This window comes from Gorilla gorilla, chromosome 21 (genome assembly GCF_029281585.2).
Source record: "Gorilla gorilla gorilla isolate KB3781 chromosome 21, NHGRI_mGorGor1-v2.1_pri, whole genome shotgun sequence".
NCBI classification, from domain to species: domain Eukaryota; kingdom Metazoa; phylum Chordata; class Mammalia; order Primates; family Hominidae; genus Gorilla; species Gorilla gorilla.
In genome coordinates, this window is record NC_073245.2 from 52,888,929 (window position 1) to 52,960,783 (window position 71,855).

General features: G+C 46.4%; 1 protein-coding gene and 1 long non-coding RNA gene across 2 annotated transcripts; both read right to left on the minus strand.

Annotated features, from left to right (window-relative positions):
- Positions 1–19,715: 19,715 nt before the first annotated feature.
- Positions 19,716–23,297, minus strand: MAFB (MAF bZIP transcription factor B). The gene has a single exon (XM_004062153.5). The coding sequence runs from the start codon at positions 22,698–22,700 to the stop codon at positions 21,729–21,731; it is 972 nt and encodes a 323-aa protein (XP_004062201.1). The 5' UTR covers positions 22,701–23,297; the 3' UTR covers positions 19,716–21,728.
- Positions 23,298–30,646: 7,349 nt separating this feature from the next.
- On the minus strand, positions 30,647–51,340 carry LOC129529011 (uncharacterized). Its single transcript, XR_010132370.1, has 5 exons — positions 50,872–51,340; positions 50,712–50,781; positions 48,108–48,228; positions 44,563–44,794; positions 30,647–31,908 (listed from the first exon to the last, which is right to left on the minus strand). It is a non-coding gene; the product is annotated as an uncharacterized lncRNA (long non-coding RNA).
- Positions 51,341–71,855: the final 20,515 nt, after the last annotated feature.

Sequence of the window (71,855 nt, forward strand, 5' to 3'; positions counted from 1 at the left end):
CAACATATTCACAGGTTCTGGGGATTAGGATGTGGACATCTTTGGAAAACCATTATTCTGCCTCTAGCCTAGGGGGATAATGGAAACAGGCCCTCGTGGCTCTCAATTTGTTGTGGTGGAATCGCATCAGTGAGTGTCTCTTCTGGGGCTTTGGGCGCTAAAAGAGGCTGAAGACAGCTGGACCCACGATGGACAAGCAACAGCTCCACTAAGGGCCCCAGATCCCATATCTGGCCAGGTTTGGCAACTTCTCCCAGATCCAAAAGGGCAGCAAGGTGTGGACCAGGCTCTGCCACTGACCCGCCGTGTGTCTGTGTGGAAGCAGCTCCCTGTCTAAGCCTCTAAGATTCCTTGTCTGTAAACCTTTTGAGGACCACAGGCAATAACACATGAGGCTCCTAGGACAGCGGGGCATGCAGTAGGGGCTCAGTAAGTGTTTCAATCTGCCCTCTCCACAACCTGGAGGTCAGGTGCACCATTACCACAGCAGTCAGGTGTGTGGCAAGGAAACCCATACTGGTATCAGGGACTGTGACTAGGTTCTGGTGGGGGACTGTGTTGTGGGTAGGAAAGAGTGTGGATGTGGGAGCAAGAAAGTGGAAATCAGTGTGTAAGACAGGGCGTCCCGGCATGCAGAACCCAGCCCCGTGCCCCTTCCCGAGGGCCCAGAGCTTCCCACCCAGGTTCACCTGAAAGTTAAAGCCAGCGCACACAGCCCCCCACAGTTCTGCGAGCCTGACCACGGTGCACAGTGCAAGGCGTGGCTTTGAAGTCTCCTGTTTTACACTTCCTAATCCAGAGGATGCCCACTGCTGTTGTATTATAAAGGGCAATGTTTCACATTGCAAATTCTCAGAACACCGAGCAGCTGTGAAAAAGCATGAGGTCAGACTCTGTACAGACAAGATGTCCCAAACACATTGTTAAGCAAAAGAAAAAAGTGGGTGTCATAGCATCGAGTATGGATTGGACCCATTTTTTTTAAAGTAGCCATCTTGCCAAGTTTTAAAATGCAAATGTTTTCAAGGCACAAGGTAGAAAGTGGACAGATGTGAGGCTCCAGGGAGAAGTGAGGCCTGTGTCAAACTGCACAGCGTAAGCTCCGTGTAAAAACATTCAAATCCCAGTTTTCAAAGCAGGCAGTCAGCTTTTGACCTCTATAGTCTTTGAAAAGAGAGTGAAAAAAATGTGGTATGAGTGGGTATGCAGGTGCTGCGTGTTTGTGTGTGTATGGTGTGTGTGTGCATGTGGGGTGTGTGTGTGCATGTCCAGTATGTATGCATCTGTGGTGTATATGTGTGCATATATGTGTGTATATGTGTGGTATGTGTATGGCTTATGTATGTGGTATGTGTGTATAATGTGTATGTGCAAGTGGCGTGTGTGTGGTGTGTGTGTGTGTGTGTATGGTGTGTCATACTGTGTGTGTGTGTAGTGTGTGTATGTGGTACACTTGCATGTGTGTGGTGTGTATAATAGTGTGTGTGTGCACATGGTGTGTGTGTACAAATATGTGTGTTAGGGGGATGGTGTATGTGAGACTGTGTGTGGTGTATGTGGATTGTATACATGGTGTCTGTTTCTGTGGTGTGTGTGTGCATGTGGAGGGGTGTATCTGTGCATGTGTGTGGTGTGTGTAATAGTGTGTGTGTAGTGTGTGTGCACATGGTGTGTGTACACATATATGTGTGTGTGAAGGGATGATGTATGTGAGAGTGTGTGGTATATGTGGATTGTATACATGGTGTCTGTTTCTGTGGTGTGTGTGTACATGTGGGGGGGTGTATATGTGCATGTGTGTGGTATATGTGTAATAGTGTGTGTGTGCATATACAAGTTCATGATGGCTTTGTAGTGGGAGAAAAGAGTTTCAGGACTCTGAGTCTTTTTTTTTCTGTTTACATTGTACATTTTCTTAGTTTTTTCAAACAAGCTTATACAAGTATCCCAAAAGTCTTAGTGCAAGTTTAAGCTTAACAAACTGTTACTCCTTTAATCAGAAAAAAACAAAGACAAAAAAGGAAATATACGACAAAAGTTTGTGTAAAAACGTTACACCAGGAAAATCAGCAATGTTTGTCTTACAGTTTCAGTGCCACTGGGTATTCCTGATACTGACTCGAGTCAAGGCTGGTGGGAAATCTGTGCTCCCTCCAGCCCCAGGGACATAGCAGGTCTGCCTGGAGAGTCGCTGCTTGGGCCCCAGAGAAAGTCAGCAGCATCTAAAGCCAAAGCACGGGATGTTTTCTGGAGTCCTGCACACAGGCACAAGCAACACACACAGAGCTCTATGCACAAATCCCCCTTTCAGTGCACATTATTTGTTCTCAGCAAGCCCTGGTCTAGGCCGTGGCAGATCCGGCTTCCACAGCTGACTGCCCCTGACCCTGGACATGGCATTGTTACTTTCTGACCCTTGACTTGCCCCTCTGCAAAATGAAGTCAGATAAAAGATAATGCATGCAAAGTGCCTATTGCAGGACCTGATACATGGTAGGTGCTCACTAAATAGGGTTTATGAAGAAGAGGAAGCCCAGAGCCCATCCCCACTCCCTGGGCTCCAGCCAGATAGGAGTATGTCATAGGAGGCCTGCTGGCCTCCTGGAGAGAGCAGAGTCCACTGATCTTATCAGGTCAGCCTCACTCTACCCCACGCAGGGCTGACTTCTGTCCTCTAGCCACCCAGACATGTGGTCCCAGAAGAATCAGTATGTGTGTAACATGATCCGGTGGCCCCAAGGCTCAGAGTCATCACTGCCTACCTATGAGGGAAGAAAGATAATCCCCTTTTGCAGATGGGAAAGCTAAAACTAAGGTTATTTAACTTCTATTTTTACATCTTCTTTCTGTCATTGATTCATTTGATGTTTAAATGAGATGTGCATGAGAAGTAGGCACTGCATGAGGCTTGGGCCAGGAGGAGACGGCAGTAAACCAGACCTACAATGTCCATGCTGCCACAGAGACAGGACCAGCTTCACCGGCATGCAACCTGCATAGTCACACAGGACTCTGCAGTTAGAAAGGGCAATGCCTGGTTTAATGTTCTGCTTTGGCCATCTTGAATGTCTTAATACTTTTTAAACAAAAATTTTATTTTATTTCCATTTTGCACTGGGCCCTGCACATTATGTAAGTGGTGGTGTTAGGAGTTAAGAGGTCATAAATCCAAATTAACAGTGCCCAGCAGATGAATATATCAACAAGGGAATCAGAGCAAATCTTGGAAACATGGGGGTTTAACCATGGTGGAGGTGGGGAGTAGCTGACCCAATCTAAAGCTTTAGTCCTTGCCTTCCTAAGGGAATAACATTTTGGCAGTAGCCTGAAAGGCAAGTAGAAATGGGTAAAGAGGTGGAAATGAAGTTTCTTAACTATAAAATGGAAACAGCGATCTCCTGACCCCACAGGACCAGCCATGACAAAATTTTACTCAATTCATTCCATTCATCCATTCATTCATTCCAGCAACATACAGCACCTACTCTGCTGCAAGTGCTGACCAGGCACCCCATACATCCCTGTCCTGTGAAACGTGTGTTCTAGCAGACAATTATTTATCTATCCCTGGGATTTGTGCAGGAAAGAGGTGTACAGGGTGCTAACGGAGCACATGATGGGGGCTGGACTGGGTTAGGGGGCACAGTTCTCAGCCCCGCCCAGGGCTGGGCACAGAGGAGGCTCTAGGAGATTGCAGGCTGGCAGAGCCTGGCTCTGCAGAGCAGTCAGCTGTGGACACAGGCCCAGGAGGGAGCTGTGGGCCCTGCTGATTTGAGGAGGCACCATGCCAGCAGCCGCCTGGCTGTGTCCTGGTCCCAGAGGCAGTGAGTAGACCTTAGGAGGAGCTGGCCCAGGGCAGGAGAGGGCAAAAGAGAAATAAAAAGTTTAATTAAAGAGAGGCAGCTTTTGGAGGGAGGGAATAAAGCAGGCTAGCCTTACTGACTAGCTGCTGTGTCCCTGCTACTTCATCGCATCTGTCAGATCACCTTCATGGCCCTCTACAGCATGTGCCTCTATGTTACAGTAGAGGAAACGAAATCTCAGACAGGCTAAGCAACCTCCCAAGTTCATGTATGATGTTGGAACCAGAATCTAGTCTTCTGATTCCCAGAGTAAATTCTGCTGCTTCTACCCATGTCCCCTCTGAACAAAAATCTGCCCAGGTATTTGACAAGCCACCAGAGAAATTTCTTTCCAGCCCAGAACCAGCAATACTTACATCTCTCCTGAGCAGTGGGTTTGCTTTTCCTTGAGAAACACCATGGGTCTCACAGTTGATCTTTTTTCCCTCTTCCCATTGGCCACTAGGAGGCCCGGCATCAACTCTTGGCCCATCTCAACACAGCTTTTATGTCATCATGTCATTTCTAGTTCAATCTGGACTCATCTACCTTGCTTTTATTTTCTGCCTTTTGTTTTTGTTTTCTGTTTGGGGGGTCTTTTTAAACTAATTTTTAATGTGCTTTGGCTCACTCTATTATACAGTTTCATTAAGCCATCTCCAACCTCTTCTGCATTCTCTACATGTCTGCTTTGCCCCTCCTTCTCTGCAGAGAGCCTTTCTGTGGCTCCTTATGCACAAGGCCTGGGTGAGGCTTCCTGGCTTCCTGTTCTCACCCTTTCCCATTCAAGCTCCCACCACACTCTGACCAGTACCCAGAATCCAAACACCAATTTCCAAGGAAAGATGAGGCTTTTGGCCCAACTTGCTCCAAACAACTGTGGCCATGGGCTGGGTCACACAGCAGAAATATGGCAGCAGCATTCCATCCCTGCAGGGTGATACCCAGGTTCCTTACCCTGGCTCTCAAGGTCCCTTAGGACCTGTGTGCAGCCTCTGCTTCCCAGTTCCAGTTATCCAGCACCTCACTCCCCAGCCACATGGGGCCTACTTGCTGTTCTGGAAACTCCCTCCATTGCCACCTGTGAGCTTTCACCCAGGCTAATTCCTCCACTGAGAGCCCTGTCCCCCAGCTCCGTCTGTCTAAGTTGATGACAAACACAAAGGCTGCCTCCTCTCCTAAGCCTGCTCCATCCTCCCCACCAGCTCTTATCCTCCTCTTGGCTCCCACTCCATGTCCTTTATCCACCTTCCTGACCCTGCACCCTGAGTTTCCATAAGGCTCAAACATCCCTCACAAGATGCCAGACTCCAGGAAGACAGAGACTCTGGAGCCAGCACCACATGCCTTGTGGTGAGACAGATCTCAGTTCAAATCCTAGCTCAGCCACTTAGCAGGAGGACTTGGCAAACCTCCCAGGCTCTGGAAGCCCCCACTCACAGTCACATGGAGTTATGGTTGGGTTGGGCGAGAATCAGCAAAGTCAGGAGTGCAGAAGGGCTGAGCGTGGAGCAGGCGCCGAGTGTTTGATGAGTGAATGAGTGGATTTGTGCCTGAAGCTGAGCGTGTTCTTAGTAACTTACATATACACTTCACTCTCAAACTCTTGGGCAGTGGCCCATATACCTGTCCATGACCTTCTTGGATCCCAGGGACACCAGGAAGGGCATGGTGAGCACACACCCTGGAGAGAGGGATAGGCCTCAACAGACCTTGGGCTCAGGCCTGGCCCATCCTCAATCTCACCCTCAGAGGAACCCACACTTGTCCCTGCTTTTAGGGGAGCATGTCTTAGCCCCTTTGTCCGCTTCAAGCTTCTCACCATCTCCTGTCCCATGGAACTCCCCTAGGATGGGAAGGATGTTAGGAGGGGAAGGTAGAGAGCGGGCTGTATTTGCTGATGAGCACCCCCTCTGTGCCAGGCACTGTGTTTATGTTTATGTGCATTTTCTCATTCACCCCTCATTTCTCATTTACCACTTTACCAGATTACCATGATTCTATCCATGTTACATATGCAGAAAGTGAGGCTTAGAGAGATTACCCAGCCTCCCCAGGCCATTCAGGGGTTGAAGCCAGAATTTCAGGCCAGGACTGTCAATCTACAGATGCCAGGGTCTTGCTAATATGCCAAAGTGAGGAACACCCCACCCCCAGTAAGAACCTCCTGCCTGGGTCCAAGGAAGGTTAGCCTCTGCTCTCCTAAGTGCTGGATGAAGATCCTTTACAAGGAGCCAAGAGTGGACAACAGTGAGCAGTGAGCGCTGAGGGCCCAGGCTGCTGGGCCAGCTGAGCTCTCCTGGCAGAGGATGGAGCCAAGTGTCATTACCAGAAGGCAGAGTGTGGGTCAGGAGCCGGCTCCTCACTCACCATTCAGAGTGCCTTGAGAAGGACAGCTGTAGCTGACTGCACTTTGTGCAAAGAGGGCCTAAAGCAGCAGGGCAGGACTTGAACTCAAGGCTACGTGCTATCCTAGATGACACTTGGGAACTTCACTGGGCCCTTCTCTAAGATCTAAGCATGGACCAAGCGCCTTAGAGATCTCCTCACCAGCAGATTGTCCTCTAGAGGAGTAAGTGGGCACCAATCATGGCTGGCAAGGTCATGATTATGGCAGTGAAGAAGAAGAAAAAGAAGAAGAAGGTGAGTTGTGGCAATGATGGCGATCATGATGGCAATAATAGCAGAGGCCCATGTATCCACCAGACACTGTTCTAAGCACTTTATGACATAATAATCCTATGGAGTAGGCACAAGTATTATCCCCATTTTATGGAAGAGACTGAGACATGGATGGTTAAGTAATTTGTCCGAGATCACACAAATAGTGTATTAGAGGTAACACTCAAGTTTCAGAGCCTGCACTTTTCTTCACAATGCCTATGTTATATTTACAACACAATGAAAATGGCAATCACTATTTATTGAGCATTTACTATGCATCAGAAACTGTGCTAAGCACTTTATTTGCATTATCTCATTTAATTTTCACAAGAGCTTTAACACTTGGCAGTAGTATAGTTCCATTCACAGGATGTAAAATTTGCAACCATGAGAGGTGACATAATACGTGTGAGGTCACAGGGCCAGTAAGTGCAGAGGTGATGGTCAAACCCAGGCACGATGACTTCAGTCTCCCCATCTTAACCACTGAGGCACAGTGCTTTTCTGTGGCTGTATATGCATGTGCACACACACTCTTCCATGAGCCCATGTGCACACACACACATGCATACCAGGATGAACTCAACCCACACAGACTCACAGCAACATGGACACCAAAAGCTGGCTGTGTCATCAATAAGTTAGGGATCCAGGCCTTTGGTCTCAGGACTCCATAAAGTAGTTCCCAAGGTGGGAAGCAAGTCTGTGCTGCAACTATGCAAATCTTCGTTCCCCAGCCAGGGCCCTGAGCATCTGGACAAAAACTGTGGGGGTGTGGGGGTAAGAATATTTGCACTCAGGACTGAAACTCCAGATTCCTTTCAATGTACATTCACAGCTGTAAATCCCACTTCCCAGGAGCTCCTGCTGGGGTTTGCACACCACCTTCCAAGGTCTTCCTTCCCTGCCAATTAATTTCAGTGTGAATTGAACCAGAGATCTTGGTCAGAGGATAAAACTGGTTGTACCTGCTTGACGATCTCCCCAGCTGCCATGCAGAGTCTGGGCTTTCTTCTTTCCAGGTTGCTTCTAGGAGTATTTCCTAAGCTCCTGCCCCTTCCTGTAAGTCCTGGCCATAGACACTTTGATACACTCAGATCCAGCCCCCTTACACCTCCTGGGGAGACACCACTGATAAGCCCAGCCATGCCCATCACAATCACAGCAGCCACCACACACCAAACATCATGGACAAGTTCTGTCTCCAAAGGTCCCTCCTGAAATCAGAAATGAGCAAGATGTTCCCCACCTTACCAAGAGGCAACAAAGGAGGCTCAGAGAGATGAAGTGACCAGCTCCAGTCTCCACAGCCAGAAGAGGAGAAGTTGGGTTTAAAACTACATCTACCATACCTACCTCACCTGGTTCTGCAACCTGAATTTCTTCCAGGCCCCCATTCTGGCTCCAGTGAGCATTTAAGAGGAAAGAAAATGTCGTTCTTTAGGAGCAATGCAGGAGAAGGTGCATCCTTCCCTAAAGAGGGAAGGATTACAAGTGACAGAGAGCTTCATGGGGAATCAGCTCAGACAAACATGTGGAGGCCATTGAATTCCAGGCAGCTTCTGGAGACTGGTTTGGCCAGAGCACAGGATGAAGAGTAAAGAATGGAGGGGCAAGGGCTGAAGCTGCAGAGCCCTGAAGGCCAAGCTAAAGGATTGGAAATGTGCCCTGGTTACCATAGGGAGCCATCAGTGGTTTCTGAGGAGGACCAGGTGCCAATATTTCCAAAGAAAATTAATATTTTTTTGGAGACAGAGTCTCACTCTGTCACCCAGGCTGGAGTATAGTGGCACGATCTTGGCTAGCTATAACATTTGCCTCCTGCATTCTAGTGATTCTCCTGCCTCTCAGCCTCCTAAGTACCTGGGATTGCATGCATGAGCCACCATACTGGGCTAATTTTTGTATTTTTAGTAAAGATGGGATTTTGTCATGTTGACCAGGCTGGTCTCAAACTCCTGGCCTCAGGTGATCCACCTGCCTCAGCCTCCCAAAGTGCTGGGATTACAGGTATGAGCCACCATGCCAGGCCAAGAAAATTAATTTAAAGGCAATATGCCTAACAAAGCACAGATGGCTTAAGAAGTGGAAGCACAGCTGGCTAAGGGGGACACTCCTCTCAAAGTTAAATCTCCACTGAATAAAAATCCCAGAAGCATTTTCCAGCCTGTTACAAATTCACCAACTTCAGCTATCATCCAAACCCTGGCCTCAGAAAAGGAGAAAGATTAACAACATAGCTTCCAGATTCAGACTTCCCGGGTTTGAATTCTAGCACTGGCATTTACTAGCTGTGCATCCTTGGGCAAGTTGCTTAGCCTTTCTGTGATTCCATTTCCTCATTCAGAAAATAGGGATAATAATATCCCCCTAACTCACTGGGTTATTATGAAGGTTATGTGAGTTAGTGGTAAAATGTTTAATAGTGCCAGGCATATGGCAAGTGTCTGTCAAATAAGGATCTTTGTGTTCACAGACCCTGATCTATCTATCAAAATGAAAATAGAATGAGTATGACATGGTGTGTTCTTAATGATCCATTTCTAGGTCCTTATGATCACCAATTCCTCTGCTACCCAAAAACAATCCCTTGGATAATATGTCTCAAAACATTTGGGCTCACAGGTCTATCATATGCAGAATAAACCTATTACATATCAACAATTTCATAGGGTTCAGCCTAATGCTTCCACTTTTTTGAGAGCTGGAGTTTTTGACCCATTTTAGCATTCTCTCTTTTTTATACTCTCTTTCCCCATGTCAACAGAGAAAGGAAGGTGGGTTCCCAAAAGAACACAAGAGAGCCATCCTTTTCAGAGACTTTGAGAAAAAGAAAGATCTTTGAGACATATGGTATCTACAATCTAAATGATATGTAACTTTCCTATTATACAAAAAATATAAAACCCAAGGTCACTCTCTGTTGACCTTGAAGAAGACAGAGGCTGGACAAGCTAACAGCCAGACAAGTATAGATCCCCTTCAGAAGATTATGTGAGGGCCAGGCAAACTCTTGCACTCAGCTTCCGCCCTTCAATCTTCCCCAAATCACCTGAGAGTCTGACGTCAGCATCTTGGACTGCCAAAGCTATAGTTCCTGTTTGTCACAGGAAGAGTCTCTCTAAAAGCAGAACCCAGATGAAGGGTGGCTGTCAGGCTTCCAGGACGACATTTTTCCTGGGCAATCAGGGCTGGGAAACCAAACATATCCGGGAGCAGCCACGTCCCCCTTATCCCCTTGTATTCCTCTAAAGACCTTTGGCTCTTTACCTCGCACTGGAAGGGATCAGATATAAATGTCACTAGGTCCATTTCACAGCTAGGTAAATAGAGTCAGGGAATCTGACTCTCAGGCAATAAACAGAACTGAATTTTGAAGCATTGCTCTTTTCTGGGGCAAAGACCAATGACTTGTTGATTTTGCAAACAAGGCAGTGACATGATCCATGTTTGAAAGAGGACGCTGGTAGTCTTAGAGGAATAGGGTGGGGACTGGAGGTGAGTTCTAAGACTCTGGGAATTGACCAAGAAGGAAGTGGGGGGATACTCCAAACTAAGATGTGGTGGTGGAAGTAGACAGGAAGGTGCTTCTGAGAGGGGATACAAAAACAGATTTGTCCCCAAGAAATCAGCTTGTTTCTCAAAAACTGAAACAAGGATTCAAGGAGGTTATTTGGGCTGGTGGTATTAGCAGGCACCTGGAGACACAATCTCTCCCAGCTCTGCTTGGAGACAGATTCCCCTGACTGTATTTACCTAGCTGTGAAATGGACCTAGTGACATTTATACCTGATCCCTTCCAGTGCAAGGTAAAGAGCCAAAGATCTTTAGAGGAATACAAGGGGAGTAGGGGGACATGGCTGCTCCCAGATACGTTTGGGCTCCCAGCCCTGATTACCCAGAGAAATGTCATCCTAGAAGCCTGACAGCCACCCTTCATCTGGGTTCTGCTTTTAGAGAGCCTCTTCCTGTGTCAATGAAACAGAAAGTAGGAGTTTGGGAAGGCTGATTTTGACTTGAGGACACTGAATACAATCTTTTCTGGGTGTTTACAAAGCGTGTTTACCAAGCAGCCACTCTCCAAACCCTAGCAACTGCTTAAAACAAGAGAGCTGCTGATTTGTGCAGTGTTTTCTTTTCAAAAAATATCGCCGTAAATGTTGGATTTAGAGACATTATTTCCTTTTAAAAATAACTTGTCAAGGGGACAAAAGTATTTAAGAGGCTTTCTTCTCAGCTCAGAAAGCCATAGGGAGGAGGAATGGTTTGTTTTGGAGTTTTTTGGTTTTTTTGGGGGGGGGATTTTTATTTTGCATGAGGTTAGAGCTAGGAGTAGGAGAAGTAGGAGGGGCAGTTGGAAAGCAGGTGGGATATTGGTTAGCTCTTTGCCTTCGGAATCCCAAACCCCTTCTCTGATTGCTCCTTCCCTCACCTTTTTCTCCCAAAAACCCACCAGGATCTAGGAGAAAACAAGATTGAGCTCTACTTTGCTCCCTCCCTTTCCCTTTCCCCCTCCCCTGCAGTCCCACCCCAGCGCTCCCCCACCTACCTCTCATATCAGGTGTCAACTTCTTCTTTCTCTCCACAGACGCCACAGTGTGTCCCCAAGTGCACCACTGATGGTATACAAGATTTTGGAGGTTGACATACAAATAAGCTTTAAAAAAATTTTTAGCAGTATGTATTTTTTAGAGTACCAAAAAACACAGAGATAGATAGATAGATTATAACAGATAGATAGATAGATATGATTGACAGATAGATATGATTGACAGATAGATAATAGATATGAATGACAGATATAGGTAGATAATGATCGACAGATGATTGATATGATTGACAGAGAGATGATTAATAGATGATAGATATGAATGACAGATAGATAATAGGTAGATAATGATTGACAGATGGATGATTGATAGATATGATTGACAGATAGATTAATGATTGATTGATAGGGCGAGCCAGGACCTCAAACCCATGCTTTCACAGATATTACCCCTTTCCTTTTTAAGCACATTTTACACAACACGTGATCATTCAACCAATTATTGGGTTGTCATGGTCCTACTAAGTGCCAGACACCATTTATCGTTCTTAGGAACATCAGTAAACAAAACAGTCACCAGACACTGATCTCACAGAGCTTATATGGTGGCAGGCAAAAGCAGGAAATAAGCAAGAAGTGAATAATAATCTGATAAATTCTAAAGTGATTAGTGCTATAAGAAAAGAAATAAAGAAAAAAACAAGAAAAAGAAATATTAAAGAAAAATAAGGCAGGTCAGCAGTGCCCAGGGAGGGGGAAGGGCGTAGGTTCCCAAATTTAATGGGGTAGTCAAAATAAGCCTCATGAAGGAGGTGAGATTTCAGCAAGAACTTGAAGGAGGTGAGTAAGTTCACTACAGGTTTATCTGGGGGAAGAGTGGTTCAGGCAGAGGGAAGAGCTTCAGCAAATTCCCTAAGCAAGTGCCATAACCAGCCTCTTCCAGAAACAGTAAGGTGGCCAGTGTGGCTGGAACAGAGTGAGCAAGGCAAGAAAGTAGAGGGAGAGAAAATCAGAGACAGATTCTGATTATGATCACTTATTTTAAATGTAATTTAAACTAAATGAAATTTAAAATTCAGATTCTCAGCTGCATAAGCCACGTTTCAAGGGTTTAATAGCCACTTGTGGCTAGTGGCTACCTTATTGGGTAGCACAGATAAGAAAATTTCTCTCATCACAGAAAGTTCTATCAGATGACACTGACCTTGAGTGTTTAGGCTCCTTTTTTGGCTTGGTTAACTTTTATTCAGACTTTAACAGCTCAAACATCACTTCCTCCAGGAAGGCTTTTCTGACCACTCTTCCTGTACATCAGCTCCACTGTCCTATGCATGCTCTCAGAGAGCCAGTTGGCTTTCCTTCGTATCAGTTATCTCTTTGTGAAATCGTACACTAATTGGCAGTGCTTGGTGGCTTGTACCTGAAGTCCCAGCTACTCAGGAGGCTGAAGTGGGAGGATCACTTGAGTTCAGGAGCTTGAGGCTACAGTGAACTATGGTCACTGCACTCCAGCCTGGATGACAGAGTGAGACTCCATTGAAGGAGGAGGAGGAGGAGGAGGACGAGAAGGAGGAAGAAATTGTATGCTCATTAGTACAATATCTTACTGATGTCTCTCTCTCCTAATACATTGTAAACTCCCTTGTTTCTGTTTTGGTTCATTGTTATATTGCCAGCACCTAGCACAGTGCCTGACGTATGAAGGACAAATAATTTGTTCAACGATCCAATGAATGGTTTTAGGTGGCAGGACTAGAAGCAGGGTATTCACTAAACAAAAGGTTATAGCACCGTGGAGAACTGTGATTTAGTAGGCTCCTGGGACCCAAAATTTTGCTGGGTGAGAGCAGCTCAAGAGGCTGGAGTCCCTACTGCACCAAACTTGGATTCAGCTCAGGACCCTTAATCATTTTTGCACCCACCTTCTCACCAAGGCCCCCACAGGCTGTCCCTCCAGGATAACAACAGCATAGCATCTGTCTTTACCAGAGAAGCCAAGTCTCAGATATTCACATAATGCCTCTTCATTCCTTCAGTCCTGTGCTTGCAGCAGCAGCAGCGGCAGCATTGAAATGCTTCCTTCTGCTGCTCGCAAATCCGAGGAGTGGGGACCGACCTTGGCACATTTGCTGGGATGCCTGGCTAGGCAAGGAGAATGCCGTGTGCTCCAGCACATATGTGGCCGCCCTCATGGAGCAAATGCTGGACTGCACAGCCCTGGATCTGACAGGTAACACGCAGCAGCTGCATGATTTACAAGGCCTTGTGGGAAGAGGTTTTGTCTCCCACTTTGAGAGCTTGAGTGCTTCATATAAATATTTATGGGAGTCTGGGGCCTCCATTAACCCTACCAGTACCACATTTCACTTGTTACATGGTGCTTGTCTGTGAATGAATGTGAACACCCGTGTTCAGTTATACATGCATGTATGCATGTGTGTGTGAGGATGTACACGGACTCCTATGCATTTTGGGAGAGCATGTGTAATCAATTGTATCTCAGTGTGAGTATAAATACATACACTTATGTGCACATAATTGTGAACATTGTATCCACACTGTAAATGCATGTGCATGAATATTTGGACATGCATGCATATAGGCATGGATACATACATATGCATACATGTATAATGTATGTGTATATGTTTGTGCGCATGTATGTGGGCACATGAGTATGAGAGTTTGTATCTAGCAAACGAGCACATGTGGATTCTGTGCTCCAATGTGTATGCAGGCCTGCCTCCATATGTGTAAGCATGAGTGTATACACATGCATGTTTATTCATGCACCTGCTCTAAGAACATATGCATATCTATGTGCAGGTCTAGAGCTTCAACATTACCCCAGAAACAGCTTTCATTAAACTATGGGCAATTCCATAAAAATTGCCTCGCCTAGAGGCTGCTGCTTCTATAAACACTTGTTCTGGTAATTATGATATATTTACTGGTAAGTTCAATTGAGAACAGATGAAAGGTGAAAGAACTAACTGTTCATTAATTGCAAACAGTACCAATGTCCCAAGACAATGATGCCCAAAGTGTCCTCCTCCACCACACACAGACACACAGACACAGACACACACACACACACTTCCCACCAGCATACTCCTCTGCCAGAGATTGAAATGAGCAACAAAGCTGCAGTTTCTCTCTGACACCCTTGTCATCATGTTTGTACTTGTGCATCTCCAACTTCCCGTCACCCATCTCTTTGCCTGGGGATGGAAAGAGAGCATCTTATGGCTGGAGAACATGAAGCACACCCTTGTAAATGTAACTACCCTCTGCAGAGGGATTTAGAGAGGAAACTGTCATCAAAGATGACTATGTCCCACTCCTCCATACTTCCCCCCACCTGAGTGTTTCAGATAAGGCATAGTGGACTTACGAAGTTTGGTGACAAAAATACAAATTTCAGCACCAGATAGGTGGGGACTCAAGTTCTAGTTCCTCCACAGGGTGACACTGAGCAAATAGTAACCACTCTGGGCTTTACTCATCTCTGACCTGCAGATAATAGTAACCCATGCTTCATAGAGTTAAGTGAAATGTAATAATGAAACTAATCTCACAGTTTGGTTACACTTCTGCTTTGTGACCTTCCTGCCCATTGTCCACAGAAAGGGACATTTGTGCCATGCTCCGGCTCCCAGAACACAAAGGAGGATGGGTGTCAAGCCCTGCAATGGGAAGCACGTCCCTTCTCTGTCCACTCAGGACAGGCAGAACTGAGCCCCCAGGCCAGTCCAGGTCCATGATCTCTCTAGAGTAAGGCTCAGGTACCTGTAACACCAGCAGAAGCAGGGAAGTGAAGGTGCCAGATCCAGAGAAGAAACAAAGGGACACAAAGAGTGAGCTAAGGGCAGCTGTGGCTCCTGAATCCGATGGAGTCCTGGGCTATGATCAATGTCTGCCTCATGCTCCAAAGCTCTGAAATGGGCACCTTGTAGTCTCCCACCCTGCTGTCCATTTACTGGAAGGAGTCCAAGCCTAGGTAAGATATACAGATCTCCAAAAAAGAAAACACAACAATATAAATGGTGGACTTGTGGATTTCATCTCCCTTCTTATGCTGAAACTGGCTTCTTCCAGAAAGTACCAGGGCTCCTCCCACTGCCTCCAAAGCTGTCCCTCCAGCCCAAAGACAACATCCCTTTTTGATACAAATACGAAAGAATGTGTAATGAGTGGCTGGTATATTTCATGAAAGTAACTTCACATGAAAGAATGCAGAGAGGCAGCTAAAACTGAGTTTGGCTTCATAACAAATCATTAATATAGGTGATTTTCCACATTGAAGTAGTAACTTATTTCATGTATTTTATTTCTTCCAAGTGAGAACACTGAGCTCTGATTTTCTTATCTAAATGCATCTTTTAGGAGGCATTCTGGGATAATGTATATAATGCATCTTTTATTATCCTAAAAGATAGGATAATGTAAGATGCATCTTTTAGTATGCATCTTTTAGGATAATATGTGTAAGACAACGGAGAAAGACATTAAGAAGACTAAGTGTGAGGCACAGGAAATTGACAGAACGTGGTAACGGTGTTCAGAAATGAAGGAGGCATACGGAGGATGCGGAGGAGATACGGAATATGTGCTCCCCAGTTGGAAGAGGTGCTCTCCATGGTCTGGACACATGCTCCAAGAGGCAGGAACTATAGAAAGAATAAAATTTCAGCAGTAGTAGCTGCCGCCTTCGCCAAAATAAGGCTAGGCTTCTAGGCCGGGAACGCCCAGCCTGGGAAGCCGAGTAAGGGCTACTTCCACGGACCAGGTACTCCCTGGACGCAGAACTGTCCCTTCACTGCAGCTGGATTGTCTTCTGAGTGTACTGGGCTAGGCAACAGCACAGAGCAGCTTTACCAACCAGATTGATTTCTTTTAGGAGGGCTGCTGGAAACCATGCTGCCTAATGGATGTGCCATTTGAGGACTTTTATTTTGTTGGGGGGGAGGAAGAGCAGAGCAAACCTCTAATCTTCTCTTCCTTACATAACAAATCCAAACACAACTATCTCTGGGATGGGAGGCCAGGCCAGCAGACTGCAGGCTGCAGAGGGAAGGGTTACGCAAGAAGCCAGTTCAGAGTTTTCCTTTCTGAAAACAGAAGGGCCTGGAGTGCAGATTTTGCACCTGAAAGCCTGCAAGGGAATGACCAGAAGCTCTAAACCCACTGTCTCCAGAAGCTGGGACAGGAAGAGCTTGGGGAGTGGGGATGGGAGAGCAAGAGAGTAGAGGGTTTGCCTGGTGTGGCAGAAGCTGCAACTCCAGGTCACAGAGAAAGCCAAGTGACCAGCCTGGTGGATCTGGCGTGGTTCCTGGCAGCTCCCACTGCAGTATGGGTCCAAGAGGCCTCTGGGCGGGCACAGGCTGAAGCAGTGGGTAGGAGTCGAGTGCCCTCTGACAGGCAGGGGCGTTGTCCTGCCACAGAAATGCCCAGAGACCCGGGACTGAGGGAAGCCTGCCTGGTTCACTGAAAGAGGGATCTGGGTCCAGGGCCCAGGCTCAGCTTCCCCGGAGATCCCTTCCCGGAGAACCGACTGGTGCCGGTTCCCCCGCAGCGGGGCGCCGATCCCCAGCGAACCTCGCCACTGGGGGAACCTGGAAGGGAAAAGCGGGATAGTTGGAGCGGTCAAGACGAGAGCCCGGAGCAGCGGGCCCTGGTCCTAGTGCTGCGCGGTGGCTCGGGGGACTCCAGACTCTCATTCCCCCGCGCCGCACACTCCAGCCACCTCGGGACCCCGCTCCGCAGCCCTTCCCCGCCAGGCAGCGCCGAGATAAAAAACAGAAGAGAAATCAAAACAGAAGGAGAAAGTTTTCTGAAATGAAAGAGGTTACAAAGGAAGGGCTAAAAGAATGGGAAATGTCAAAGAAAGAAAAAGGATGCCAGGAGGCAAGGGAATGGTGCCTAGGCTCCCACCCGTCCCCGCGCACGAGGACCCGAGGCTCCCGGCAAGCCCAGCTGAGCGCCTTCCCCGACCCGCCTCTCTGAAAGTGGCGGCGGCGGATCCAGTCCGCACAGCCTCCCTCACACCCCCAGAGATCCGGGGTCGCAAGAGGCGGGATTCGCGCCGGACTAGACTGCAGCTGCTCCAGCCAGGGGCGCGGTCCGGAGGGAAGCCCTCGTCCGGGGGCCTGCTGTGCCCCGTGCGTGCGTCCGGGTGTCTGAGCGTGCCTGTCTCTGAGTGCGTCTCCGGGTGCAGGCGCCAGCCTGTCTACGTGGGACGGGTGCTGACTTGGAAGACTCCCGGCGCTGGAGGATTTTCCCCCGGGGATGTGAAGGATTGCAAGGAGCCCGCGAGCCGCAGGGAGCGGTGGGAACGGAAAAGGAGGATGACGGTGGCGGGGTGCTGCTAGGGTGGGACGTGCCCGAGGGCCTTGGGACTCGGTTCTCTTTTCCTGGGCTTGTGGGCTCTGGGGCATCACGGCGGGTGGGGACGACAGGCTACAGGCGGAGACGCAGCCGGGGCTTGCCTGATGTGCGAGTCCGCCCTGGAGGCTCCGGAAGCCCGGGCCTCCTCCAAGGAGCTGCCGGTTCCGCCTGACTCTCGCCTGCTTGCGCCCCGGGCCGGTTAGTGCTCACTTGGAGGGTTGATGTGGGGACTGACAGTGCCTCAATGTCAGTCCCCGCACCATCAATGTGGGTATCAATGAGGGCATCGATGTGTGCAGGATGTGTCTGTGTATCTGTGTGTCAGTGTATCACTAAAGACTGTGTTCTGCGATTGTCAGATTCTCCGAGAGGCAGCTGGTCACTCCAAACCGGCTTGAACCACTTTGTCTTCTGGATGCGATGTTGATGGTATTGGTCACTGGGTCGATGTCTGTGCTTCTGTGCTCTGGGGAAGAAAAGCCAACACTTTGGAATTTGCAACCCTCCCCAGCTCAGAGGCTAAGGATGGAGAATGTCAGTCCGCTTGGGACGATTCCAAAGGGAGTCAGGCCACCGGATTTAGGGTCTCCACCAGCCAGGAGTTCGTGATCTTTTTGGTCTCTGGAGCCATGCAGTGGGATTTCCTCTGGCACCCTACCTGAGCGAAGCCTCTTTCACCACAAAGAGGATACATGTGTACATGTGAAAACATTCTGTGCAGGAGCATGTGTGTATGCAGTTACCCAACTCATCAAAGCCCCTTGCTCCTTCATTCATGCACGTGGGGACAAAGGTACCACAGAGCCAGGCTCAGCTGCCCTCTCCTCCCAGATCACAGCCAAAGCCTTCCCCACCAGACACATCTTTCATCTTTCTGCCAGTGAAATCAACTGGGCCTTGGAATTAAATTCGAGCTAGAATTCCAAGCTTCTCTCCTATTGAACAACACCAACACACTATATAAATGTACACGAATGTTAATGTTATCTGTATCCTAAATTTTTGGGTCCCCTTCCTCTTCTCTAGACCTCAGCCATCACCACCTCCAGGCTTCCAGGGATCCAGGCCAAAATTCCCTGTTAGTTTCACTCTCCTTTTCCTTCTCCCAGCTCAGATTCCCAGCTGGGGCTCCCCTTCACGGTCTCCTATACCTCCCCATTTGGGTTCTGAAACTCCATGAGCCAGAGAACCCCAGGAACTAAACGCTAAGCCTCCTGGACTGCAGATAATGAGTCTAAGGAGACCGGAGCCCCTCGGAGCTAGCCATTGCCAAAGGATCACAAAAACTCTACAGGGGTTGGAGATCCTACTCCATGTCCCAGGGGTGTCTGAGGCCAACCCTGAGTTATAGACAGGACTCCAAGGAGGCTGAGAGGGGTTGGGGGTGACCTAGGTGGGCAGCACTCTTCCAAGAATACGGAAAAGGAAAGGTTCTAGGGCCACCTCCCAGTCGGGGATCTCCAGGCTGCAGCCGAAGCTGCTGCGCTGGAGTGATGACCCAAACCCCTCCAACACCCAATTCAATGAGCCCCTAAAATTCAGACTCGGCCACACAGTGCCCATCTGCAGAACTGAGGAATCCATGCCTCAGCGCCAGTGCACCCGAGGCATACTACCGTCAAAAACACAAGTCCACACAGAGGGGCGTCCTGCCTGGAGGGTTTTGCACCCCAAGATCCAGTGCTGGGTTGTACCTGCTTCTATTAGCTTTGGGGTGAGGGAGATAGGCCCCATTCAGAGAAGGCATCTGGCTCTGGGCAGCTCCAGTTGCTCTCAGAGAGATGTGCTGGGTAGGAGAAAGGAGACTTGCACCCCAGGCAGGAAGGCAAGGGCCCGGGTCAGCTGGGCCAGGGCGCCAAAAAGACCCAGCTTCCCCATCAAGGTGGCAGCTCTTGGCTTCCTAGTCTCCATCAATCACTATTTCAGAGCAGACAGACTAGCAAGTCAGTTCTGGTGGCCAAGCCTGCACTGAAAAAGTGGTGTGTGCCCCGTACCCAGGGACTCCAAGGCTGTTTGGACCTGCGCCCTCTCAGCTCATAATCCAGCTCTCTTGACCAGGGTCTGTACCTAGGGTGGGAAGCAGAGAACACATTTGAGGCTCATGTACACACACACTCAGACACTCAAGGAAGGGATTTGCTAGGGCTTGGTTTGCTATTCCATTGGCCATGGGGTGAGAGTAGCCCAAAGTTGGTGCGACTCTTGAGGAAGCAAGAGAAGAAAGTCAAAATCATGCGAACGCAGAGTCCTCTAAATAAACACCATTTCCATGGTTTTAATAAGCAAAATAGGAAACCATTTTAATAACCAAAAAACAGAAACCAGTCTGAATAAAACTACAATAGACTAGGTTTTAATATTTTCATATCATAAGCAGGGTTTGAAATTGATCCCTTATTTTACATGAAATAAAAACAATTTCTGTTGCGGCAGGTTTGATTTCAACACAGTTGAATCTGTAAAAACCAAAGCTCGTTTCTGATGCAGGACAAATATCCACAATATTTAAAACTGCAAGCACCATGCGGTTCATACAATCTTGTTATTACTGTTAATTTATCAACTAATACAAACTCAAAAATGCATCCGGCCAGCAGCGCCAGCAATTTCAAATGGGAACTTAAAAATACACTTTTATTTTGGTATTTTTGTCAGTGCAACTTAAATCCTTTTACTGACCTGCAGAAAAAAAAAAGTAATAATAAAGAAAAACACCCATATCTTCCCTATAACTACTATACAACTGAAGAATTGAAGGGGGGGGACACCACCAAGAACTCTTCCTACTATCTCAAAAGCAGGGAAAGAAACACAATGCATTGGTCTAAAGAACGCACTTGAAAGTTGCAAAATTACTTGCCAATGTTTGGGTTTCTGGTACATTCTGAGCATAGCAGTTGGTTCAGTGCAATGCCTGCTTACCAGTGCACTGCCAGGGTCAGGGATGGCTAAGCCTCTCACCCTAGGAGCGCTGTGGCTCCTACAATTAGCGCAGGCCCAGAGGGTTCAGAAGGGACCTCAGGGTGATTCTGGTTACAATAAAAAGCAGAGGGGAGGATCTGTTTTCCTTTCCTTTCCTTTCTTATTAAGGGTATCAATTTGACCATAAGACAAGGCTGGAGTCCAGTACACTCCTCTGGGGTGCGGAGCTTGGCAGCTTCCCTGCCCTGCCCTGCCCTGCCCTGCCCTTGTACTGGGACCTCTCGGTTCTCTCTCTCAGCACCAACAAGGTTGAAAACTAAAGCGGGAGAGGAAAAAGAGGACCGAATGGGGATAAGGGAAGGAAAGAAAACATGCAACTTCCAAGTGTGCCCCAAGACAAAGTTGTTTTCTGATGCAAAATGCCCGGAACTTTTTCTTTTTTTTTTCTTTTTAACTTACAAACAAAAATACCGTAATAATAAACCCAAACAAAGACCCTCAGCTTGCTGCCACGTTCTCTATGCGGTTTGGCGGGGCGGGTATTTACAAGCCTACAGCTGGGACTGAAACCCCGCACGCAGCCGCCGGAGTTTCCAAACTGCGATCCCTTCTCACCCAAAGAAACAAGGGGAGTATGATCCATGATCAACAACATGCTAAAGTTAAACAAGAAAATGGTACAAAATAGAAATTATTACCATACATGTCCAGCATGCAGGATTAATATTTTTAATGCAGATTTTTTGTATTTTTCTATATAATCGAGCAGGCAATAAAACTGATGAGAGTTGGGCGCCGAGCGTCCTAACTGAGGCCCGTGTCTCGGGGCTGAGAGCCAGTGTTCTCCGAACTCTGACAGACAGGTCCGTCTGTCCTTCCTTCTTTCGCTCAGCCTCGCCTCTCGCCTGCCGGGACGCCAGAGTCCCTCTCCTTTCCTCGTTGCTCTCTTCCTGGCGCGGACTACTCTCCGGGCAGCAAAGCAGCTGTCCCGGCTTAACGCGCAAAGTTCAGAAAGCCAGGAGTCTCCAGATGGCCTTGGTGACTTCTCGGGACTATGCCTCGCCGCCCTCCAGCCTGGAGAGAAGTTACTCCGGGACCTCCCACCCCCTCGTCTCTCTCTCCGGCTCTGCTCGAGTCTAGGAGGCGGCGCTGGCGTGCGCTACTCTCGCCTTAGCCAAGGTCCCCTGCCCGCCCGCGCACCCGCCCGTCGCCCGCGGCCCGCGCGCCCTTCCTCCCTCTCGCTCAAGTCAAACAGGTCAAGGCTGGGGCCGCGGCAGGGACAGGGTCTGGGGTAGTCTGGGACTAGGGACATGGGACAGGGAGTCCGGGCCGGGGCAAGGGCGGGGGCCAGGACCGGCCACGACTCACAGAAAGAACTCGGGAGAGGAGGGGCTGTCGCTGGTGGAGCCCGCCTCCCTGAAGCCGGAGTTGGCGAGTTTCTCGCACTTGACCTTGTAGGCGTCTCTCTCGCGGGCCAGCCGGGACACCTCCTGCTTAAGCTGCTCCACCTGCTGAATGAGCTGCGTCTTCTCATTCTCCAGGTGGTGCTTCTGCTGGACGCGTTTATACCTGCAAGACTGGGCGTAGCCCCGGTTCTTCAGGGTCCGCCGCTTCTGCTTCAGGCGGATCACCTCGTCCTTGGTGAAGCCCCGCAGGTGGCGGTTCAGCTCGCGCACGGACATGGACACGAGCTGGTCGTCGGAGAAGCGGTCCTCCACGCTGCCGTTGCCGCCCGCCGCCGCCGCCGAGGCCGTCGCGTGCGGCCCGGGCCCGGGGTGGCTAGTGGGCAGCTGTTGCGCCGGGCTAGCGGCGCTGGACGGCGGCGGCGACGCTTGGTGATGATGGTGATGGTGCGGGTGAGCGTGCGGGCCCAGTTCGTCGTGGGCCACGCCGGCGCCCGGGTACGCGTGGTGCGGGTGAGGGTGGTGGTGATGGTGATGGTGGTGAGCGCCGCGAAAGCTGTCGAAGCTTTGCAGCGGCTGTGGCACTGGGTGCGAGCCGATGAGCGCTTCCACCGCGTCCTCGGGCGTCAGGTTGAGCGCCTCGGGGTTCATCTGCTGGTAGTTGCTCGCCATCCAGTACAGATCCTCGAGGTGTGTCTTCTGTTCGGTCGGGCTAAAGCTGGGCGACGAGGGCACGGAGCTACACGGAGTGCTGAGCGGTGTGGAGGACACCGAGCCGGCTGGCTGCAGGCGTGTGCAGGGCCTGCCCGGACGCTCCGCGCGCCCCAGTGGCTCCTTCTTCACGTCGAACTTGAGCAGGTCGAAGTCGTTGACATACTCCATGGCCAGCGGGCTGGTGGGCAGCTCTGGCCCCATGCTCAGCTCCGCGGCCATCGCTGAAGCCAGGCGCAGCCGCCGCTGCCGCCCGGGAAACTTTGCGGCCGGCCGGAGCGCGCCGAGCCAAGCGCGGGGGCGAAGAGCGGAGAGCCGGGGAGGCGGGGAGCGAGGGCGCAGCGGGCCGGGGCCGCCGGCCAAGCCTTTGTCTGGGGACGCGGCGGCGCGCCGGAGAGTCCCGAGGCTGCCTGCACCGCCCCAGAGCTCTGGGCTGTGCCCGCGCAGGGACGGGGCCGGGTAGAGTCGGGCGGGGTGGAGAGGCAAGCGGAGCGCGCGGTGGGGCTGAGGGGAGGCGTGGGGCGAGTGCCCGTTGCTCGCTCTCTAGCTCTCTTGCTCTTACGCTCTCTCGCTCGCAGCCGCTCGCAGCTCGGCGGTGCAGCTGTGCTGGATCCGGCGGCGCCGCAGCCTTTTATCGCCTCCTGATGTCACTGGGGTGCGGGGGCCCGGGCGGCCCGGTGCGCGGGCCAATAGCTGCACGGCCTCCGCGGCCCAGCGGCGCAGGGCGGGGCGCGCCTGACAGCTCCCCCGCCCCCCGCGTCAGCTGACTGGCGGCCCGAGCGGCCCCGGAGCGGCGGAGGCCTGGCGGAGCGCTGGAGCGGAGTGGGACGGCCAGCCTGGGCCCACCCCCCTACCCTGCAGGTCCCGGCCCACGCACGCTCGCCTGGAGTGCGCGCCCCACCTCTAGTCCAAATCACCGCTTTCCCCTCCTCGCGCACTCTCCTCCCTCAGTTCCCTTTGCACCCCACCCCCATCCTGTGTCACCCCCAAGGAGGCTCAGAATGAGCGCCGGGACAACGCCTCCTGGGCCCTTTGTTCCCAAACGGCCCCCGCCCAGTGGGCGACGCTCTGTGTGTCCTCGCGGCTTCTGGCCGTGTGTGTCGTTCGTTCCTGTTTCTGGAGATCTGCGCGTATTTGTATGTTGGGGAGGGCGAGCTCGAGGCTCCGAGAGTTGTGTTCAGACCCAACTCTTAACCTCAGGGGACCTTTCTCAGGCCAAGCGAGGGCCGTGCCCCTCCTGGAGGGTGCAGTGGCAGAGCCCTGAGGTTCGACTCCACTGGCCCCGCCGCTCCCCGCGTTAGCCGCACCGCACAATGTTCACAGTGAAGGCGACGGGAAAAGAAGCAGCCCAAAGGCTCTGAATTCCTCTTCCCCGCCACACGCACGGAATCCTGAGCGCCCGGAGCCTCGGGGCCGAGGCCGGCCAGGGACGGTGCTCCGAGAGGCTCTCCACTGCTGGGGAGCCGGCCCTGTTTTTGTTTGAACGTTTTGTAACGATTAAGCAGATCCCGGCGTCAGCCCGCCGCGGAGAGGCTCAAACAGGCATAAAGTGCGACCCCAAGTGGCCACTGTGCGCAAAGGCGCCGCGACCGCCCGGCCCACTGCCGGAAGGCTTGGACGGCGCCTCGTACCCAGCCAGGTCTCCCCTACCTGGCCCAACCCAAGCCAGCCCAGAACGCATACTGTGTGTGCACCAGAGCCCAGGACAGGTTCCCCTCGAGCGATGTACAGGTCCTCGGGTCCCGTCTTCGTACTCAGCCGCGAGCCTCGAGCCGCGAGCTCCGCTCTGGTCGCCCCTGTTGAAATTCCGTGCCCCAGCGTTCGGGGGTGCCCGTCGGCTGCTCCCTGGGCCGGAAGGTCCTGGGCGGAGGAAGGCCGGTAGCCAAAAGTGGAAGCGCCACAGTGAAGCGGCCCAGGGCTACCGGGTGAGAAACCTCCCCGGAGGGCAGACGGGGAGACCGAAGCACACCGCACTAGGCATCCAGACTGGGCTTGGGAGCCGCGCACCCTCCCTACCCAGATCCAGGATGGCTAGAATTAACGGGTTCTTTCTGAGACCTCGGCTCAGGCGCCGAAACCGGATAGATCGCGAATTCGCTGGACCCGGAGACCCGACCCGCCTCCCGCGTCACCTTCTTCTTTCTAGCTTTGGGCGCGCGCAGCGAAAGGCAGGAGAGGCGCGCACTGGGTGAGTGAGTCCCGGCCGCTGTCTGCGCTGGACCAGCCCGACTGACCTCGCGCGTAGGGGTCGCGTGAGCCACACCGGTGCAGACGCGCCTAGATTATTTTTAAATGTTAGAAGGTAAAATATTTGCCTCCAATTAATCTGAAAACTCTGTATTCTCTTGCGCCCTCGGAGAGGCTGGGGTACGGCGTGGTATTGGGCCGCCTATTTTTAATAAAATGAGTGTATTTTAACTAAAACTTAACTCAGTCTTGTGGGGTGGCAACTTAAATGCTGGAAGAGCGCGTCTACAACCCTCTTCGAGAAGCATGCTCTCCGCAGAAATGAGTCGGCCGCCTGGAGAGAGAGCCTGGGCGGTGCCGCCGCGCAGCCCCTGCCAGAAGCTGGGGGTTGGGGACTCGCACCTTGTAAATGTCCTCGTCTTGTTTGAACGCAGTGAGAGCACACTCGTTTCCAGATCACTCGGGACCGGGTGTCTCGGATCTGTGCAGACTATGTATGGCTCCGGCCTCGGGCGGCCAGGGCGGGACAGGCACGCCTGACTCTCTTGGTCCCGACTGGACTAGAGCTGGTAGCACCCTCCCTCAGGGTCCTAAGAGACCTGTGGCTCCCAGAGTGTTTCTGCCACTGTGGACTTCTGCGCGGGCACCAAGATGGACAGGCCAAGCTGTGACCCACTCCACCCCCGCCCGTACGTCCCCTCGGCTCTGCCTGACACTGGCCGTCGAAGACTTCCGTGGCCCATTAAGGCCCTGGGGATTCCTGAGGCCCCAGGTCTGCGGTTCTGAACCTCCTCTTCTCCTGCGGGCGGCCTGCCTCCGACTCAGGGTCTCTTGGACTCGGGCTTTGTCTGGGCAACCGCGCTCCTCTTTGTCCCTGTGCCTCTGTCTCTGTTGTGGTCCCTCCCTTCGCCTGGGCTTTGACTGAGGTATCTCTGTCCATCCCCAGGCTCACTTCCCCACCCAAATCCGTTTCTCTGCCCCTCTCCCAGCTTAGCCACTCCCTCCTCTGCACACCCCCCAACCTACCCCACCAAAAAAAAAAGTTGGAAACAGCCCTACCCCTGCCAGGCTGTGGGTGAATGACGGAGACATGCAGGTGGCCGAGGAGTTAAGGCCGCTGCTGCGCAGCCGGCCCCACTTCGTGGCCTGGCCTCCCCCACCCCGGTTACTGCTGCGCTGACTTGGAGCCCCAGGCCCTATGGCCTCCAACTCCCTACTGCTGTCGCGGGATGCCGCTTCTCATCTCTGGGGTCTCTGGATCAGCATGCCAGGCTCGGCTCCCCGTTATGGATACACAGCAGTACCCGCAGTCTTCACCCTATCCCTAAAACGTAGGCAGGGTTGAGGTGAGGAGGGTGAGGGGTTGCTGCTGTATACCTATTGACTGGGAGTCCGACACGCTGAAAGAAAAAAAGTAAAAGAAGGGACGGTGGAAGAAGTGAAGAGTCGAGGAGAAGTAAAGGGAGGCCAGGAGACACGCAAGCAGTGCACAGAGTCCCAAGGCACGCTGAAGGAAAGTCGGGGCTTTTGCGGCAGCCACAGCCCCTCTAGTGAACAGCTTGTTGCCAAAACTCCCTTTAAGGTGTTTACCCAAGAGTGACCTCCTCTCTACCCACGCCAGGTTGGGCCAGAGGCTATGCCTCTGGGACGCACCGCCTCGGGATTCTTTAGCTACAAATGGTGATGGAGGAAGCTCTGCAGGGTCCGAGCCGCTGCAGAGCCTTGGAGCATTCGGAGTAGGAGTAAGAGAAGAGTTTATTCCCTAAGGGAGCGTGGAGCCCACAGCCAGCCGCCAGGTGTGAGGTTTGCCGCGCTGCCCTCGTTGGCCCCCACTCAGCCGAGGGAATAACTCCAGAGAGGCCCGGCGGCGTGTCCTCCCGTGCGCCTGCAAACCAGAGCGGCACTCCTGGCATCCTCATTCAGCCCGAAGGTGCGCCGTTCACCTTCGGCGTTATTTCCCTGAGGGTTGCAGGTGGTTGGTGAGCGAGAAGGCGTCTCTGTGCACGCATGGGTGCTGTTGGAGGCGTGCAGGAGGGGTGTGTTCGTGCGTGTGCTGTTTGCGCGCGCGTGTGTGTTGGTGGAGAGGCGCAGCAGCACGCGGGATGCAGGAGCGGGAAACTTCCAGCTTCAAAGCTCGGTGGGCTCCGGATCGTACTATGCGGAGTCGCTAAGCAGAGGCCAGTGGTCTCAAGGGCCTCAGAGGCAAGTTGTGCCAGGGAGGGTCCTGAATCAGGGGACCCCCACCTCCCGCCCGCCGCAGGAGCTTGACTTCTGCCTTTGCATCACCCAGATGTAGTGTCACCTACTTTTCCAAGGAGCCCTCAGGTCTCTGCCACCTTTTGTGAGGCTCAGTGGAAAAGTATTATGTTGCTCCCCTTCCGTGGGATCCTCCCAAAGTCTATGGGACCCAAAAAGAGACAGGAGGGTTTTCTGGGGGATTTTTGTTTTTGTTTTTTGCCCTTCCTCTTCCTTTTCCTCTTCCCAAAGGCAGCTATCACTTCCACTTTCCCTTGCCCCATACAACCGCTATCAGATTCCAACCCAGTGCTTCTAAAAAGCTATTCTTGGGTTTCTGGGTCCTGGTGGTCTTTAGGCAACCAGAAGATTCAGAGGGTCCCAGTAAGGAGCCAGAGTTACACTGACTGTGAAGACCCTGGCTGTGTCTCCTGGGGACCAGGGACAACACCCCAATACATGCAGAAATGTGCACGCGAGCACACACACACACTTAGGGGTAGGAAATTATTATTAAAACTATTTTACTGTTTTTTTTTACTGTGTTCTAATGTGACCAATAAATAATTTTAAATTACACATGTGCCTCACATTCTATTTCTGATGGACAAGCCTGCATTAGATAACCACTGGGCAGTATTGCTTCCAACACAGATGGGATATTTGATAATAGTCACTCTCATTTGTACAGGGAGTTGCAAAGCCTTTTGTCATTCACCTTTTTGTTTTGTTGTTGTTGTTGTTGTTGCTTTGTTTTATTTTATTTTTTGAGATGGAGTCTCACTCTGTTGCCCAGGCTGGAGCCTGGAGTGCAGTGGCATAATCTCGGCTCACTGCAACCTCCACCTCCTGGGTTCGATCGATTCTCCTGCCTCAGCCTCCCAAGTAGCTGAGATTAAAGGCACACACCACCACATTCAGCTGATTTTTGTATTTTTAGTAGAGACAGGATTTCACCATGTTGGCCAGGCTGGTCTCCAACTCCTGACCTCAGATGGTCCGCCCACCTCAGCCTCCATCATTCACCTTTTCACTCAACTCTTACAACTCTGTGAAGTAGTAACTATTATTATCCCTATTTTACAGAGATAGGTAAGCAGGGAGATAAGTGGGTGGATGCAGATATATCACAGTGTCTTAAGAGCATTTTGCATTTCAACTCATTCAGTCCTCACAACTGCCCTATGAGATGAGTAGGATTATCTCCATCTCACACAAAGAATGAGGCTCGAGAGGCTAAATGATTTCTTTACAGTTATACAGCAGTGATGAGCTGGAACTTCTGGTCCCAAGTCCAGTGCTCTGAATACTATGAAGCGTGTGGTTTTTGTGTCAACTGAATAGCATCCTGGGGATTCTGGTGTCAGTACGGTGCTTCTCCACCTGTTCTCTGGGTCAGGATTTTCAGCTGCCACAGGATTAGTGACTGTTCAGTTCACAGCTGAACCTTTACCAAGTGTCAAGTCCCTGCCAATAATTTGATTATGAGGACAGTGTTTAACGTGCCTTCTTGTCAGTGGCAGTCAAACCTCTTTCCTTTTTCTCTTCCCTGACTGTGTGGGGCTGGAGAGAAACCAAGGCAGGGGTACCGGCCAAAGGAGAACAATTTTGCAGAGTCCTCTCATCCTGTCCTTTACCCTTGGCATCAGCCTGGCCTCTGATCCTTGGTCCTGCCTCTGGTCTGAGTTTGACCTTCAGTCCGTATTCATACATCCCTAAATATTAAAGGAAAGAGACAGAGAAAAAGAGAGGGGAGAGATGATTCAGTGCTGATGAGAAGCTCACTGCTACTCAAAGCCACTGTGCAGTGAATGATAACCAGGACAGTTCCCTTCCCACTACACCTCCCCACCCATGACCCCAGAGCCAGTGTCAGGAATTCTGAAACCTCATTATTGCTCCCCAGGGCTGAGGCCCTCACCTCCCATAGTCTAACTATTGCCTCTCTATCCTTCCACCAGCGAGATCCACCAGATCTCTCTGGTTCTTCATCTGGTACCTTAACCTTCATCCAAGCCACCCTTATCTTTTCATTAGAGGATTGCAGAGGCTTTGGCTGTAGACTTTCTGCTTCTCCACAGGGCAGTAGAAATAGTTTTTATATGAATCTGATAATTCCCCCTCTCCCACCCCCTGGCTTAAATACAAATCACTTTAACACTTGGAAAAAGAACCAAATTCCTTGACATAGCCTTCAGGCCATGGATGGTCTACCCTTGTTACCCTCTCCCACCTCATCTTGCTGCATCCCCCATCACAATGCTCCAGGCACACTGATCTATTTAAGTTCTTCCACAGCCCAAGCTGTGTTCTGCCACAGGACCTTTGCATATGCCATTCCCCTGCTTACAATGAGTCAATCTCTTGTTTCTGAGGAACTTAGAAGACATGTTTTATGGATCTTCCCAGGCCTTGGAGGGACTTGGGTGTACCTAGGCATGGGAGTGGGGTGAAAAGCCTATTAGCAAGGACAAGGTCCTGGTCATTCTAGGGAAATCCTACACACTGGAGTCATAGGGCAAAGCTTATACCTCCATCCCATCTTTCTTCAACCTGGATCAGGGTAGACCTCAGGTTTGGGAGAGGCCTTAGGAAATAACACAGGGACATTCAAGGAAATGATATAGTCAGCTAGTCCAAATGTTTTACACTTGAGAAAATGGGTTACAAACACAAATTCGTGAGCCACAGTCTGATTTTATAGGTCTGAGTAGAGCCCAAGAATTTGCATTTTAATAAGTTCTCTGGGTAATTCCGATGCCTGGAGTTCAAGAAACACACTCTGAGAAACTAGATGGAATTTGATCATGAGCTCCAGAGGAAGTCTCCAGGAGGTGGAGTTGTCTCTGTGTCCTCAGTAGCCAGTGCAATGCCCATACCAGGAGGAACTCAATTACAAGTGTGGAATAAATGAATGAATAAATGAAATTAATAACTAGGCAAAGGCTGATCTTCCTTACAGTGTGAGGTCTGTGAATTGTCAGGCCTTTTCTGCACACCCTCCAGCCCCCTCCTCTCCCTTAGTTAGCAGTCATTCCTGAACCAATCCCTCCTTCTTCCTCCTGAGGCCAAGGACTAACTCAAGAAATCTGCATGATTTGAGTTATCCCACCCCATGGGCCTCCCTGCTTTCGCTTTCTTCCTCCTTTGTCTGGATGCTCTTCAAGGGCCCAGAATTCCAGCTTCTCACTACATGCTCATCACCACATGGATAGCAAACTTCTCAGGTACAGGGGAAGTAGATGGCACCCTCCCACTGCCCTGGGACCTGCTGCCTGGGAGTGGTGGAGGAAATAATGCTGATTGGCTGTGTCAAAGCCCAGTCTCCATTCAGCCAGGAGCTGCTGTGGTCATTCAATCTCTTTTTAAAACAAATTACAGAAGATCACATTCTCATTGTGAAAAAATGCAGCAATGTAATTTTAACATCTATGTCTAGAGCTACAGCTTGCTTTTGATTTTTACTCAGCAAATGCTTGGTCAATACATGGAAATCTACTTCTTTTTAACTAATGCATAGCATTCTATCCAATGGATGCCCTATAGTTTTTTATCCAGGCCATATTGATGGACATTTAAGCAATTTCAAATCTTTTACTATTGCAAACAATGCTGCAACTCAGCTTTTTACATGCGCCTTTCGGCACATGGGCAAACATTCCTCTAGAAAGCAAGAAATAAAATTGCTGGGTTGAAAGATGTGTGCATTTTCAGTGTTAATAATGTCAAATTAGCCTCTAACAAGATGGTACCTATTTCATTTACTATCAGAAATGGAAAATCTGTTTCCCCATAGCCACACCAACAACGAATTTCATCAAGGTTTTTCATTTTTGTTTCAGTTTTACAACCAGTGCTGGGAGATTAGGGTTCGGGGATGAATATGGCTTCTTTCCTCTCCTCCAAGACAGTGCAAACCTTGCCATTGTGACATGAAAGGTGTTGTGATGGCAGTATGTCCACAGTGCTGCTGGATCCCAAGTAAATGATCCCTGGTTCTATTAGAAGAAATGGGGAGGGTGGCAGAAAATGCTGCAGAGAAAAGGTGACACTTGGTTAAGGCTTTGGAGGCTGAGCAGAAATTTGCCAAACACAGAAATGCAGGAAGAGCTGGTGGTAGGACTAGTCCAAGCAAAGGCATGGAGCAAAGGTACTGCCTCGTGCCCTTGGGGAGCTATTTCAGGGAGGCTGGAAACAGAGATGAAAGCTTCCGCAGGAGCCAACACTCGAAGGACCTTGAATGCCATGTCAAAGGGTCAGAGTTCTGTCCTGAGGGCTAGAAGGTCATCTCCACATGGGAAGGCATCTTTTTTATTGGACTGTCAGGCACATAGTAGGTGCTCGGTAAACATGTATGGAAATAAAAAGGAGAATTTCAAAGGTATTTAAGCAACATGCTTAATTATCTTTCATCCCTCATGGAGACAAGGTGCATTCCATGCCAGGGACAGAGATCCAGGCTTCATTCTGGACACTGGAGAGGTGGCACAGACACACTCAGCTCAGGAATTCTTTCCTGGGTTGCAGCCCCCCTCCCGGCCCCGTGCCAGGTCCCTTTCACCTCTGCCCGTTAGAGATTGCTTTTGGTTGCTGTGTTGACAACCCCTGTTTCTGTGTTCGGAGCGGCTGTTCAGTGCCATTTCCTGATTTAATATCAGCGCCAGCATACAGCAAGGATGCACAGTTAGCAGTTTTTGCTCCAAGTATTTTTCAAGTTCCCTTTTGATGTAAGGGTTGGGTTTGCAGCTTCGCTGATCTCACAGAGCAGGGAGGGAGAGATTGGGGGAAGGAACTGGGAGCCAGAGGTGGGAGAAGACGACCCTGAGAAGATTCATCTAGTCCAGCTGAGCTGAGAGACTCCAAGCTCCTTCTGCAAGGGGATGGCAGAGGGATCAGCTAAGACACGGCAGGCTGAAGGGTTTCCTGGAAGGTGTGGCCTCTGAAGCAAGGCTGCTGCTACCCTTATGTGTGGGCATAAAGATGTACACATGTCTGTGAATATATGTCTCTGTCACAAAAACAAAGGGTTAAAAAGGTTAAATGATATAACATTATGCAATTCAAAGCACGAGGAAATGAAAACAAAATTGGTCCAAAGCAAAACTTAAGGTTGGTGCAGGTCCCAGTAGTGCTCAGTTTTTCAGGGTTTGGGGTTGTTTGTTTGCTGGTTTGTTTGTTTTTGACTGAGCATCTACTATGCCCAAGGACTTCCTCAGGGCTGAGTGCTCATCCTCTTCTGATGGAAACAGATCTTTTTCACTACATTATGGCCAATGCAACAAGAGAGCATGCTCGGGGACTGTGCACACTCAGGAACACACACCCACATTTGAGGGCAGGACACAAAAAGAGACTGGGCACTTCTTCACCAGAGTCCTTGAAGGCCTGCACCCCCCCACCTATAGACACCTCTGTGACCTGCTGCTGGGGCTCCATTCTACCTCTTCTACCACCCACCTGTTGGACTCTTCTCCAAGACCTTCTGTGTCATTTGGGGTCTTCTGAGAAGCAGAAGCCAAAACAGGATTCTATGTGTAAGAGATTGATTGGGGGACACACCTGTGAAGTATAAAGGAAGAAAGGGCAAGAGGAGGCAGAGAGAGCCTTCAGACCGTGATGTTGGTCTCGCCCCTGTGAAAGGAGAGGAGGAAGGAAGGAGGATGTGGAAGGAAGAGTCTTAGACTGCAGCACTGCTCTAGGAAAGTTGCAACCAGGATCATGCCACCCAGTCATGGCAGACTTCCCCAGGTAATGAAATTAGCCAAGCAAACATCTTATTGTGTGTTTTCTACATGTGAGGGACTGGATTATATTTAGATTGCATCATCTCACTTAGTCCTTCACAATAACCTTAACAGACAGGTACTATCTTCATTATTACCCCATTTTGTAGGCTGAGGCTTAAATAAATTAAGTCCCTTGCCAGAGGCCACAAGTTACAAGTGACAGAGGAAAGATTCAAAGGCTGTTTGACTCTAACTATTGCTCTGGACTGCTGTGGCCAGGAGGAGGCTTGGAAAGGGTAAGTGGGAGGATCATTTCTCTCTTTGCACCCATCTCTCCTGCTTATGGGCCCTGGGATGTGTTTCAGCACAACCCCCAAGAAGGCTTTTCTGGTCTCATCAGGGCTGATGCCAGCTCATTCCAGGCTGGTCTGCCAGTCAGCCCCAAGCAGATGGCCCAGAATGCTCACCTGAAATAGGCACTCTCCAGCAGCCACACATGTGCTTTTCTTTTGGGCATTACCTCCTCCAGGAAGCCTTCCTGCTGGCTGGCCCATGTTTCCATAGCACCTTATATAGACACTTTGCCCAGAGCATCTGTTATATCTGTGTCCACCACCAAACTCAGCCTCTCTAGGACCAAAACCAGGTCTGAGTCATGTCAGCACCCAGCACGGGAGGGCATAGCACTGGAGAGACAGCAATACATGCACCTGGTGCTTGGACAAAGGAATGTGTCCCAGGCGCATCAAGAAGACACCCTTAGAGAGCATGGGTTGTTGTCATGAAAGCCATTGCTTTAGCCTTCAGATGTGCAGCCTGCACTCCCTGGCTTGGTTGCCAGGGGACTCACTAACCCCCAGGCAATGTTAACAATTGAGCTTCTCGCTTCTCTGCAGCAGATAACACCTCCCACCCTCACCTCAACTTCTCTTGGGGGCCAGGCCCAGGCTTATACCCTTGCTTCCCAAAGCCTCAGCATCTGCTTGGCTGCCAGTGGCACAGTGGGTAGCCCCAGCCAAGGAGGAGAGTTATTTTTATTTATTTCTTCTTAATCATGAACTTAATTTAGCTGCTAATCAGGTTACCATGGTGACTTGCACTGGATTTATAGCAGTTTCCTAAAGTGCCTTTTTCACACTCTTTTGGTAAATGAATAAAATTTGGGTGATGCACAAAGCACATAAATATTGGGTGTCCTAGAAAAAGGTCAGATGCATCCGTTTTGTATTTGCCTTTTGCCCTGACTAATCAGGCATAAGAGAGCCACGACTATGAAAAGATTCCAGGTTCCTCTCCTCTGCCCTCCCTTTAAAACCTTCAATGGATCCCTACTGCCACCAGGTAAAGTCTGAGATTTTTGCAGTGCTTTCAAGGCCTGCCCCTCTATCCTCCCTTCACTAACACTCTACCTTCCAGTTCTACTGTGCTGTTTCTTGCAAGCTTATGCCTCTCTGCTTTTGTTTGTGCTGTGCCCTGATCTGGAAAGCCCTTCCCAGACAGCAGGAAAGCCCTCAGTCTTCTGAGCTCTCCAGAAGGGTTAATTCCTCTCTCCTCTGTTCTGGGAATGATGGTAACCTGGCTTGTCTGAGAAAGGTTTTCCCCCTTGTTTTGAGACCACTCCCATCCCTATGTGCTATTTTAGAAAACCTTTGAGCACTCTTACTGTCTCCACTATTGCTTGGACAGGGGTGGGGGGCTATAGTGCTGGCCAGCCCAGGAGAGTGGGGCAGGGAAGCAGCAAGGAGATGAAATGAGCAGTCGGCATTTTGACAGCTTTCCGTATTTCACTGTGTGGGAACCTCACCTCGTATTCTACCCCAGTATTTGGGAAGAGAGGGATCATCCCGTGGGCTCAGAAGAACTTCTGCCTTAGGCCTTCTGCAAGCTCCCCCCACCCCTTGTGGCTCCCAGAAGGGAGAGTGTCTCCAAGCTGGAGACCATAGTTTCCAGGTTTCCCTTGAGGACCTTGGGGCCGGCTGCCAATCAGTCTTGGGATCAGCCACAATCCATTAGCGAATGCCCAGGGCTCAAGGCGCCAACAGAGCCACCAGGCGTCGGCGCCAGATCCTACTCAGGGAACCCAAAGCCACCTTCAATTATTGTCTTGGACTTTGTAATCAGACAAGCTGGGCCCACAGACCATAGGCTGTTTTCCTAGGCTCAGAAACCCCTCCAGCCCCAGTTTCTGGCACCCTGAGCTCACCAGGTACTCTCCAGGCCAGGATGTACATGCAACCCAGCAAGAGACCACTCTCTGAACCTCCTGGGTCACAAAAGGAACCACCTGACTCCTTTGCAGCAGCCCACGCTGTAGGTAAGGCTATGTGAGTGCATTAAATTACCTACCCCTCTCTTAGCCTCACTTTCCCATCTGGAAGGTACAGCTGTAGTTATGGCAGATGCACTGGCATCAGTGATCATGGACTTACTTTACTTCTGGCCTTCTAAACTTGGAGTCAGAAGAACTGAGTTCGAATTCTTGCTCTGCACCTTTATTTGATTTTGCTTCAAGATTGAAGCCAGGGGAGAGGAAAGGGCTGTTTCCAGAGTGCCTTTGGAAGCATGAGATCAGTAGGCCCAGACATCTACAATAGTGACCAAGAAGGGAACGTCTTGTGATAGGCCAGGCAAGCCCTGAATGGCTGCACAATCTCAGCAGGCAGGTTTGTCCCTTTGTACCACCAGAGGAGTTCTGGCCAAAATGACTCAGAGGATTTGGGAATGGGGAGTAGACATACAACTCCCTCTAACCAAGCATGGAAGGACCCAGGTATCCAGACCCAATCACCCAAGGCTTGAGAGAGTCTGGGGTTCTAACCCTAGCTCAGTGGCAAACTTACTGTGTGATCTTGGGCAAGTCACTTAACCTCATTGGGCTTCAGAGAGTTTTTCTGGAGACATGAATCCTTCCCAAATGAGGGTGAGACCTTATGTTCCCCAAACCCTTCTCCAGCTTGTGAGCTTATGAAGCTGGCTCTGGCCCATCCAACAGCAGTTGGGGGTGGGGGACAATATGACTTTGTAAGAAAACTCAGAATAAAGCACAGTAACCCCTCCAGCCACTGGGGACTGCCTTACTCCACCCCTGCACATATCTTAAGGTGAGAATTAACAGGTACTCATTCCTGGGAAGGACTTGACAAGCATCTTGCATGGAGAAAAACCGGGAGCTCCTCATTGACTTGGTAGATGTTACACAGCACTGTGTTTAAGAGCACAGGCTCTGGAGCCTGACTCCCTGGGTTCAAATCCCAGCTCTGTCATTTACTACCTATATGGCTTTGTGCAAGTTGCCTAACCCTTCTGTCTGCTCTTCTTCACATGTACAATGGGACTAATAGTAGCATTTACCTCATTGGATTGTTGGGAGGATTAAGTGAGTAGATACACATTAAGCACTTAGTGTTGAGGGTTGATGATTATGTATGAAACATTTCTCCCATATATTAGTTCTCAAAGCTACTATTATTAGCCCAATCTTACACTCAAGAAAACTGAAATGCAAAGAAATTAACCCTCTTACCTGGTCCCTATGCTCTCTGCTAGTGCATTTGCCATCAGACCTTGCTGCTCCCACTTCTGCTCAATATGATCAATGCTCTCCACTGACTTGTTTTGCAAAACAAGTTCATATAGCAATGGAAATAGAGAAGGGAGTTGGGAGTTAATTAGGGCAGGGTGAGCCACAGATCAATTTTAACACTGTTAAAGGAGAGACAACTAGACATTAGCATGTGATACAACAAGAACCATCACAACACCATCTACAAAGGCTTCTAGCCAAAAATCGAATATGACTCTGATCAGGCCTCTGGATCAAACTACTGATTTCCAGGAAACACGGGGGATGGACGAACACGTTAAACAACACCACAAGGAGGCGCTCAGCTGAATCTGGAATGTGAAACAATCTACAGGAGAATGACCAAAATTCATCAAGAAACAAATGGCATTTAGAAAAGAGAAATAAATCACATTTTTAAATGTGAGAAAAAGGGAGGACTGTTATAAAGAAGATTAAGAGACATATCAGTCTAATGCAATGTTTACAGCCTGACTCAAACTAAATGTAAAAAGGAGGTTTTGAGACAATTGGGAATATTTGAATCTCTACCAAATATTAAATGAATTGGTTTTTTCATTGGGTTAGATGTGATAATGATATTGTGGTTATGTTAAAAGAAATTGTAAGTCCTTATCTACTAACAATACCTCCTAAAATGTTTATACATGAAATGAGATGATGTCTGTGATTTATTTTAAATACTCCAGCAAGGGGGTGGGGGTCAAGGGTGCATGCAGGTTTATAGTGATTTTCTCTTCTTCTGTATGTTTGGCAAATGTCATAATAAAAAGTTTAAACTAAAAAGGAGGGCAGAGGATGAAGGCAGATCACTAAGTATGAAGAGCTGTAGGTACGGGTTTCAGAAACATTGGTAGTGAGTGAGGTTTGGCCCCACAGAGATGGGACTGGGAAGGCACTCAGCCCCTCATGCATTCTCAGGTCACCTGAGGGAAAATAAGCCTTTGCACACCACTCTGGAATTCCGTTGTTTATTCACTCACTCACTCTCCAATTCATTCATCCATCATCCATCCATCGGTTCATTGTGCAGTCAACGCACCTGTTTGTTGAGAGCCTACCAGAAACTGAGATGTACCAGAAACTGAGAATACAAAGGTGATCATCCTGTCCTTCTGGCACTTATGGTGAAGGCAGGAGAGTCAAACGCTTGTTAAATCTGCCATTACGCAGATACGGCTTCACAAACCCTGAAAAGTCTGAGGTAGGAAGTGGATTGCATGCCATCAAGAAGTTTAACATGGGCAAACAAGACTTGTTCTGGAGTGAGAGACGGTCGGGGAAGGTTTCTCTATAACATTTAAGCTGAGAATTGAATGATGAAAAGGAGACAGCCATGTAAAGAGCCCAGGGAAGGGCGTTCAGGCAAAAAGAAAGGCAAGAGAAAATGTCCTGGGGCAGAAAGGAGCCAGGGATTTTCAGGAGTGTTCAGTATACAATAGGTACAGCAGAGTGGGAAGCGAGACTCACAGGCTGGGGGACATCTGGGGCTGTTAACCGCTGCTCTTGAACCAAGAGAAATGTCTCTCCCATACACAGAACATGTCATATAGACACAGAGGCCTCAGGCCAGATGACAAATGCTCCACCAGTTATCAAGACAGGTATGGGGGAAGTGCGTGTGCATGTCAGAGCACTAGAGAAAATGTTCTACTTCCTGAAAGAATTTTAATTTGGGACTAGGGTGGAGAGGAAGGGAAGAAGGCGGCCCTGGGGCAGAGAAGAGGCTACTACAAAGGGAACCATCAGAATCGCTGAGTAAGTAATACTCCCAATTAGAGATTTAAAAACCAATGGTGAAAAGCATGCTTGTGCTCAGCTCAGCCCTCCCTCCCTCAGCCAGCCTCAGTCGGGCAAAGGAAGTCGTAGCCAACCGTGGGGACAGTTGCCTAGTGATTTATGGCCCTAAGACAAAGGCTCCCAAGGAAAGGCCCTGCGAAACTCAGATGTGTTGTTGGAACAATTAGAGCCCATCCATCTATTTGAGTCAGCACAGCATCCGGAAAATGGGCCTGGTCCGGGCTGAACACCAGCTCTTCACGTGGGACTTTCCACATGGTGAACACCCACAAGAGGCCAGTAGCTGGTGGGGGAAAAGCCCCATTTTTCAGATAAGGAAAACGAAGCTCTCAGAAAGACAACTTGCTCAAGGTCATCAGCTAGGAGATTCAAACTCAGATCTGTTGGAGTCGCAAGGCCACACTCTTTTTGGCATTTCTTACTATCTCCCTGGAAGTTTCTGCAACTGCCCTGGGTGGCTAGTCCCTTGGGGGCTACTGGGCTCTTTCTTCAGTTTTCCAAGATGGGGCTGCTGTTGCCCCTGCAGAAAGATTTAGCCCTCAGATCTCGATTCACTCTAAAAAGCTAAGCTGGTGTATCCAAAGCCAATAGCAGGTCCCTCTCCTGCAGAACAAAATGCGTAATTCCTCCTCTGGAACTGTGATTCTACAGGGACCTGGAAGGGGTCAGTGGTATCAGGCCCCTGCCTCCAAACTATGTGCAGTGTCCTGGGCCCTTCTAAGAAATGCATGTCAGAAGCACCCCTCAGGGCACATGCATAGCCCCGTGAGCTGATTCCAGCAGCTGCACTTCAGGAGTGCTGTGTCTGACTCAGCTCTGTGATCCCAGCACAGCGTCTGATCCAGAGAAGCACACAGCAAATGTTTGCTGAATAAAGGAACAGACCTTTGGCATTGGAGATATTGCAGCAAACCCAACTTTAGAAGAAAAAACAAAAGGATGGCTTATTAAAATAAGCTTATGGTACAATGTTCATTGTAAAAAGTGGATGATACAATCATATAGCAAAAAAAGTCCCACAAAAATCCAGTATACATTTAATAGTGTAAAGTAACATGCATATATTTGTGCACTGTGAAAATTCTAGATTAAAATGTAAGCCAAAATATTAACAGTCCTATCACTGTGCAGTTGGCTTATGTGTAGTTTTATTTGCTTCTTGAATTTTTTTTCCAAAATGTGTTATAAGAGCATATGCTATTTTCATAATAAAAACGAAAAGCTGTAACTATTTTTTTCCATAACATAATTTTTACATGATAAAGTTTAGGGTGCTGTCTGCCTCTCTGAATTCAGAGGCAGCTGCTGGGTGCCAGGCAAGGCAAAGATATTGTGTGAGCTCAAAGTCAGCTTCCTCAGTCCACAGACCCCAGGGCCACAGGACCCACACTGGCCTCAGGAGCCACCCATTCCCTGTCTGGGTCCTTGGAATAAGGAACAACATGGATGCCAGACCTCACAGCCATCTTCCAAAATCTTACCACAGCCAGGTACATTTCCATGACTCCTTTCTCCATAAGCAAGTCAGTAAATCAAAGTGCATCTCGTACACAAGGTGGGCCCTTTCTGGTAAAACACAAAAAAACTTAATCTTTGGTCCAGAAGCAGTAGATTGCGGCAGCAAGTCAGCAGCCAAAACCATTAATCTTTGCTGCATTCCCCAACTGGCCCGAGTAGTAAAGAAGATAATACCCCAGCAGAATCAGTGACCCACTACAAATTGGTCCTGAAAGGTCCACCAGCATAAATAGACTTTTGCTGATCCAACACTTGTTAGGAACCCCAACAAAGAGACTATTGGCTCATCTGATGAGCCGCTTGCAAGGGGCCCTTGCAATGGCTGGTGATGGATGACCACCCTCCCTTGGAGGGGAAGATGCAGCTCCTGGTATGGGGCCCTTTCTCATCTTAAATTTGTCCTCAATAAATCACAGGTGCAGAGAAGCCAGCATCAGTTTCATTACACCTACATGCTCCAGTATCAATCACGCCACCATGGCGGCCTGTCTGGGCGCAGTTCATTTCAAGTGGCTGTTTCTGTCCTGATTCCATTTCCACTGCAATGCACGCCTCCAAGGGGCTGGGGCCTGGAGAACGGGAGGAAGAAGCTTTTCTGTAAAGGCCTATGCTTCCCTGGCCTCAGTACCTATTCCCTTCTCCTTGTCTATTAACTATTCCCCAAATGTGTGTCACTTGGAGCTCCAGATCCAGCGCCTGTGCAAAGGGCTGAAGCCCCAGGATCAGAAAGACTTGTTTTTAGATAATAGGTCTGACATTTGCCAACTTGGAGCAAGTTATTTTACTTTGCAGAGGCTCAGCTTCTTCATCTGGAAAATGGGGCTAAAGACACCTGCATCTGGAGATGAAACACAGAAGTAATTGTAAAGGACCTGGCACAGGCTGGGTACAAAGTGGGATCTTCAGTTCATGTCAGTCCCAGTCTCTGCTCATCCCTGGCTGAGATGCTGGTTGAAGAGAAAGTATTGCAGGGATGGCTGATCTTGCTTTCCCTCTGGTACTCAGGCCAGTGAGAAAGTGGAAATTCTGTTGTTCCTCTTCTCTGTGTCTACCTGCCTGGACCATTCCTGGTGCCAGCAAAAGTATGTCAATTATGGCTCAGAATTTATGAGGATGCTGCCACAGCTCGTTTTTTGTCTTGTTCCTTTCATTGTAGGCAGTTAAAATACACTTAAAACTAAGGACACCAGAGAGCTCTCAGACCTCTTCTTAATGCACATAATCAAATACTTTAATGTCATTAAATGCATATATAAGGCTCATCATAAAAGCTGTGAACTTCTTTTTTAAAGAATCATAAATGGGAATAAATGGTTTCTTTTTAGGCAGGTCCTAAGCCAGCTCGCCTACAACCACTAGAGGCAGGACGGAAGCACCCCTCCAAGCCTGCCAATAGGCCTCCTCCAGAGGGCACAGCCCAGCTGCCTCTCCTGTGGGGTGGAGCTCTCAAGGCCTAGTGGCAGCCCTGTAAATTGTTAACTAAATAAGTAGATCTTTGAGCAGAAGAGAGGGGAGTGCAAAGGACCCTGCTCCTGAGCTGGTAAGGAATGTCAGACGAAACAAGCTTTTCAAAAAGACACTTCCATTCACTCTAAACCTACAAGAAAGCCAGAGTGACAGGGCCATTTATTTGCAGAAGAGCTGGGGAGGGGGTGGAAAGGGAAACAGAGATAAGGAGAAGGAGCAGAGAAATAAGTAAAGCAGGGAAAGGCAGGGAGAGAGAGAGAAGGTTCGCAAAGCATGCAGAGAGAGGGAGACAGAGAAGGAGAGGGGGCAGGCTCTACCCCAGGGTCCAGTGTCTCATCCATCATCAGCCATTGCAAGGACCCCAGTGGTTCAGGGTCCAATGTCTTGGTACTGCATGTTGACTCAGAATTCTGAGACAGAGCCTACAGAGCTGCATATATATCCAGTACATCTCAGAGAACAGAATATAATAGCAATATAATAAAGATGATGATGATGATGATGATGATATTGAACATTTACTCTGTGTCCAGTCTAATGTCTAAGTTCTTTACCAGCATGACCTCATTTAATTCTCCTAACAACGCTATATGGTAGCTATTGTATTTCATCAATTCTAAGACATACATTTTCTGTTTCCCATTTTAACACCTCTGAAATTGAGATGCTTTTTAAAATCACTATCAGCCTGCCAGCAGTCTTGATGTCACGGTCATATCTGGGAACACACATCAAAACTTGCGGAACAAGTATTTGCAGCTTAAAATCCTGAGGACAATAGAGGAGTGATTTTTAAAGAAATGCTATCACAAACGCCTGCAATGTGACAGCAGATGATAGTCTGTTGAAAAACATGGACATTGACAATGCTGAGTTCGTCTCTGAATATGAGGAAGTTTTAGGAATACCTTAAACAAATTATTTCACTTATATTTTTCTTTTCATGTATGTATACAAAGGTCTTGTGACAAACATCTATGTTTAAATAAACCTGAAAGTTCTTTTCATAAGTATAAAAATAAAATTCTAAGTGATAAGAAAGTATTATGTCATGGTTTCATTGGCAATGATTTGACTGTTTTTTAGTGTTTCATAAAATAATGGTGCAACATACAAGCTCTCTAAGTCCCATCTTATAGATGAACAAACTGAGGCACTTTTATTACTTGCTCAAAGCCACACAGATAGTCCAAACTCCAGGTCTTTCTGGTTCTAGAACCTGTGTTCTCAGCCATTATTGATCTTCATCTCTGACATCTCTGAATTCAGATCAACATAGGTTCTGATTCCAGCTTTGCCACTTTCTGGCTTTGTGACCCATGATACTGACGTCTAGTAGTCTCTGAGCCATAAAGCAGAAATGCTAACGAAACCTGCTTCTCAAAGTTATGGGTGGGAAAATCCATATATGAGAAGGTTCAGCACAGTTCCTGGCCCCAAGAAAGTGCCCAGGATGTGGCAGGCTGAAGAAGGGTCTACCTATAAGTCTGCGCACATCCGAATCCGAAGAACACCCCTTTGCCTATGCAGCAGCGGACAAAAGACTGGGTGGCACCAAGAGCTCAGATCTAGGACTGGAACTGTGTCAGTAAAAGATGCTTTTAGCACTCTCAGGACAAGCCAGTCTGTATACACTTCCTGGTGCCTGCAAGATGCTCAACTCTTCCTTCCTACTAACAAAACAACAGCTGCAGTGACCGTAATTAGTGTATTACTTTATTATTACCATTTATATCTTTTGAATACCTACACTTTGGGACTGTTCTAAGGCCTTTACCCACATTGTAATCTCACAATAACCCCAGGAGTTGGCACATTACAGATGAGGGGAAGGCTCAGAGAGTCGAAGAACACATAGGGCTGTCTTCGGGCATCTTTTTCAGAGAAAAAATACGCCCAGTGTCTTAGGTTAATTTGGTACTTTGAGGTCCCATGGTTCCTTCCCATTAGGTCTGAGATTCAAGTTAAGACGTCGACTTCTAAAAGTCATAAAGGATTTCTTCTCCGCTGCCCCACACCAATGATAAATAAAACATGTTTACCGTGGAAAATTCGGAAAATATTTATAACAAAAAGACATGGTCACACATAATCCCATTGCACAGAGAACACCTCCTGGTTTACATTTTTTTGCTCCTTTTCTCCCATTCTTATTTCTAACCATATTTTACACAGTTTATGTTATTCATGGAATTTTATATCTTGCTTTTATCTCCTGGCATAAGCATTTCCCACGTTATTAGAAACTCTTCAACATCATTTTTATTGTTACCAATATTGTTGAATGGGTGGACCATAAGGTCCTTAACCACTCTTTTCATGTGGGAGCATTTAATGTCCGCAGGCACAAACTTGTGTGCCTAAATCTTTGCTTACATTTCTATTCCTTTGGGATAAATTATTTACAATAGCATTACTGCGTCAAATGACTTGTACATTTTTAAGACTCTTGATAGATATTGTCAAATTGTAATTCATATTTAAGAATATCTGTTTCAACCGTTTTTTTTGTTTTTTTTTTTTTTTTGAGACAGAGTCTCATTTCATCACCCAAGCTGCAATGCAGTGGTACGATCTCAGCTCACTGCAACCTCTGCTTCCCAGGTTCAAGTGATTCTCGTGCCTCAGCCACCCTAGTAGCTGGGATTACATGCTCATGCCGCCACACCTGGCTAACTTTTGTATTTTTAGTAGAGATGGGGTTTCACCATGTTGGCCAGGCTGGTCTTGAACTCCTGGCCTCAAGTGATCTGCCTGCCTCAGCCTCCTAAAGCGCTGAGGTTACAGGCATGAGCCACCACACCCAGCCGAATATTAACATTTTTTATTGTTATTCTGATAATGAAATTTTTCTGATTGTTTTCAATTAACATATTTTAGTTTACTAGTAAGCATGAACTTTAAAAAAAAACCTTATTTTACAATTGTATCTGTGGATTTGTGAGGTTACAGCAAAGCAGTTAGGAGCCCCTGCCTGCTAGATTAAGCTGAGTGATTTTGAATCCTGGCCCCTCACTTACAATATGCGTGATCTTGGGGTGATTATTTAACTTCTCAAAGCTTTATTTTGTTTTCTCATCTTTTAATAGGGATGAGAATAATAACACCTAACTCATAGGCTCTTTGTAAAGAATGAATGAGAAATCCCATGTAAATTATACCTGGCATATAGTAAGTGTTCACTAAATATTAGCTACTTGAATTTCTTTTGCAAATTCTTTTTCATACCCTTTTCTCATTTATCTTTTGAGATCTTAATATCTTTCTTATCCATTTGAAAGTGTTCTTTTTATAGGAAGAACATTAGCCCTTTGCTACATATGTTGTGAATATTTTCTAATTGGCTTTTAAAGCAACATTCTTTCTCTCTTGATAGTCTGCATGAGAGTATTTTAGGGCCATCCACATCCAGTGAAGCTGAAGGGAAGGGTTAGGTCTATTCAGTAAAGATATAGAAAAATGAAGGAGTTTTCATTTCCAATGATGCGCCCCAGAAAACATTGCTTCCATTCACAATGCTGCATTTCTAATAGATGAGGTAAGAATTGATGGGGTTTGTCGTACTCACAAAATGACGCCCAAGCGGGGATGCACGGAGAACGTTGCCACGGCTCCGACATGTTGATGCCAAACACTGCACGAAGCACTTCGTGTCAGGGAAAGAAGCATTAGAGCTTTCTCGAGCCCACTCTTTCTCAGTTTCGAAGCTGTCCTCATGTTCACAAGGATATTTTGGTAGAAAACCTCCTTTTCCAGGATCTCCATTTGCCCGTCGCCACTTCTGTGTACTCAGTACTTTTCTGTCAACGAGAGTTCCAAGGAGTGAGAAAGCCTGTTTTTGTTTTCATTTTTTATGTCTATTAAAAATAAACATGCTGAGAAGCTGCCTCTTAGTCTCTTTATCAAGCCCCAAATGACGTGTAGCCCTTGTCAACTCAGCGTTGACGAATGCAATCAGCATTTACAAAATCAGATTTGTAAGGCATCGGGAATAAACTTAACTAAGGGCAGGTTTCCCCTCCATTGATCAAAACGGGATTTTGCCGAATGATGGGCAGTCAGTCGGTCCCTCAAAGTAAGTAAGCATACAGGCAGGCAGGATGCTGTCCCCAGCCCACCCACCTGGGCCCAGCTCACAGGACACCTGGCAGGTTCTTCTGCTAAGAAAGCCGAGAAGCCCACCTCTTTATGGGTCGGCACAAATGGGGTACATTTCATGCTGAGTCAATTTAATCAATACTTTTCTTGCTTTGGAAACCCCGAGCATTTAGAGAGAGCAAAGCCACACTACGCAGTAAAGCAGCTTTAAATTCTAATGAGCTTCTCTGTGCTAATTAATGACTTTGCTAACTGGAAGCTTTCTTTGTTAAAAAACACACTCTTGCCTTTCAAGATGACAGCTTTTCCTTTCCTGAATGTCTTTTATTATCAAACCAGAAAGGGAAGTACTTTATTCCTCTCATCCTGTTAGAACTAATAGATTTTTATTACTTAAAAAACAATTTTCTTTTAGTAACCAGCTTTGCATTTTGCCCTATAAAAGCTAGAAAGTGCAAGAGATCAATTTCTCCTAAATCCTACCTGTCACCCGCCCGGCAGGAAACGGAGTTCTAGAGGGTAAACACAGCCTCTTCTTGAATAGACACAACAGTATGCCCCCTCCCGCCCCCTCCCACTGCGCAGTGAGATTTGGTAATTTGCAAATTGAGCAGCCATCATTATTTTTTAAGGAGCAAACAGGGTCTCCACTCCTCACTAGGAGAATGTGGCCCAATCATTTGTCTCGGCAACGCACGAATTCTAGAGCACTTGAGAATTCTTAGCCATAAAGCTGATTACTAACAGAGGGATGGTTATAAAGAAAAAAATCTTTTTAATCTGGGGAGAAGGGGAAGGGAAGATGAAGGGCAAGAAGGAAAAGATACATAGAGCTCATTGCTGGAGTTATCAGCCCAAATCAGAGCTTGAACTCTAATTTTTTGTGAATCAGAATTCACACGTGAATGTATGAGTGGAATTTGTCTCTCTTTCTCTTTTCTGCCTTGTTGTTGTTGCTGTCTGACAAGAGAGTCCGTCTGGGTCTCTCTGTCACTATCGCCATCTCTGTTCCTCTGTCCTTTCTGAGTACTTGATGAAGATACCCTGCCTGGAAATAATTGCATTCAGACCCCTGAGTCCCACTTAAAAGTCTTTGGGACTGATCTAGATAAATCCCATCAGGCTTTTGTTTCCACTCAAAGTGCCCCCATCATTTACTAGACGAATTAAAGTATCAATTTCTGTTTAAACATTAACAGGGTGATGCCAAATATTAGTCAGTTCCTAATAATTCTGAGGGATTAAAAAGATAATAAAAGTAATAGTCCATTACATTACCTACTTCAGCAAGATTGTAATGAACGTAATAAATTCTGGATCAGGGTTATAACAACTTCCATCTATTTAAAATGAATTTGTAGGGTTACTTTCATTAACTATGTATATGGGGAAAATGATCTGACATATTACTTTAAAAGAGCTGTAAAACCGATTAGGAGAAAATACGCTTTCCAGACAGGGATGCTGGCCACTGGGGACAACTGCATCCCTGGGAAGTCGGAACGAGCTGCCGAGATAGCCCGATTCCGTCCTTCCAGCACTACCTGCTTGCGACTCTGAAAAAAATCATGACAGCATCAGCGCTGGTGAACGAGGGTGAGGGAACCTTCTTTTTCCTCTTCTCCTTTTATTTTTTTTTTTTCCTTCCCAGGTATATTCCTGCTAATGAACCAGGGCTCACTCTGGGAACTTCTGCAAGGAAATAAACCCTAGGCCTGCAGCCCAGCCTGGCCTTTGGACCCCCAGGGGAAAGCTGCCATATTAAAGGGGCCCATGCCCTCATTGCTAGAGGAGACAAGGGAGCGAGCACTTGACTGCACCACAGAAATTACTGCTGTACCTCGAATGCCCGCTTCATTTATCAATTTCATAGCAGAAAAACCCATATGACTGCCTTGTTCAGTCGCATGCTAAATCTAGTCACAGAAAATTCCCCACCGCCAGTCAAGTGTGTTACGCACAGGCCTGGATAAAGTAACTTGAAATACCACTAATGATTTATACTTAATTGAACTTCTAAGTGATTAAAGTGGCAGTAATGAATGAATAACACCCTCCTCATTCCCTTGACCACCCGGCCCAGCCCCTCCAGGCAGAGTGGGCCTCGCCTGGGGAAGTCAGCGGGGATGGCCGCCTGAAGCCATTCTCTGGGCTCCCCAACGCTGCTCATCCTGGCTCAATTGCTCTCACTTGCAGTAAATGACTCCATAAGCACCGAATCAGACCATTGATCCTTTTTATTAGATTACCCAATTGTAAGGTTAATGCATTTGCATTTGGCAAACGGAGTCGGTCATCTCGAATCCCTAGCAGGGATCAGCGTTTAAAAGGACACATGCGGGAGCAACTCTGTCAACACACAGATTTGCTGGCAGCAGTAGCCAGATGCTGATGCCCTTCCTTCCCGTGGCCCCCCCCACCAAAGAAGGTGCCATAAGAATCCACTTCCAGGCCTGTGTCTTCCTTAGCAGCAGCCCTCATGGGACAGCCAGGGGGCCAAACCTGCTGCCCATGTCCTCCCCACCCCCAGTGCTTCTCTTTCTGGAAGAAGGAAGAATCCTGCAAAAGTTTTCAGTCACCACAGACAGGGATAAAGGTGAATAGTTCATCTCGGGCCAGGAACCTTGCTGCCTTCTCTAAATGGAGGAGAGCCAGGACTTAAATCAGTGACAAGGACACAGGCTTCAGAAACCAAAAGTTCTTCTTTTCTGATGGTCATAGAGTCGGACAGGGGGCAGCCATTTATACCTAGGCCTCTATACCCGATGTGAATTTATTCTTGGATTTTCTAAATGCATTAACCAAATGCTATTTAAGTGGTCTGCCTTCATTAGGATTTTCTAGTAAAGAAATTCATAAGTTGGAAAAACATACTTTGTTGATCTCATATGAGTTCTGCGTTGGAGAATATAGCCATGGTTTAGGGGAAATTAGAAGTTACCCAGAGAAATCACCCCAGAAAACCATGTCCTTTTATAGAAGAGGAAACTGGGGTGCAGACAGAATGAAACTTACCCAAGGACCACCCCCACCACAGTGAGTTCACAGAAAAACTCCCATCTTCTGCCTTCCAGATCACCCTGATGGGCCATCCTCAGGTAAGAAAGCAGTACTCTCAGAAGAGGTGGTTTTGAGGCTGTGACAGTAAAGGAATAGTCTTTTTATACAAATGTCTTAAGACACAAGCCATATTTCATATTCAGCTGCATAAACTAGGTCTTTGTCTAAATTGTTCTGTGGAGTAAGATTCGCTGTAAGTATTGCTTACAGGATGGATTTGTTCAGCATCTTGCCTCTGAGGACAAGGAAGCTGGTTTCATCATTTCCATTCTGTTCACTTTTTCTGCTTTTCACTTTCTAAAGGTGGCCAGGACGCTGGGGAACAACCCATCATGTGAAGTCAGATACTGAGGGTTCAAGCCCCAGCCCTGTCACTTACAGGCCATGTTATTGTTCTGAGCCTCAGCCTCCTTCATTGTAATAATTCCTCCTTGCTGAATTGTTTTGAGATTAAATGGGATAATATATGTGAAAATGATCAGTGTAGATGAAGCTCTTATCTAGGTAGGGCTCCTTATCCATGAGTTTTCTCCCTCCTGGTTTCATAGAAAAAGAGTGATCCCCTGGGCTTTACAAGCAGTAACTGACTGGTGACAGGTTTCCTAGAGACAGCCCATGTCAGTAAAGGGAGCTGTTTCCCGTCCCAGCTCTTTCTTGCTTTCCAAGAGAGGCCCAGGCCCTTGCCACCCTTTCATTTGCCTCCTCTGCTGAAGGCTGGAGGCTGTACCTTCTTTGAATCACTGCTCAGAACTTGTCTGAGTCTCACAGGGCCTAAGAGGCCATGAAGATAGGGGTAGGGCAATTGCTGTAACAACAATTCAATTACACTTCAGTTGCCATAATAGTCATTCACTTACATTTTTTGAGCACTTGTCATTTAAGTATTTTTTACATGTGTTTAACCTCATCTAAGCCTCTCAGCAATCCTATAAGATTCAAATGGCTATGCCCACTTTACAGAAGCAGAAATCGAGGCTTGCATAGGTCAAGTGGCAGTCCAAAGTGACACAGCTGAGAGGGGACAGAGCTGGGGTTTAAGCTCAAGCTGGTCAGACTCCAGGATCCGTGTTCCATCACTGTGCCCCGCTCTTAGGACTCACAGTACCTTTGTGGCAGGGCACAAGCCAGATGTCAGCAGGGACCCTGACCTATCCTTCCTCTTTTAGCCAGTTGATCCATTGAGCCCCAGGGACAGGTATTTGTTCTCAGGGAAAGCAGAGCATCAGAGGAGAAGGGGAAAAAAAATCTCCAAGTGAGCAACAGCTGACCTCTGTGAGTTATTGAGAAAGTGCCGAGGTGGCAAGGCTGGTGGTGACAGGGCCCCAGGGGCCTAAAAGAAGGATGCTTATCTGATTCAGAGTGCATGCGGGCAGATTCTACCTAGAGATAGTTGCGGCTGGCTGTCTTGGAAGAGAGGGCAAAGAGAGGCCCCAGCTGGAATAGGCTACCAGTCCAGGAAGAAGTTCCCAGCATTAGAGCTTGCCACCCAAGAAGCTTCAGACCTGAGCAAGCCAAATCCCAAATCCCCATAGGCCATGCCATCAGCCGTGGCCTCTGTTCTAAGGAGGACACACAGAATACCGGGTGTAGGGAAGCAGATGCCTGTCTATGCATAGACATGGACAGACTTTGTCTCTAAGTGGGTCTGTGCTTGTCTGCAGGGGTGTGTGCGTGTGTGTGTACATGTGCACATATGTGCCCACACAGCATTTGAGAGTGATGTGTGGGACAGTGTCTCTCTGCAGTTGTATCTCTCTGTGAGGATGAGGGTGGGTGGGCATGTGTATGAGTGACCATGGCTGGTCCCAGGAGAAATGCTAGTCCCAGGACTAGCATCTATGGACCTGTGGAGGTCTTTATGCCTATGATTCAGCTGAGGTGAAGGATGATGGGGAAACAGTTGGTCCCATCAGTGGGAATGTCATGATTCACAGAAGCAGGTTCCAGGGGACGGGGAAGGAAGGGTCTGCTCTGTCTTGAAGAGTCAGGAAGGGCTGCCTGGAAGAAGGGGCATTTGCTACATGGAACCTTCCTCCTGAGTCTCTCTTATGGGCTGGACCTGAACCAGAATGTGTGGAAACCCCTGTTACCACCTAGCCATATTTAGTCTGTCGTCCCCAGAGCAGTTGGAGATAGGCCAAGCAGCATGATGGGCTGAGGAGTTAACCAGCCTCTTCCCCCGAAATACAAACACAAACTCCCCACCAAGCCCTGTGTTCATAGGAGGAGATGGGAGTAACCAGGACAGCCCCTGGCCACCTCTGACTCCTGGACTTGGGGCTCTTGAGTACTGCCTGGTGGGTGTTTCCCTGCTGGACTGACCTGATTTTTTATGCACAATGCAGAACAGACCCCTGTCCAGAGTTGGGCACTGCCCCTGTGACCAGGGCTGGTGTGGGCAACAGAGCTTGACTCTGTACCTCTGGCCTGGAGGCTGCAGTGCCTGAAACCCACTTCTATCACCACCTCTTACTGCTGTATGATTTGGGACAAGCCCTTTGAGCAACGTGAGCCTCAGTTTCCTCATCTGTCAGATAGAAATGATTATTTACCCCATACCTCAGTCATTGATCCTTGGTAGCTGTGCCTCAAGCACATCACTAAGCCCTCTGAGGTTCAGCTTGCTCATCTGTAAAACAGGGGCAATAACAGCAAATGAGATCATGTGGAGAAAAGCACTTCAAAATTTAAAAATTATCTGGTGCTTGAGAGAAATCACCTGTGAGATGGAAAGACTCGGCCAGATTTTCAATTCTTGGCTCCATCTGCAACCCTGGCTGGCATTTCTTAGAGGATGCTGGCCTCTGGGTGTTGCTTCAGTGGCCAAGGAGGCCCAGACAGAGAGCTCCAGGACCCCAAGGACAGGAAGGCCCAGGGACGGAGTCTGTCAGTCGGAAGGCACTGGCCCGTGGCTCCTTGGAGCTGCACAGCAATGATTCAGGAAAAGGCTGACAAGGATATTAGCAGCGTGGGTTTTTTTAATCCTGAGTCCAGAGAAAATGCACGATCAGGAATAAAGGCGCCCAAGAGAGCAAGGAGAAGGAGAAATAATCAGAATTAGCCAGCGGGCGGGCAGCACGAACAGGGGATATGCAGCCCCAACAGGGTTGGAGCCTCTGCAGGACCAGCTGAGGAGGTGGCCACGGATTGGGCAGGCCTGGACAGGCGCATGAGGGAACTTGGGCCTGCTGGAGCCCAGCAAGCAAGCAGAAGGGAAGACAATAAAAGAAGCCGTCATCAGGTGAGTCCAGCACCCTCGGAGGCTGCCGTGGGCCCCCCTGGCCACAAGGCAGTGGAAAGGGTGCTGCCAGAGGGCTTCAGTGCTCTGCCCCGCATTGTTCATGAAGCTCTGGATGTGGATGTCGGGTTTCAGAGCGGCCAAGAGACTGCCCAGATCCTGTAGAAAGGCTGCAGAAGCCTCTGCAGGCAGCAGGCCTTCACACCCCCCTCCCTCGAGGCTGAAACCAGACTAGGATGACAGAGTCCATGGCCCTAAAATTTCACTGGGGCTCTCTCCCTGGCAGTTGGACAGGGTGTATCAAGGCATTTAGGGAGGTGATCCCAGGGCCTGCTTTAAGAGCAGAAAGGAATGGATTTTGATGAGCTGGGGCAGAGAAATCCATTTCCATGGGCAATGGAACTGATGTTGTTCCTAACTGAAACCTGCTTTTCACAAATCATTTAGACTATCAGATGGCTTAAGAAAAAGCCCTGGTCCTGAGAGTGGTGTGTGTGTGTGTGTGTGTGTGTGTGTGTGTGTGTGTGTGTGTATTGGGAGAGGGCAGAATTAATGCATCCACCCTTGATTCCACTGCAGATTCCAAATTAATGGAGTATAAATTAATGACAAACGTGTGTGGCGTCCTGGAAGCCCAGTGCTACTGTGACACCCCCTGATTCTGGGTCCTCAGGCAAAGTGCTTCCCTGAGCTGCTTTGCTACTAATCTGATATAGAGGAATGGGAATGCATGTCCCCAAATCCCCCTTGCCATGGCCGGGACCACAACATCCATTCAGTCCAGCTTTTTTTTTTTTTAACCAGGAAAGGCCTCAAATTGAAGATTTGACAGTGTCGGCAATAATTATACAGAATTAAATTGTGTGCGCATGTTAAAAGCATTCATTGGCTAAATGTAATATTTATTACACCACAATTTTGATAATACCATTTGGGCCTATTTTTCTGCGATATTTAATATTCCAGAAGCATAGATAAATAAAGGAATCAGGACCTCTCCGACCCTCTAACCTCTGATCCTCATTCCCAGTTCTGATCATGTAGGTTCCTTTCACTGTCACTTTGAGGTAAATTGGGATCTTAGGATTCAGGAGAAGCCTAGAAGGAGAAGAGGGTTACTTCCCTTGAGCACTGCTGATTGTCCATATCTCTCTGTTAAAAGCTGTAAATTACACTGACTGACACGGAGAGCCCGGCAGACGTTCCCGAGAACTACCACAAGCTCTCGGCATTACTCTCTCCCATCAGAGCTGCACTGTCTCTGGGTCCGTAACTGAGCAAACACCCTCTTGCATTTGTACGCCTCTCTTGGGTGCCAGGTCAAGGGAGAAATCACCTGGACCTCTCACCTCCCCAGCCCACTCTCCATGGGTCATCTATATGAACATCAAACCCAAATCACAAGCCCCCAAATTTAATTTATTTCTACCTAAACAAGTTCTTTTATCATAAAGCAATAAATTTGTCTTGGTGCTAGCAATTTGTTGCGGGTGACATAACATTGCAAATTGATTAATCGCTACTGTACGCAGCAAAATGAGAAAAGCAAGGAATTATTATGAATAGCGTCCGTCTTTTACGGGAGGGATTCATTATTCAAAAGTGCTCGCTGGTGCTTACATGTGCCCTGGGTGTAGATTACATCCATTTGCAGACTTCCCACATCATGCTTACACAAATCAACAAACGTGCATTTATTAAGACGTAGAATGAAAGCTATTTAAAAGTGAAAAATGGCCTTTTGCATTACTTTTCTTCAAGGAAGGCAAATCTGGGTGGGACGTTCCTGGGACAAGTCCCCACAGTTGTCACATGAGTGTCTCTGGGTTCTATGCAATCTGGCTCATGCAGGTGTCAACAAATCTGCCTGCTATGCCTTTGACAGTCCCAGGATCAGAAATACCCCACCAGTGATTTTGCAACCCTTGCTATGGCTCAGGAGACTTAAGCAATTGGCTGTCACTGCCTGCTGGGGAAATGCAGCAGAGAGTTCTCAGTTCTCCAAAAATGAGCCTCCTTAACATCCCCTGGGAGGGGGAAAGGAAATGAATATTAATTGAGTATCTATTCTGTACCAGACACTATCCTGAATGCTTTCCTTGCATTAATAAGGCAAGCCCCCTCTACCTCCCTAAACCTCATAGGATTGTTGTAAAGACCAACTGAAATAATGTGTGCACATAAAGCACATAGTAAATGCTCAATATATATTAGCTATGATTGCTATTATAATTTCATTTAAGCATTCCTAAGGTCAGTACTAGTACCATCATTTTACAGATGGGAAAACTGAGGCTTAGAAAGATTTCAAGATTTGCCAAATCACACAGTCAGTGAGCAGGGCTAAGCTTCAGTTTAGGATCTGCCTCCAACAATTCATTTTTTTGCAAAACCACCCCCACAGCTATCCTTGACAGTCAAAATAAGATGTATTTGCTTCCTCTAATCCAACAGAGGAGTCCACACACCAACCACACATTAGCTACCTACTCTTTGCCTTCAGGTGTGTCAGAGGGGACATTTGAGAGGGTCTGGAGATTTCATGGCCTTCCCCATCTCTGCCCCTAGCTGTTCGCGCATAGGTAGAGCCCTCATCTGTCTCCGATTCTTGTCCCTTGTTTCTCTATCTACTTGTCCTGTTACCAAGGACACTTCCAGAAGGAAGCTTGTTGCCTGCCCCAGTGAAAGGCTGACGGGCAGCTCACAGCTTCAGCATTGATTATTCCTGCTGAACTCATGCTCTGTTTAAAAATAGACTAAGATCTCAATTTCCATAGTCTAATTAGATTTCAAAGCGACTTTTATAAAACGAGAATGCCTTCATTGTTTTTCTGCTGCATAAAGGGCCATTAACCGCTCCCCAGCCAAGCTAAAGTCCTTTCTAATCCCTGATATCACCCATAAGATGAGAATAGTTACTCATCAGCTTCCGAGAAAACCGTACTGAACCACAAACCTGTCTCCAGGTGTCCAGAATCCAGGGGTGGTCGGGTTAGAAGCCTGGGCATGTAGCTCAAGCTGACAGTTGGCCCCTGTGAGCATATCTCACAAGACTACATTTCACCAAGTGTCTTCCTCCAACCACCTGCCCTGAGATCAACCCGGGGCTGATATGATTCTGGGCCTCCCCGAGATCTGCCAGACTCATCTGATTGTGTGGCCTGGCAGTCTGAGTGTTTGACAAACTCCCTGTAAGATTTGTTTGCACACTAAAATTTGTGAACTATCATCCCAAGTATTTCTCAAACCCCATGCCCAGTTTTTTATGCCACCAAATTGAAACATTGATTATTGCAAATTCTGGTTGACTTACAAATATCCTTCCTCAATGAAGGGGAGATATGACCTAAGAAGGAACTTGCTATTTTGAGGCCCAGTTGACTCTCTTCCTGTCAGCTGTCCCCACCATAGTCCCACAAGGCATCCTTGGGCTCCTAGCAAGACCAGGGTACCCAGGCTAAGTTAGGCTGTGAGTCACTTTTTGCATAGTCTGGGGGGCAAGAAAAGACCAGATGCCCAGACATGATGGAAGTGACAAGGACATCTCTATGCAATTCTGGGCTCTGTTTACAACAGTCAGAGCCCCAAGCTGTCAAGTACCTCTGTCCCAATTGTTATCACAACCTGTCGTCTTATGTGCCCTTGAGTGTAGTTGTTCTCAAACCTTAACATCAGAATCACGTGGAGGCCTTGCTAAGACACAGATTGCCGGGCCTCACCTCCCAGAGCTTCTGACTCAATAGGTCTGCTGTGGGGCCTGAGAATTTGCATTTCTAAAAGTTCCCACATGACGCTGCTGGTCCAGGGACCAGACTTTGAGACTCTAGACTCTAAGCTCCATGTTATATCTCCAGTGTTAAGTACATAATAAGAACTCAATTTGTGTTTGCAGAACGAATGAATGAATGAATGAATGAGTAAATGATTGAGTAAATAACATGAACTACCTTCTTGAGCTCTCTAACTGGGACTCCTCACTCCACTCCACTTCACTTGTGGTTATCCAGCATCTGCTGGACATCTGTAAGAGCATCCAGGAGGTGTATGTGTCCTGGGGCCAGGACAGGGTTTGTGGTTTCTCATACCAACAAATAAAAATATGGCTTGCTCAGGAGGTCAGAAAGCTATGCAGGGAGTGAGGTATCCCATCCTGGCCTTGATAAGGGTAATGGTGACTCTTACCACCTCAAAACACTGGCCCATAATGTCCTAGGTGGGTGACCTCAAGCTGGGCCCTCAGACTCCAAGAGTCTCCATTTCCTCATTCATGAGGTTGGCCATGGATAATTGTCTTCAGGATAACTGTGCCGATTCAATGAGGCTATAAATGAAAACAGTTCAACAGTGTCTGTCTGGCACATGTGGGGGGCTTGGTCGATGTCTGTTCCCTCATTCATTCCCCACAACCCCTGACTCCTGTGAAATGAGTCCCAGAGATGTTTCGGGAGTAATGAATTCCCTCATTTCAGCTAAGCCACCCGTGATCCTGGTTTTGTAGAGATGTACGATGCAACATGATAAATTATTGTTTTAAGCAGAGGCTTCATTCAAATATCCATTTCCCTGTCAAGTTAATTTTGTTTGGATGTATTTTCTAGCGGGTTCTGACTGGGAGCACGGTTGGTACATAAACAGAAGAACATTATGTCTTTGGCCCGTTCTCTGAGTGACAGGGAGCTGATGGCGCCGGGGAGGGAAGTTTTGGGGATTATCACGACCAAGAATCCCCATTCCCTAGTCATGCTAAGTTGGTGGCATAGCTCTGAGGGCTAATTGTAGTCAGTTCACCTCTGTCTGCAGAGCATAGCAGCACCTCATCTCTCCTCAAATGGCTGAGTTCCTCCAGGAGGGGCATATTTCCTAGGAACACCCAAGAAGGTAGCTTTGTTTGTATCAGTCTCTAGTTAAGCCAGGAGCCAAGGCCTTGGCTTATCTCATTTCCCCCTCAGCCCCAGAAGACTTCAGGGTGAATTTCCCAAGAACAAGGACATTTTCTTACATACCACAGTACCATGATGGAGACAGGGAAATTAACATAGATGCAGTACTGTTATCTAGTTCACAGTTTATATTCCAATTTTGCCAGTTCTCCAAAGAATGCTCCTCATAGCCATTTATTTTCTCAGTTTAGGGTCCAATTCAGGATCACTCTTTTGAGTCCTCCATTCTGGAACTGTTCCCTAGCCTCTCTCTGCCCTCCATGACCTTGACATTTTTGCAGAGTTCAAGCCAGTTATTTCGTAGAAGATAACTCAGTTTATGTTTGTCTGATGATACTTCATGATTAGATTCCAGTCACGCATTTTTGGCTTACATACCACAAAAGTGATATTGTATCCTTCTCAATGTGTTCTACTTGTCCCATTGGTGATGTTGACTTCAATCACTTGGTTAAGGTGGTCACCCCTGGTTTCTCCACCATAAAGAGATTATTTTCCCTTTGTGATTTATCAGTGATTTGTGGGAAGATACTGTGAGATGATATAAGTATCCTTGCACTTGTTTTAGTCTCTATCGATAATTCTTGCCTAAATCAATTATACTAGGATGGTTGCAAAATGGTGATTTTTCCAAATCCATCACGTCTTCTACATTTCTGAGTGACATTGTACTGTAAAGGAGAGTGTTCCCTTCTCCCCATCTATTTATGTATTTATTTATTTATCGCTAACACTATGGGCTCAGAGATTCTTCTTTTATTCAATGTGCTATAATCCCTATCATTGCTACCATTGTTTGATGCTTCAGTTGCATGATCTCATTGAATCCTCATGACAATTGGGTGGTATGGCACTATTATCAGAGATGTCTGCATTGCCACCTTAGGTCCTGAAGCTATGTCAGCAAGGCTCTGATTCCCAACTCCCAGACCCAGGCTCTGTCCTGGAAACACTGCCTTCCCTGCAGGGCTCACATAGGAAGACAAGAGCCCACACATAATGTCACCAAGCCCAGACTTCCCACTAAGCCCCATGGGAATGACCCTACAGGATAGAAGGAAGCTTGACTTCCCTAGCGTTCTCTTGCTCTGTCTGAGGCAGCTCAGCCTGGAGGCACAGAGGCAGTTATACTGGGCTGTCTAGTGACATGATGTCCCCAGTGACTCTTGACACAAGCTACTTTTTGTAACTGACTGGATGATGAGTTTGGCCACTCCTAAATTCATCATTTGACAAATATTTGCTGACCACCTACTATGTGCCAGGCCCTGGGCTAGCCTGGATTTACAGCAATGAGCAAGTCAGATGAGGTTCTTGTTCATGGAGCTTGTATTCAAGTGAAATAAACTGTAATCAAATGATCCCCCAAACAAATATATGGCAACAATAGGGATGAGGCCTATAGAGGAAAGAATAATTATGATGAACATCCCCGACAGGGGAATTTGACCTTGGTTCGGACATGAGACAGCAGATTAAAGTAAGTGGTTTAAAACACACTGTTTGAGACCATTACTCAAAGTGGAGAAAAGGAAGCTGAGACTCAGAGAGGTTAAGTAACTTACCCAGGGTTGCACAGTATTGGAGTCCAGACTCAAATCCAGGTCTGCTGACTCCTCAGTCCAACACTGGTGCAGCTCTTCCACCAAAGGGGTTCCTTAAGGGTCTCCAGTGATTCCGGGCATAGGGCCCATGTCCATCTGTTTGTTCAATTTAGCATACTTTGTTTCCACTGTGATGCTGCGAGGTCTTGCTAAGAACAGCCAGGGGAAAATGACTTTCTGATAAGCCCAAACATTCTCTAAATCAGTTTTGATTTATTTTTAAGGACTAAAGCCAAGAAAACTGAATAAGCCTCAATATTAAAACAAGGCAAGTGAATGTATGCCCATCACTGGACATCAGAGATCTGTAACTGTGCACCAGGCTGTGAGCTAAGCATAGAGGGAGGCTGAGAGTCACCCAGGTGGGTCCAAGGCCAGAGCCCATGCTCTTAACCATAGCACTGGGCTACCTCCCTGGAGATGTCTGGCTGGCTGGCTGTCCATCTGTCTGTCTGTCTGTCTGTCTAGGAGGCTGCAGGCAAGGCCTTAGCCCTGGGAGCGGCGAGGCAAATTCCAAGGAGAAGAAAGGATGCCCATGCCTGCCCCTGCTGCTCAAGGAATCAGGAAGAGTCGAGGTGGGGGCAGCTCAAGCTCATGCCTGCACCCTGCTACACACCCACACCAACACCCCCAGCCTCCAGGTCTCCTCTGGCTGGCCTTGGCAGGTCCTGGCTTGATACCTGATCCCTGTGGAAGCTGACACCTCAGCATGAGAGGGATCAGGGCAGACACCGCTGCCGCCACGGGAGCCTCAACCGACTTCAGGGAGAGACTCTGAGGACACTGGCCTGAAAACTGTTCCCTCTCACTCCACACTCAGAGAGATGCATGTAAAAATTCTTATATATAATAATAATAATGGCAGGAAAAGAAAAAGTTTCCAGTTAAGTGACTTGACTGAGTTTACACAGCTGGGAAACTGGACTCAAAATCCAAGTCATATGTTTTCAGAGTTTATACATTTAACCTTTTCTTCAACAAGCCATCTCCTTGTATAATCAGGTAAATATACTTGTTCAGTGCCTGGTACATCATAGGTTCTCCATAGGAATTTGTTTAATGACCACATGTAAATATATGTATATCTGTGTTTGTGTGCGAGTGAAGGTATCTGTGCATGTGAGTGCACATCTCTGTGTATGAGTGAAGGTGTTTGTGCATGAGTGTACATGCAGGATTGCATGTAATGTGGATGTCTTGAGTCCTGAAGTTATTACAGAAGATTCATTAAGATCAGGAACAAAGATGCATGATAGTCCTTGTATCTCAGCTCTTGTTTATCTCACGCTTTCCCCTCTGGAAACAGAGAAGAGCATAAACACCATTCCATTCAGCTTTAGGGTAGGGAACTAATAGCCAAAAACCCACTTGAGGCATGACATGATTGGCAACTTGATGGAACTAAAAGACCACAGCTTTGGAGCCAGACAAACCTGCTTCATCTCCTGGCTCCACCACTTAATCGGGCTTAAGTGACCCCGGGCAAGTCACTTCACCCCTTGAGCTGCTGATTCCTCACCTGAAAATGGACATGATAATACCTACAGTGTGGTTATGAGGATTCAGTGTAGGGAAATTTCCCAGCACAGAGAGTCTAATAAATAGCAGGCTCTTGGCATACCTTAGGTCCCTTCTTTCTCCTTAAAGACAGTGTCATAGTGGTCATCTTAGTACATTTGTGCTGCTATAACAGAATGTCTGAACACAAATTATATAGACCAGAATTATATATGAACAGAAATTACATAGAACAGAATTAAATAGAACAGAAATTTTTTCCTCACATTTCTGGGGGCTGGGAAGTCCAAGATCAAGGCACCAGCAGGCTTGTTGCCTCATGAGGGCTGTTCTCTGCTTCTAAGACGATGCTTTGATGCTGTGTCCTTCTGAGGGGAGTGTTCCTGAGGGGAGGAACACTGTGTCCTAACATGGCTGAAGGCAGAAGGCTGGACACTGAGGGAAGTCTTTTTTTACAAGGGCCTTATAAGCAAAAGGAAAACTATAGTGTCTTGGCACCAGTAGAATGATGATTCTCAACCTCAGCTGCATATTGGAGTTCCTGGGGAGCTTGAAAAAGTCCTTTGTCTTCTCTCCCCCACCTCCCCAAGAGGTTCTGATTCAATTTGCCTGAAAGATGGCCTGGGAATCAAGGCTTTTAAAAGCTGCCCAGGTAATCCTAATGAGCAATCAAGGTTGAGAACCTCTTGTCCATAGGGCCTCTCTACCATTTATTGAGCCGCTCATGGGGTCAGACCTGGGACAGCCTGCTTTGCAGCCATTCTGCCTGGAGTTTGCTTTGTCAGCTTAAGCCATGGCAAAGGGAGGAAGAGGGAGAAACTTACACCATCTAAGGCTAAAATCCTCTTATTTAAATTGGAGTCTGAATTTCCAAATCAAAACTGGAGATTCACAAGATAAATAAGTGCTAGAGATCTGCTGTACAACCTTGTCCCTTCAGTTAATGATACTGTATTATACACTTAAAATTTTGTTAAGAAGTTAGATCTCATATTATGTGATCTTATCACAGTAAAATAAAAATTTTTTAAACCCTCAAGACTCTTAGTCTAACCATTTTTTTCTAATTTGTAAATGCATTAATATGCAAAGTGTTTTAAGATATAAACATGTCTTAGATATACATTTAGCTAAATGACCTTGCTAAAAAAATAAAAACCATTCGACCCACTAATATTTAGTATGTGCTATGGGCCAGACATTTTACCTGCGATATTCTCTCAATAATTGCTACTCACTACACCCTCTGAGTGTGCTGGGGCTGGTAAGGATGGTTATGTAAAAAATGCAGTATTTCCCACCTTTCAGACTTAAACTCCTAGTCTTTTATACATAGGCCTCTCCACAGATTTCTGAGTCATTTTGGAATTTGCATGCAAAATAAAAGCTTCCTACATAATTCAAATTATGGTCAATTGACCATGAAATGGAAGTGTCTGTGACCAATGAGGTGAGGGGAGGTTGTTGTGCTCATAAATGGGGCCTCCAGAGCCCCAGGGCCAGTTCCCTGGCTCTGGGAGAGAAGCCCACCTGAATCCAGCTTGTTGTCCTGGCCAGCCCCCTGCCTTTCCTTGGTCCCTCTCTCTGGTGTAGCTCCAATAGAAGACATTCTGCTGTACTCTTTTCTGTCTTGGTTGAGAAATCCTCTAGAAGAGGGCAATTGGAGCAGAAATGTCCATATGGAAATATTTTCCTTTCTCAGGCGATGGTTTTGCAAGAGAAGGAACTGATGAGCCAGACTAGGGTATAGGATACCCAGAGAGAGAGAGTGGGAGAGGATGCCAGAAAAGTAGATGCAGCCCAACTGCAGATAACTTTTGGGATGCATTGAAGAGCCATCAAATGCATTGAAAGGGAAGTTATTTTATATAACCTGCATTTTACAAAGATCACTCTGCAAAGAGGATTTGAGGGGAGCAGATGGAGGCAAGGAGCCCAGCCAGTCAGCTTCAATGACAATCCAGCCAGGATGTCATATTGTCATGAACAATAGCCATGGGATGAAGGAAAAAAGAAGGTGGAAGACTCGGAATGTGACTAATTGGGACACAAAAAAGCGAAAAGAACATGTGCTAGGTAATAGCTAATATCACAGCCCTGTTAGAAGGTACTGTTATCATCATCCTATTGAAGGGGAAACTGAGGATCAAAGAGGTTACATGTCTTGCTAATAATTGGTACAGCCAGGAATGAAATATAGGTCCATATGTATTTCTATGTTAATAAATAGGTAAAATATTAAGATTAAGGAGGGGACAAAATTTTGCTCTGGTCAAACTATACTCAGTGTACTGCATTCAGATCCAGATCCCTACTTTAAGGAGAAACTTTGATTGGTTAATGGAATATATAGAGAGAAGAGTGATGGGGCAGTCATGGAGCTGAAAACTGTGTTGTGTAAGATGAAAGTTCTGGGGCATACACCTGAAAAACAGCAGAATTGGATGGCATGTGGTGCTGTGTTCAAATATTTTGGGTCCTTCTGAAGCCCAGGGAGTGAGCAGAAGGAAAGCTCTGCATGAGTCAGCAGGAGCCAGAAGAGACATGTTTTAAACTTAGGTCTTTGTCTTGAAGACAATGGGAAGCCATTGACGGTGTTAAGCAATCAGTAACATGTTTTCATTTTGAAAAGATCATTCTTGGAGGTGGATCCAAGAACACCTTTTTTGATAAATTGTACGTTTCCTTCATATGTATTCCAGAACATAGACTGGTAAGTTTATTACCTAGGATTTTCTATTTTTTGTTATTGAAATAAAATCTTTGTCCATTGTATTTTCTAACTGGTTGTTGTTTGAATTTTGGATAAATTTTTTTTGTATATTTATTCCATATTCAGCCTCCTTAATGAACTCTTTTTATTACTTCCAATTCTGGTTAATTCTGTTAAGTTTCTGAAGATGATAAACACACCTTCTGAAAGTAATTACAATCCTCTCTTTCAGTAGTTACAAGTTGTAATTTTTTTCTTGTCTCGTTGCATTTACTAGAATTTCTAAAACAGTGATTCTCAACATAGATTAGTTATTCTCAAGCAGGGATGATTTTGCCCCCTAGGGGGCATTCAGTAATGTCTAGAGGTATTTTTGATTATCACAACTGGGGAAATGAGGCCTCTCGTGGATAAGGGGCATTCTTAATGTCAATGAAAATGCCTTTTGTATTTAACTAGTATCTATGGCTTTGGCTGTTAGTGTAAGGCAGAAATTTTGTTGAGTAGAGACTTTAAGCCCATATTAATTAAGATTTTTAAAATCAGAAGTACATATGGAGTCTTATCAAATTATTTTATAATTTTCATCAAGATGATAATATTGCTTTTTACATTTGTCCTATTCTTACATTATAATAGTTGACTTCTTGGCTCCACTGACATTACTTTAGAAAATCATTGACCATTGTTAAATAAGCATATCTCTGCTGTTTCTCTCCCTGTAACACACTGTAAGGAATTGCCCATGTGAAAAGCAGCTTGATTACAAATTAATGCCAGTAATTTGGAGTGTCTGCCCTTGTGGTTTTCAATGGGGACTCATATATGAAGCCACCATTTGTTTCCTCTGAGTTGTAACGGCTAAATATGGATACCATGAGCCTCTTGTTGCCCTCAGCTGCTCTGAAGAATGACTGATAACCTCTTTGAGGTCTGTCTAGATTCTCACTCCCACAAAGTGATTTTTTTTATACACCACAGAAACAGACAATATTAGGGCAAACAATTTCAAACACACCCTCACAATTTGGGGGAAATTCACTCAGGCATGTTTGCATGACACAGTAAAAAACAGAAACTTAATTTTTAATATAGATTTCCTAATATTAAGCTATCTTTCAGTCCTGAAATAACTGTGTGCTCATGGTGAATTATTATCTTAAGATTGGATTTAGTATCCTAAATTTTTTGTAAATATACAACCTTCTTACTACATTCAAAAGTAAGAATGGTCTCAAGTTTTCTGTCTTTATATAATTTTGGTATGAAATTATAAGAATTTTGCTATCCCTTTTATGTTCTAAAGCAGTTTATCATGAAATTTAAATATTTGTATTATAACTTAGAAAAGATGTACCTATAAAACTACCTGGTTATTGGTTTATCATTCTTAAAAACTCACTCTGTAAAGTTAAATACCCCCTTTCACTTCTAATGTTTTGTAGTAATATTTTGACCATCTTGCTAGTTGTGCAAGAGATTTTATTGACATCTGTGGAACTTCTCTTACATTTAGTTGTAAATTGTATTGTTTCTCATTTCTTCTTATTATTATTATTATTATTATTTTCTTTTTGAGATGGAGTCTCACCCTGTTGCCCAGGCTGGAATGCAGTGACACCATCTCGGCTCACTGCAACCTCTGCCTCCAGGGTTCAAGTGATTCTCCTCCCTCAGCCTCCCAAGTAGCTGGAACTACAGGCATGCACCACCACACCCTGCTAATTTTTGTTTTGTTTTGTTTTTTAGTAGAGATGGGGTTTCACCATGTTGGCCAGCCTGGTCTGGAACTCCTGACCTCAGGAGATCCACCCACCTCGGCCTCCCAAGTGCTGGGATTACAGGCGTGAGCCACCACACTCAGCCTTTTTCTCTCATTTCTAAATTATCACTTCCTGCATTTGTCCTTGAATATTGCTTTTTACCTATTGTCTACCTTTTTACCTATTGCTTTTTACCTATTGAAAATATACATTTTCTCTTAATTTCTTATGTAAGTTGTTCTTTGTTTTTTTATTCTTTCTCATTTTAACAGTGAATTCACTTAAGGAAATGTATTTACCTTTGAGTCCAGTTTTAGCCATATCCCAAAAGTTTGCTAAATGATGTTCTCATTCTTTTCGTCTAACTATCCCATGTCTGCTGGTTTAAGTTCTTTCTAACTCAAAGGTTTTGTTTTCCTTTCCATTAATTAAATATTTTTCCTCTAACCTTTTCTTATTGTTTCCTATTTTTATTATATGGTGGTTAGAGAATTTAACATATAACTTTTATTTGGGGAAATTATTGATTTTTTTTCTTTTTAGCTATCATGTAAACAATTTGTATTAATATATCAAGAGTTCTTGAAAAGAAGCTTCTTCTCTAGAATATAGTCTCCACTCTGGGTTGTGCATCACAGAGGGGAACACAGGATTATCCAATAGAGTACAAGGAAAACATTAAAACTTGCATTCAATATTTATTTTCATCATGTCCCTTCTCTATTTTTGTATATGCTTCATGTATCTTATATTAGTATTATAGAAGATTAATATTATTAATAATATGCACTATTGGGAGCATATACTTGAAAAGGTTTTAAACAGAGAAGTGCATAGTGAAAGTGATAGAGACTATCAGTCTAAAAAGCACAGAAGTCAATATTTTAATTCAGTGGTATGTCTAAATAATTAACAAATATATTTATATTTAAACTCTATGCTCAAAATGTTCTACATATTGGGATTCACATTCAAAAAAGTTTGGAAAAAATTGCATTATCAACAATAATTTCCTAAAGAGATAGAAAGCCTTTGTTTATCAGAATTCTAAGGAAAGCAGGGAAACTAATTTGGATTCATAGGGACTGCTAGGCTGAAAATAATCTACCAAAACAGTGGGACCAGACTCTACCTCCTATTTAAACATCACAGAAACAAAAAGGAAGTCAAGAGAAGCAGGAGAAGGTGAGGTCAGGAGGTTTTAGGAAGCATTTGACAGCCCTGAGCCATGGAAGTGGGAGTAAATTGGAAAAATTTTGCCTAAATTTCCAAGGGTCAAAGTACATATTGCTGAACTCATAAGTATCCTTATTTATATTTTTGGTCTGTGTTAAATTGCTCTGCTATTATTGTGTTTCATCACTTTTTTCCTAATGTTATGTTATTTGGCACATCAAGATTCCTGACTATTATTTTTCTTTCCCCCCCCCCTTTTTTTTTTTACTATACTTAAGTTTTAGGGTACATGTGCACAACGTGCAGGTTTGTTACATATGATACATGTGCCATGTTGGCGTGCTGCACCCATTAACTCTCCATTTAACATTAGGTATATCTCAGCAAACTATCACAAGGACAAAAAACCAAACACCGCATGTTCTCACTCATAGGTGGGAATTGAACAATGAGAACACATGGATACAGGAAGGGGAACATCACACACCAGGGCCTGTTGTGGGGTGGGGGAGGGGGGAGGAATAGCATTAGGAGATGACTATTATTTTTCTTATGGATTGCTTCCTTATCAAAGTAAAATTATCTTCTTTTTTTCTTTTTCTTTTTCTTTTTTTTTTTTTTTTTAAGACAAGGTCTCACTCTGTTGTCCAGGCTGTAGTGCAGTGGTACAATCATGGCTTACTGCTTCCTCAACCTCGGAGCCTCAAGTAATCCTCCCATCTCAGCCACCCAAGTGACTGGACTACAGGCACATGCCCCATACCCAGCTAATTTTTTTTATTTTTTATAGAGATGAATTTTTGCCATATTGCCCAAGCTGGTCTTGAATCCTGGGCTCAAGCAATTAGCCTGCCTTGGCCTCCCGAAGTGCTAAGATTACAGGTGTGAGCCACTGTGACTGGCCAAATTGCCTTCTTTAGCACTTTGGGAGGCTGAGGCAGGTGGATCATGAGGTCAGGAGATTGAGAGCATCCTGGCTAACATGGTGAAACCGCCTCTCTACTAAAAACACAAAAACAAATTAGCCGGGCATGGTGGCCGGTGCCTGTAGCCCCAGCTACTCGGGAGGCTGAGGCAGGCAAATGGCGTGAACCCAGGAGGCGGAGCTTGCAGTGAGCCGAGATAGTGCCATTGCACTCCAGCCTGGGCGACAGAGCGAGACTCCGCCTCAAAAAAAAAAAAAATGTCTTTTACGTTGGAGTCTATCTTGTCCTTGTATGCCATTTTGGCTTAGGTCTAAATCATGTACAAAGTTTGTAGGTGGTTTCTGTTTGCTTGCTTGCTCACTCTCTTGCTTGCTTACTTTAATCCAATTTGAAAGCCTTTATAGTTTGCATTAAATTTTATTCTATTTAAAGACCCAGATCCACAGAGGAGGTCTACAGAAAAAAAAAATGAAATAAAAAATAAAAATAAACAAAAACCCAGAGTTCTAGATCTTGCTGCATTGTTATTTTATACTGTTCTTGTGCTTGTTTGCTATTAGTTTTGTTTTTCATCAAGACTATGACTGTTTTTCTAAATTTTGAAAAAGTTTGAAATATAAAAAGCTCTAGAAATAGTATGCAAAAATATTCCCATAAACTCTGTTCTCTTTGATTTTTTTCTTCTCTGGCTGATTGCAGTGTATAAAACCTTCTTATATTCCCATAAATGATTGTCTTTTCCTGGTAAAAACTGTACTTGAACCTGTATTTTTCTGTTAATTAATGTAATGAATTAAATCATTTTTGTTGATGACTGTTCTGTAAAAGGAGTAAAAAAGCATTTTTAAATTTACCCCCAATCCATTCCTAACCCACTTGCATGTTTTCATTAATATAATCTAGAATTTGTAGACCCAGATTATTAATATTTAATTTTATGTTTGTTTATATTATGTTCCTCTATTCCAGGAATTGTTTCTCATATAATTGCATTGCTAGGTAACCTTATTTATGGTTATTAAAATAATAGATATGTTTAACTGATCTTAATGTTCACTGTTCTGACTTTTATGTTGATTTACCCATTTCTGTGTCCTCAACTTTGATTCATTTCATTCATGTGTAATATAGCCTCAAGAATTTTATTTGCTTGGCTTTTTGTATTTTAGGATAGGCTCATAAATGATACACTTTGCATATATATCTTTCTGTTATCTTCACAATTGAACAACTTGACTGGGAATTGTATGCTATTGAGTCATTACCTTTTCCTCTCAAAATTCCATAGACATCGTCCCATCATCTTGCAGTTTTCAGAATTGTGGCAAAGTCTGAAAGCAATCTGGTCTTTGTCCTTTATGGGAAGATCGTTTCCTTCCTAGATGCCTGTAGAGGTCATTCATTTATTAATACAGGTATTCAACAAATATTTGTCAAGCACCTACTGTGTGCAAAGCACTGACCTAGACACAGCAATGAATGGAACAGAGAGAATGAAGAACAGAGAATCAAGGCAGAGAGAAAGAACAGAGAATTAAAGCGGAGAAAAAGATCTGCCTTCAGGGACCTCTCAGGCTAGCGGGGGAGAGAGGCGATAAACAAAATGAATAAATATGACGTGGACTATCTATTATAGGGAATTTCTGATGATAACACATGTTAGGAATGTTAAAGCTGAAGAAAGGCATAAGGAGTTGGACACATGACCATTTAAATAGGGTCCTAAGGGAACACTTAATAAAGTAACATTCCAATAAAAACCTGAAGGAACTGAGGAGTGAGCCATGTGGCTCTCTGGTGAAGAGCATTCCAGGCAGAGGGAAGAGCATATGCAGAGATCCTGAACTGAGAGCTTGCCTGATATGTTCAAGGAATAATGGGGAGGCCACTGTGGCTGGAGTAGGAATGAGCAAGAGAGAAAGAAGAAACTGATGAGATGAGAGTTATAATGGAGGATCAGATCATGGAGAATCTTGTTAACCAATGTGTACACAGGTCAGCCTTTCCCAAGCTGGGGTTCCAGGGAAAACACACATTGAGCATTGCTACTTTCCAAGAGGGAGCTATGATAAGCAAAGCTTCCCAAATTAAATTGTCTATGGAATCCCGTTATAGTAGACCTGTCAGTATTCATTCACCCATGAACTCAACAAATATTTATTGAGTACCTACTATATGGTAGGCACTGATCTGGGCATGGAGGATACAATGATGAACAAAACAAAGTCCCTGCCCTCATGGAATTTTCATCAATGTGTGGATAACAAACCACACACCCCTATGTATGTGAGATAAATGCTATGAAGGAAAAATAAAGCAGGATAAAATACTTGTAGAACACTCGTTTTGCTAAACGTTGATCTCTTTTTTTTATTTTTCCTAATGTATTACTGACCTTTCAATAAAATATTAAAATTTTTCTTAAGGTTGAGAAAGTTCTCTCCTAGTTCACCTTCCACTGTTACTTCTTTTGTTGTTCTGATCTCTTTTAAAATTTTGTTTTTATTTTGAAATTTTGGAGGGAAATATTTTAAAGTATTTATTATATACAAAAGAATATACACACTGGTCTTCTTTTTAGGAACAGCAGTGATCTCTATGCTGGCACTCTATTAAGTGCCATTCTCTGTTCTCTATGTACCTAATCTCTTTGCTATTGTTTCTCCTATAGTCTGCTGGAGTTTTTCAAGTTTATCCAAGATTTATGATTCCAAGTCCAATGTCTACCTCACTATTATTAGTTCAAATGCACACTTAAAATCTCTAAAAACTCACTTTTTGGTGATCACATTAGTTTTTTATATTGTTTTTAATTATAAAAATAATATCTAATATTTGTTAAAATCATACCTCATCCCAGATACTCTGCTAAGAGCTTTACATGCTTTATGTCATTTACTACTCAAACAGCTCCGTGAGCAGGCACCACGGTTATCACCACTGAACAGATGATGACATTGAGGCATAGAGGCATACACATTAAGTGAGTATTGACTATTTTCTACCTTGCCAATTCTGCTCTGTGCTGCATCTAACATTGATTTTAACTTTGCTTATTTATATTTCATCTTTATGAATTTCATTTACCTTATTTTATTTCTAACTCCTCTCAGCTTGCTCCCTTCATGTCATACACTGACGAATCATCATCTTATTTTTATTTCTTGTATCATAAACTACATATTTCCATGAATTTTGTGGAAAGGACAAGTCAGATGTGTTCTAAAATGTTCTTCAGTTTACTATCATCAATCTTTTTTAAAAGTAAGTTCTTCCTCTACGTTGTGAGTACCGTGTTCTCTGTTTTATGAGGCCGATTTTCTCTAAAGCCTCATGTGCTTCTTTTTTTCATCTATTTACTCATTTCTGATCCAACAAAAGAAAGAAAATAAAGACAAGTCTGCCTAGACATAGGACTTTTCTGCTAAAAAAAAAAAAATTACAATTAAAAATAAGACTTTCTTCGCTTCTTCTTTGCTGGCCATCTAGGTGCTATTTGAATCCTTAAGCCCAGAACTTATGCCAGAGAGCTGGCGCATGTGACAGCCTCCAATTCTCTCTACAACTTCCAGTGTTTTTAGTCTAATATTTACTATAACTCCGATGGTTCACAGGGAGTGAGGCTGTCTCAGAAACCAGCCGGCTGATCATGTTACTATAAGAAGGTCACATACTCCTGAAGAATCTGTGTGAACAGTAAATTCAAACTCCAACCCCCGAATGCCTGTGTCTGTCTCAAGATTAGCTCCTTCCCAAAGCCAGACCCACATCCCAACATGGCCATTACCTATTGTATGCACTTCCACCCCAGTGACATTAGAGTGCTGGTCACTGAACTGCTGGAAGAGCATTGCTAGGGTGGAGTGAGGGAATCCAGAACCCTGGCCTCCTCAGAACATAATTCCCACAGAGTAGGGGTGAGGAATGCTTCCTTCTCTCTGAAGGACTCATTTAGAGATATAGATACAGGTTGGGGTTGGGGAGACTGAGGCTGCCTTTTGCCTTTTCCCTATTTGGCCCCACCCTCTGCCTCAATACTTCATCTGTTTTGGTTGAAGGAAATTAGATGCATATCACAGATTACTATTCCGGGATCCTGGTGCTATTAAATATGTCAGTATTTGTGTGTTTCCATAAACATTTCAGTGGAAAGGAAGGGAAGACAAAACAGGGGTGACCAACTTAAAGAGAAACAGGGAGACAAGCTTACAATAGGGGATGGGCAGCTCTCTGCCTCAGTCTTCCCAGACCTCTGACCTTGCTGTATTAGTCCATTCTCATGCTACTAAAAAGACATACACAAGAGTGGGTAATTTATAAAGAAAAGAGGTTTCATTGACTCACAGTTTGGCAGGGCTTTGGAGGCCTCAGGAAACTTACAATCATGGTGGAAGGGGAAGAAAACACATCCATCTTCACATGGCAGCAGGAGAGAGAAGAATAAGAGCCAAGCGAAGGGGGAAGCCCCTAATAAAACCATCAGATCTCATGAGAACTTACTCACAAGAATAGCATGGAGGAAACCACTCCCATGATTCAATTACTTCCCACCAGGTCCCTCCCACGACACACGGGAATTATGGGAACTACAATTCAAGATGAGACTTGGATGGGAACACAGCCAAACCATGTCACTTGCCTTACCCCTAAGTTAACCCTGAGCAGAGCAGGGACTCTCTTATCCCCATCACAGATGTGTGCTGGGCCAGACACAGTGGCTCACACCTGTAATTTCAGCACTTTGAGAGGTCAAGGTGGACAGATCACCTGAGTCCAGGAGTTTGAGACCAACCTGGGTAACACAGTGAAACCCTGTCTCTACAAAAAATACAAAAACTAGCTGGGCGTAGTGGCATGCCCCCATAGTCCCACCTACTTGGGAGGCTGAGGTAAGAGGATCACCTGAGCTTGGGGAGGTCAAGGCTGAAGTGAGCCATGATCGTAACCACTACATTTCCACCTGGGCAAGAGTGAGCCCCCATCTTCAAAAAAATAAAAAAGATGGATGCTGAAAGTGTGGACTCTGGAAGTAGGCTGCCTGGGTACAAATCTAAGGTCCACACTGAGCAAGTTACTAAATCTTTCTGTGCCTCAGTTTCCCCATCTGTAAAGTGATAGAATCTCTCTGATAGTTATTGTGAGGTGTAAGTGATATAATATTTGAGAAGTACTAATAACAGCACATGGCACATAAAAATGCTATTGGTTGATTAAATGATTGATTGATTTAAAATGGTCAGCACTGGTACCTACGAGCCTCTTCTAGGCATGCATAGTCTGTCCTCATGGGCTACTTCCTTGATTTCCTTTACTGGGATTGGAGCTCTGCTTATGGAGACCTGCTTTGCCTGTCCCTAACCCCTGGCCAGGTTCTGTCCTTGAGGTTTGGGCTAACTCCTTGTCCCCAGGATCCACAGGATCCTTGATGAGTGAACTTTAACGAAAATTAAACCAAGTACCAAAGGCTTCCTATGTGCCAGGCCTTCAGTACTTTGCCTGCATAAATCTTGTAACTCTCACAACAGGTCAGTGATGTCAGTGCTGTTATTATCCCCATTGTACAGATGAAGCAAGAGTCCTAAAGTTTCAGGGCTACTAAACGGAGATGGGATTCAACATGAAAAACCTGAAGGGCATAGCCACCTCTCTGTCTGCAGAGGAGAGAGACTTTAGGAGTTCTGAGACAGGCCTCTCTTTTATGAAGAAATTTCTAGGCAACTTAAAGGGCCCCAAACCCAGCATGGACCTGGTGCTCTGTAAATATTTATTGGAGATTTATAGAGTAAAAAGTTTTGCCCTAGATCAATGATTCTCAACAGGGTGCG

What these genes read in the sequence shown, in the direction of transcription:
- MAFB (XM_004062153.5), bottom strand. Translation starts at nt 22,700, where the DNA reads ATGGCCGCGGAGCTGAGCATGGGGCCAGAGCTGCCCACCAGCCCGCTG.